The 71,396-nt window shown below is 31.3% G+C and overlaps 4 protein-coding genes across 6 annotated transcripts; 2 read left to right on the top strand and 2 right to left on the bottom strand.

Annotated features, from left to right (window-relative positions):
• The first annotated feature begins 899 nt into the window (after positions 1 to 899).
• LOC123268884 (protein phosphatase 1 regulatory subunit 16A-like) lies at positions 900 to 6,725 on the top strand. Of its 3 annotated transcripts, XM_044734316.1 has the most exons (10): positions 901 to 1,221; positions 2,604 to 2,855; positions 2,942 to 3,244; positions 3,325 to 3,467; positions 3,572 to 3,697; positions 3,780 to 3,855; positions 3,972 to 4,189; positions 4,292 to 4,451; positions 4,673 to 4,730; positions 5,499 to 5,619. In XM_044734316.1, the coding sequence occupies exons 2-9, from the start codon at positions 2,627 to 2,629 to the stop codon at positions 4,699 to 4,701; spliced, it is 1,284 nt and encodes a 427-aa protein (XP_044590251.1). In that variant the 5' UTR covers positions 901 to 1,221; positions 2,604 to 2,626; the 3' UTR covers positions 4,702 to 4,730; positions 5,499 to 5,619. The 3 variants fall into 3 exon arrangements, with proteins under 3 accessions (XP_044590250.1, XP_044590251.1, XP_044590249.1); XM_044734315.1 differs by lacking the exon at positions 4,673 to 4,730 and having other exon boundaries at positions 900 to 1,221; positions 5,505 to 6,725; XM_044734314.1 differs by lacking the exon at positions 4,673 to 4,730 and having other exon boundaries at positions 5,499 to 6,725.
• Positions 6,726 to 27,702: 20,977 nt separating this feature from the next.
• Positions 27,703 to 32,958, top strand: LOC123268937 (28S ribosomal protein S11, mitochondrial). The gene is made up of 5 exons (XM_044734401.1): positions 27,703 to 28,011; positions 28,359 to 28,486; positions 28,568 to 28,668; positions 32,666 to 32,731; positions 32,790 to 32,958. The coding sequence occupies exons 1-5, from the start codon at positions 27,782 to 27,784 to the stop codon at positions 32,895 to 32,897; spliced, it is 633 nt and encodes a 210-aa protein (XP_044590336.1). The 5' UTR covers positions 27,703 to 27,781; the 3' UTR covers positions 32,898 to 32,958.
• LOC123268938 lies at positions 30,761 to 32,322 on the bottom strand. Its single transcript, XM_044734402.1, has 2 exons — positions 31,975 to 32,322; positions 30,761 to 31,894 (listed from the first exon to the last, which is right to left on the bottom strand). Exons 1-2 carry the CDS (start codon positions 32,037 to 32,039, stop codon positions 31,453 to 31,455), a joined length of 507 nt encoding a protein of 168 aa, XP_044590337.1. The 5' UTR covers positions 32,040 to 32,322; the 3' UTR covers positions 30,761 to 31,452.
• A 66-nt stretch (positions 32,959 to 33,024) lies between the features above and the next one.
• Positions 33,025 to 47,135, bottom strand: LOC123268936 (serine protease 33-like). Its single transcript, XM_044734400.1, has 5 exons — positions 47,012 to 47,135; positions 38,386 to 38,569; positions 33,699 to 34,003; positions 33,467 to 33,618; positions 33,025 to 33,346 (listed from the first exon to the last, which is right to left on the bottom strand). Exons 1-5 carry the CDS (start codon positions 47,076 to 47,078, stop codon positions 33,182 to 33,184), a joined length of 873 nt encoding a protein of 290 aa, XP_044590335.1. The 5' UTR covers positions 47,079 to 47,135; the 3' UTR covers positions 33,025 to 33,181.
• Positions 47,136 to 71,396: the final 24,261 nt, after the last annotated feature.

Here is a 71,396-nt window from a genome sequence, read left to right as displayed (position 1 = left end):
TGTTTTATTATACACAGCATTATGATACTTAAGAATGCGCTCTTTTAGATAATTTTACTATGCGAAATTGATTATAGTTTATAAATATATTAGATGTAAAAGTTTTGTATATCTTTTGTGGGAAATAAATGAATAAAAATAAAAAAAAAAGTAAAATATATGTGTAACAATTCATAAATTACAAATTATATACTATAAATAAAACCAAAATGTCATAATTTAATAAACTTCCAATGTATCCTGCATATTTAGAGCAATTAAATTTAAAAAATGATGTCAGCGAATTGTATTCGTCATGTTTTATAAACAAAAATAATTAATATCTTATCGGTTTAATAATTCATAATTACATTGAGAAGAATATAAGCAACTTATTAAGAATTTAGAAATTTCTTCAGTCTTTGGAATATATTTAACAAAATTAAAAGTAATTTACTCAAAAAACGTAAAGTTATTAAAAATTAATCACATAATAATAGTCGAGTTAATTTTTTCAGTATTTACTACCTGTACCTTAACTGTTAAGGTGTATTGTTTGGATAATAAAGACAGAATAGGATATATAGGTGGTATACCGAAAGATATAAACATTTTATATAAGCGTACACTTGTGTTTGTAAACTGTAAGGTTCCTTTTCTTACACCCAATCTCTTAATTTAATCATTATTCGTAACAATAAATATTAAAATAAAATAAAAGTTACGTAATTTAAATTCTATTTTGTACTAACTATAATTTAGTTTTTATATTCTTATTAAAAATATTAGAAATAGAAAGGGATTGTAAGCGAACGACAGAACAATAATAAATGAGCATGAGAGGTGTATAATATAAATGTAAAGAGAATATATATATACAAAGTGTGAGAAATGAAAGAATGGCGCGCGCAAGTGGTTACAGGTTAGTGAGTACATGGCTGCCATGAGGAAGGAGCCAAGTGCGCGCAAGTGCGTTGGCATTTTACATAGTTTTATGTATATTTTTTTTTTATTTTAAGATGCTGAATATTATTTGGTTGTGAAATTAATAATATGATTTTTTTTTCAAGTACATAATAGTCAATAATAATGTTTAAAATACACGGTATCAATAATATTTATAATTGTATGTTATCATTTGGATTGTATATTCCACATATTTGCTGCTGTCAGGTATCTCACAATTGATTAACTGACGCAGCTATGACTTGAGAATACTGTCATCATTACACTGAAAATAGGGTTTGTATTTTTTACTATTATTTATTTAATAAATTTCAAATAATTATATTGAATTTTATTGTGCGAATGTGGGGGATATCCATATGAGCGAGCATGACATTAATTACTGTGACCTGTTAAGATCCCGGAAATGTCAGCATATTTTTTTTTCTACCGTTAATTTTATTATTTATCCATTATTTATATTTTATTTCAATTAAAAAAAATTTTTTTTGATTTTATTTTATAAGAATAAATTTATTTTTGTGATAAAAAATGTTGATAAAATTTTTTTTTGTCTCAGATAATGATATTATAGATAATAAAAGAGCGAGTAATTTTTTTACCTGTATTGCAGTTATTTTATTTTATTCATAAAGAATGTAGCATGACAGTTAAAGATAACACTGATAGTAGTTTGATAACTGCATTGATTACATAATAGTACAGAACAAATCATTTCATTGTTAGTTTTATGTTAAATTCGTATTGCATTTCAATAACTTACCTATATTGAATATTTTAAAAATGGTAATGTACATTAAATTTAATTTTTTTCGATGCGTAAAGTATCAGAATGTTTTATCTAAAGAGAGTAATTGTTTACTCAGCAATAAATATTGATAAATTGTATTATGAATTAAAAAAACATTTTTGTTTTCAGTAGAATGGTGATAATGATAATAAAGTAAAAATGAACTCAGTTTATATTAATACTATTGGTGGACTCTTGTTTTTTCTTGAATTATCTCGAGTCATAAAACATATTTCAGCAGAAAAGACTTAAAAGTATGCTTAGGCTTTTAAGTATGTATCTTTTGAAGATGACAATTACTTTATCTAAAACTTTTATGGTATTAAAATTGAAGATATTTAATTTTTCTTTTATTTTTACATTTAATTTGAGATTCTAATTATTACTTTTTGTGCCAAGTATTGCAAAGTAGATTGATAATCCACTTAAGTTGAATAAAAATTAATAATGTATAATTAATCTTTTGTAAAGTGCATTAATTTATTTATATATTCAATGTCTTCAACAACAACTGTTATTATTATTTAGTAATTATCAGCTGTTTAAATTATTAAGCTTATTATTGATCGATAGATCTTCTTTTTATATCAAATAAATATCATATAACATTTGTGTAAATATTGGCTGAAGTCTCGCGAAAAAAATGAAAGAACACTTGTCAAGCATATTAAATGTCAAGTTGAATAATGATTAAAAAAAATTAGCTCATGTCTAAAAATTTAAAATAATCCCAAATTGCTTCTTAGTATTTAATAAAAAATCTAAGTGATTTTATCAACCTGTTATAGTTTTGTCATATTTATCAAAGTTATACTGGTAATATTTTTACTTAGTGTATTTCTATAATTGTTTTTTTAATCATTTTCAGATAAACATATTAATTACTCAGCCATGGAACATGCAGATTTAGTTGCCGAGATGGTACACGTCGAAAGACTAACAACACAAGAGCGATTGCATCTTGCTCGACATCGCAGGCTTCAACAGCTAAAAGTTTGGCGCCAAAGAGAAAAAGAATGGATGCGTCATCAGACAAAACATGCAAGCAATAAAAGAAACATATTTTTTGATGATAGTGTTATGCTATTAGAAGCTGCAGCGAGGAACGATATTGATGAAGGTAAAACAAAGCCCAAACAAAAAAAATGAACTTCATTTTATATTTATACTTAATCAATAAAAATATATTTTTAATCAATATTTCAGTGCGAAGGTTATTGAAAAAAGGCGTTAATCCAGATTCTACGAACGAGGATGGTTTAACTGCTCTTCATCAATGCTGTATTGATGACAATGAAGAAATGATGAAATTGCTGGTTGAGTTTGGTGCAAATGTCAATGCCGAGGACAGTGAAAAATGGACTCCCTTACATGCTGCGGCTACTTGTGGTCATTTACACCTTGTACGCTACTTAATTGCATCTGGTGCTAATTTATTAGCTGTTAACGCTGACGGAAATATGCCTTATGACATTTGTGAAGATGAGAGAACTTTAGATTGTATAGAAGGTTAATTCAAATTTTGATCTTATGTAAACATTTTTATTTTATCATACAACTATAATAATAATATTATATAATATGTTTAGGTGAAATGGCTAGTCGAGGTGTAACACAAGAGTTGATTGATGAAACACGTGCATCAACAGAGGTTCAAATGTTACAGGATTTACAAAAAGCGGTGGCGCTAGGTCAAGATTTAGAATATAAAGATCATCAAGGAGCTACTCCTGTATGAATAATAATTAATTTTATCGATGAAAATAAGTAACAAATAATTATTTATTTGTTTCGTTAATTATTATTAGTAAATTTGGTTTTTATTTTACATTACAGCTCCATATAGCAGCAGCTAATGGTTACCTTCGTGTTGTCGAATATCTTTTAGATCAACATGTTTCAACAGACGTTGAGGACAATGACAAATGGCAACCGGTGCACGCAGCTGCTTGTTGGGGTCATGTTAGTAATTATTTATATCAGTTTATTTATTTAGATTCTAAGATTTGATAATTAAAACTAATAATCTTTTTAATCATTTTAGTTGGAAGTTCTTGAATTGTTAGTTCAAAACGGTGCAGATTTGAACGCTAAGAACAAACATGATGAAACACCAGCAGGTATTCATTTTTTTAAGTATTAAAAAATAATTGGAGCCCTTTTGTTATGTTATTAATTATAATTATAAATACTTGTCTCTTATTTATACATATATGTGAATATTATTTGTTTATAGATATTTGTGAAGATCCGGAAATCCGAGAACGCATAGTAGAGTTGAAAACAGAGCAAGAAAGTAAAAAACTTCGTGAGGCACAAAGTCGGCGTGTACGTAGATCACAAAGCATTAATACAAGAACGCAAAGCGTGAGACGAACATCTATAAGGGATAAAGTTCTCACGACTAAAAAAGACGCACAAGAAGAAGCTAGATTGAGATTACAAGCTCAACAAGTAATTGTTATAAATTATAAATAATACTTAATTAAAGATAAATGTCAACAATGATGTAATTACTAAGCCGTTTACTTTTTTTTTTCTTCTAAATAATTATAGACTTATACTCCAACCAAGACACCGGAACCAACAATTATAGCAAATAATATAAATGTTGAAAATAAGACGGAAGAATCCGATTTATCTCCAGCTGTACGTCGAGGTCCTGAAGGCAAAGATAATAATTCATTTCTTCATGAAGATGCTGACAAAGATTCAGGTAGCTTCCAAATCTTTTATAGTTCATATTGATTTTTTTTTATAAAGTTGATGACTTTTTTTTGGTGTTTTTAATCGTGAATTGTTGAAATTAAAAAAATGATTTCTATTATTTAGACAATGTATTTTAATTGAATTCATCTATTATCTCTTATTCACAAGCCATATTTTCTTTTCTTTCCTACCACTGCGTGTCCCCTTAACATACAATTCTGAGGTCAGTTTTTTATGTCACATTCTTATTCGTTTAAAATAATATTGATTTATTAAAAAATTTTCGGTGTGTACTATTTTAGATTTATTATCATTAGCACGCAAATATAATGTTGATCAAATTTTGAATAAAAGTTTTAGATTGTTTGTATCTCTTGTAGTAATTGAACACGGCAATAATTTATTTTATTGAGTTCTTCATTATACTTCTCGTATTTTTTATTATTATAATTCTTAAATTTTTTTTTACATCTCTAAGTCGATAATTTTTTGAACGATACGGTGTTATATTTACATCAAAATACTCGATGCATGTGCTGATGTTTTAATAGTAATTATTTATTAAATCTCTAATTTCATATTATAAAGTTTTTTAGAAATCGAAAAAAAAAAAAAAAATACAGTAAATAGTTTGATATTTTTGTGTATGGTATTTTTGATAATAGTTATATAATTATTGTAGCTGTAATTATTGTAAAATTTTTAACGATTTCATACTTTTTTCTAAATGTAAATATATTGTAATTTAATGTGGTAATTTTAAAATAAAATTTAGAAACTAATATCCATGAATGAGTAATATTAAAAAATGATAGTAAATATTTTGTAGATATGTTTTGTGTATGCAATTTTTTTGTATAACGATGGTATATATAAATTCATTTTGTATGAAAATTTCGCATGAACAAAATTACATTTTTCAAATTTAGAAGAACAGTAATCGGAGTTATGAAATGGAGTGGATATAATATATATTACTAACTTTGAAAAGTAGTTTTAAAAAATAAAATTACTGAGATAAATTTTCGGCAAATTTACACATTTGCATTGATAGTTATAGAGCCTGACTCCCCGGTCAACCGACAACAACCAACGTTTGAGAGTGACACTAACGGCAAAATCAACATTCATGTGTCTGTAGTTTTCGTGAAATCTTTGTCAGATTTGAAAAAACAGCGAGCTCAGAGTCGGCACACAAATCCAACAATTGTAGATGCTAATGGGAATGGTATTCCAGTTTCTTCACCACCTGACAATGACTTAACTGCCAATAATTTTCAACGTTTCTCTGGGAATACTAGTGAGATTATTGGAGATAGTCATACGGAAAAACGTTGTTGTATTATAATGTGAGTTAAAATTATTGTGCCGAACTCAGTATCTAATTATTATTTAAATGCCATGTCGACTAATGGTATAAATTATATGTAAACTAATTTTTTTTACACATTATGCAGAAATCAAATGTGAAATTCTAACGTCCAGTGAAAATAATATTTTTCATTATTCAAGTGATTATATAAATGTATAAATTAGCAAAAACTAATTTAATTTAAAATGTTGAAAAAGTTAATATTTATTCTCTATTAAATAGAGACAGATGATGTATGTACTTAAATTGTTGGTTAATTTTCTTTAAATTAATATTCAGTAGTATTTAAATGCAAGCATTTAGATTGTGAGACTATATCTTTTTTTTCGTACGGCTCTATACTATATTCTTTGTTAATTTATTTATTTTTACACACATTCAAATGTTTTTTCGATAAACACATTTGTTTATACTTATTATAAATTATTTTTACTTATTCATTTTTGATTTAAGTATCATAATTATCGATAAAATCAAAATTAAATTTTTACAAAAAATATTCTGATGTTTTCTTAATCGAATTATTTGATATCAAATATTAGATATTTTAGTGAATTTATAATTTAGAAACACAATTTAACAGATTTTTGGTTGTATACCAAGTAATTTACAAGTGAAAACATAAATATTAAAATATTTGCTCATTATAATTACGTTTAATTGTAATTGTTGTTTAAGAGGTACATTTAGTTTGTTGAAGGTTGCTATTGGATTATTGTCTTCTAATTACTGTTATGAAAAACAATATTTTTTAATGTTATTCATAACAGCGTTCATCAGTCAGATAATAAAATCCCGCAAACTTATTACATTAATATAGTTGTTGAAATTATAAACTGATATACAAATCTATATCTCGTCTGGTGGGACTTATGTCTCTGTTTTATCTATAAAATGTTGTGATTAATAGATGCGCAAAGTAATATTTTTTTATAATTTTTATTGAAATAAGTATTAAGTCGATTAATAATTAAGAAATTTAATTAATAGTTTTATCAAATTGTTATGTAAGGTAAAAGCCCCAATAGATGATCACGTACCAGTATATGATCACTCCATGTATTTGTATATCTATATTCACAAATATAGGTATAAAAATACATTGAGTGATCATATACTGGTACATGATCATATATTGGGGCTTTTACCTTATAAATAATTAATATTTTGATTCTTGTTCATCGAAACATCACGTACCTATAATTATTTATAAAGCATTTCACTGATAACATCAAGTATGAATCTCAAATTAACGATACTTTAAGAGTTTGAGTTGACATATTCTTAATTCTTCCGAAATCTACAACGATAGACTACATGATTCATGAGATAAACTTAGGGTATAAGCATCGGTTTTGGACATAATTTATTTACCAATTCATATTAATAAGAAGTATTGATACTGTTAGACGTGTAATTACAGTATTTTTAAATATATGGTAGAAATAGTTGTAATGTATTTTTTTGTACTTAAGGTAGTACCCTCGCCAGAGTCGTTTTCTTAGGATTTTTTTTTAACTTCGGCAGATTAATATTCATATAATTCTGCGTCGATTGGCGCAATTTGAAAATTTTTGACCATTTAGTTTCAGAGATATTTAATTTCAAAGTTTGAGTTTTGAACGCTCTTTTACATTGCGGTATACGGGATATCGAAAAGTTTACCTACAAACATTTTTATATCTCAGAAACTTTTCTTAGGATTCTTTTAAAAAACTAGAGTAACGTTAACTAACAACTAAACAATTTTTTAAAAATAATTTCATTGATAATTACCACACAGTTTCAGAGATATTTATTAATAAGTAATGAAAAATTTACCAGACTTTAGCCGAGGAGGGGATACGTTAATAAAACTGTGGCAACAACGCAAGTTTTGTGAGCCGCGAAAAAAATATGAGACGCGCATGCGCTGAAAAATTTGAAAAGTTTAATTTACTTTAAGTGTAACATTATATAGTTATTAATTTTATTTATTTAAAAAAAAAAGTAACAATGATTATTTTATGAAAATAAGTATTTTTCTATATTTATAAAAATTCAAAAAGTTAATAAGTTGAATATAATAATATATATTAATCTTTCATAAGTTATAAAAATAATAGTCAGATGAAATAATAAAAAAAATACTAAAATTTAAAATCCGTAAATACATCAACATAAAAAATTCAATTACTGATTTTTCTGAAAAAACAAAACAATATTGTCAATTATTTTTTTTCTATTTGTTATTTGCATATTTGCTAGTGTTTCTGTCGTTTTTCAAGGACTTTTTTTTATGAATCGTCCTTTATAAGTCAATTTTTCAGACATTGTAATTATATTTCCGAATAAATGTATGTAAATAAATAAATAAACGCATGTGTCAAAACAGAGGTTAATCTACAGTTAGTCCAAAACACTACAGTATAACCACTATAAAATATCTTAACGCTCACGCAGTGTTGCCAGACTTTTCAAATGATCAGTTTCTCGTTTGTGATTGGCTAAAATAAGTACATAAACAGCAAAAAGTTTTAGGCTTGTCAATAATGACTCTAAAGTATATGTACCATACACTCTAGCACAAACTTTTGACGACGGAAGTCGCGAGGGTACTACCTTAAAGAATTATTTTATCAAAATCATTAAAGTGTCCGAAAATGGGCTAATGTGTCTAAAACCGGTTGGTTTACCCTATTTATGAGTCTTTAGTTATTAACAACTAAAACAAACTACGAATAAAAAAAGGCTTATTTATGAGTATTTTAGTACTTAATTAAAAAATATGGATGAATCTATTGCAATAACCAAAGCTCATTAAAACCACGTACTTTTACAAAATTTTTCAATCTTCATGATTTTAGTGTATGCGAAATAAAAATACGCAATTAAATTTTTAAATCCTTTTTTCAATAATTGTGAGAATGCTTTCCTGTTGAAAAAAAAAAAAAAAAAATTAAGAATCCACTGTATGAGCGTTACTACTGTTATAACTTGGAGAAATCAAATTTATTAATAATAAAATAAATAGAATAGTTTGTCGTTTTAAAAGATATTTAAAAATCTAGTAGATAGAATATTTTCACGATTAACGAAAAAATAAAAATTATTAAAAATCCTTCTATCAAGATTAAAATGGATCAAAAATTTTAATAAAAATCATAGAACAAAGTAGATTATTAATAATTAACGAGAAAGTAATGCATAGTATTTATTATTAATAGAATTACAAATTATAATAAAATGATTTTATTCGTAAAAATTATTAGAATACTTTTTTGGTTGTGTGAAATTTAATAGTTGTATATATTTTCTGTTGATTGCTCTAAATTAGAAATAAATTGTATAAATTATTTTACCAAACTTACTCAACCACGAGTTATAAATTACAGTTCACATCTTTTAAGTACAATTAACAACATTCCACGATTAATTTTAATTGAAGAAGTATGTAATTTTAAGATTTTTACTTATAAAATAGATCAAATTGAAGACTTTCTAGAATCATCAGATTATCAATAAACACGCATAAAGTAATGTTAAATCCATTTTTTTTATTAGTATACCTAAAAATAAAGCATAATATAATAAGTTTATTTAAATATAAAAAAGAGTATAAACATGCATTTTATAATTAATTATTTAATATCATAGCGGTTTATTTTTGTGTCCATCACACATTCTTATTGTATATTTATTAGTACATTATAGACATATGTTGATTTAACATTTAAAATTAATTAAATAGAATTCATTAAAAGATAAGTATTTTGAGTATAAATACAACAAATTTAGGTTGTTTTTCAATATTAATAATCTAAAATTTTCTGTGTATTTAATTTAATAATTTATTTAATGACTGTAGGTTATTCCGCAGTTAGTTACAATTGTAATCCATTAATGGGAAAATGAATATTGTACAAATTATATTGACCATTATCTGATAAATCTGTATAATTATTGTTTGATTGATTTATTAATTTTGGTGATAAACATTATGAATAAATTGTCTTTAAATTTTAATTATTGTTTTACATATCATTGGAAAATTCACGCTTGACATTTAAGTTATTTATAAATTACCATAAAATTCATTATTTGCAATTGGTTATAATGAAAAGTTATACAGCTGATGTTTTACAAGTTTATTAAGTTTAACATACGTTATATTATTAGCAATGTTTTCCCGGTCATAATGATTAAATGATTGTTAGATCAATACTTCCGGAGGAAAGATTGGACTAAAAAAAGAAATTGAAAAGATTTATGTTGAGATAAAAATATTAAAAAAATTATTTCATTATTTTTCATTGCTTTCTAACTGATTTTGTCTTTATTTGTTTATTTGAGGTCGCTCTAGAACTATAAGATTATCAGCGACCACTTTTTAGCTGAAATTAGTTTAAAAGTTAGTTTGTCAATAAACTTATTTATTTTTTAACTATCCTACGTTTTATACATAAGTATATCACAATGTTTCATCATTTCTGTCCTATAAGTTTTAATTTCTGCATTAAAAATATTTTATTTTCGTATTTTGTTTATTTTTAAATTAGTCCACACAGATCTAATTGTTTTTTTTTTTTTTTTTTTTTTTTTGGTAATTACATCAATTTTTTATTTTATTAATTGATAAAAATTTTAATCTGATGTTTAGGTAAAAAGCTATTGCATGCCTTAAGTGCGAAGCACGCAGGTATGCTCTACTCTCGCCTAAAAATCGTGTTTTCGATTAAAACGTGATTTTCATAATTTAAACGAAAAAAATTATAAATAAAAAGCATATTGAAATAAATAATAGTAACTACAGAACGCGTTAAAAAAATTTTCTTATCGATTAAATAAGATTTCTCCGAAAAAACTCGTTTTTCTGATGAATTAAATGAATAAGAGCTTAGTATTCACGGGAGCTTGATAACACCACAACTTTGTCAAAAATCACTTTCACAATTTAATTTTTTTTTGTTTTATTCCTGAGGAAGTTTATCAAAACCCTTGTGAAAATTGCGTGTCAAAATAATTCCGTTTCGATACACTTAATTTTTTATGACCCTGAAGTTAGCACATAGCCGACAAAAATGACCCTGAAGTTAGCGGACAGCAGACAAAATAAAATTTCAGATAGGGATATCTACAAGCGAAATTAAGTTTTTCAAGTTTACCAAATTATAAATTGTTTGTCGTTGACTTACCTACAGGTGACAATAAACGAAATTTTTTTTTTACTAATAAAAAATTTTTTTAATTAAAAATTAAATTTTGGGAAACTCTCACCGTGTTTCCTATAGGTTTATGAATATGAAATTTTCAAATTTAGTTTATTTTTGGATTCTAAAAAGATGATTTCAGTTAGTTTTTAAAATTTTGGCTTAGGGCATTCTGGGACGTATATCTGCGAGTAAAATGATTATTATTAAAAAAAAAAAAAAAAAAAAAAAGTCACCTTTTTGTCTTTGAAAAATCTAAAGATGATATTTTTTTTATTTTAAATTTGATAGTCGGATCGTTAGATATCCTTCATTTTTGATTTTTTTGAAAATTTTGGAACCGGATATCAAAGTAAAAAATAATCAAAATCGAAATCAAAAAAATGTCATGTTTTAATTTTTCAAGAATCTGAAGATGATTTATCTCGGATTTTTTATTTTCTTATTCATTTATTGAATATCCTTATTTTTTTGTTTTTTTTGAAAATTTTGGTCCGGAATATTAAAATCAAAAATGATGAGAAACACAAAAAAAGAAGTTTTTTGTTTTCATTTCTCAAAAATCTAAAGATGATTTTTTTCAGATCTTTATTTTCTTCATTTGTTCATTAAATATTTATATTTTTCAGTTTTTATATTTATTTTGACAGAGAATATCAGGTAAAGCATAAATAAAAATTTTTTTTTACTCAAGTCAATAAATTTGCCATCTAGATTTAAAAAATTTGAGATATATGATTCACGTTAAACAAAATGACTAAAAAACTAATTCTTTTGTTAGTTATTTTGTGATGTATGAATCATTTAATCCTGTAGAAAACATATAATGAAGACAATTCAACTGAAAATAATTAGACATGTCTGAGGTAAATAAGGATCAACGAGTAAGGGAAGTATTGATAAGGGACGTAAAATGATAAGAGTAAAACAAGGAAGAACAAATTTTTCAGTCTGTATTTCAGAAATTTTTAGTCAAATGTTTGAGACAGCTGATATGTGACCACCTCTGACAGATTTCACAGAAAATCTAATTAAAATTTTTTCAGCCTCATGAAGAATTTTCAAGTTCGAATTGATAAAGCTAGGAAATTTGGAGTTATTCCGAAAAAACACTTTTTCCGGTTTTCTTTTGTTCGCGATATCTCTTGAACAAATTGACCGATTTTGACCGGCTTGACGGCAATCGACGTAATTTTTTATGTTAATAGCTGATTAGTTTTTTAAATTGATCGTTGAAGCCATTTAAAAGTTATTCCAAAAAATTTCGGAGTGATGTTAAAAAAACACTTGTTTCCAAATATTTTGTCGAGGATATCTCTCGAACCAATCAACCGATTTCTACGTTCTTGGTGGCGATCGACGCGGTTTTTAAATCTCTAAAAATTATTTTATTTCATCAAAAACAATTCGAAAAGAAATGTCGAAGTTATGTGGAAAAAAACACTTTTTTCGGTTTTCTTTCGTTCACGATATCTTTCGAACGAATCAACTGATTTTGACCAGATTAGCGGCGATCGACGTAGTTTCTCTAGGTTAAGGGTGGATTCGTTTTTGGAGTTGATCGATATAGCCGTTTAAAGTTATTCCCTTAAAACCACTATCAAAAAATATTTTTTTCTTAGTTTTTTAAAAATAGTAAGTAGTAGTTGAACTGTACTTGAACTGTCTAACTCAATGTTAAATAAATATTTTAAAGTGTTTTCAAAAATACATTTAATCGTATAGTAACAATAAAATTATACAAATAAAGTAAATAAAAAAAACTATAAACAAAATTTATTATTTTTAGGGCGAATATTAGTGTTTGAGAAATAAAAAAAAGAATTACATTTTCTAACCTCACATTGTAAACAAAAGGTAAAAATACATTTGAATGTTTCTTAAAGTAAAGGACTTAAATGTATGTTTAATGTTAATTTTATAATATAATTTAGCAGATATTTAATAATTTTAAGAATTTTTTTAACAAGTAAATTATGGTAAAAAAAATTGACATTTAGAAATTAAAAAAAATTAAAAATGCAATTTTTTAAAAATAATTTTTTGGAACAAATTTATTTATTTGTTAAAAAAAAATTAAAAAATAGTCAAGTGACTGCTAACTTTAATGTCATATATAATAAATACTTATTTTTGGGCCTAAAATCTTTTATTTTTATTTTAATACAAAGTGTCTAAAGCCATACTAAATGATTGTTCAAGTTCTGGTACAGAGGTGTTCAAGTACTGCAGCCTGTCACAGTTTAATGTTCAACTACTGGGGCTCTTAAAGGATTTTTTTAAATAATTAAAAAAAAAATTTTTCTTTATGTAATTCCGATTTTTTTTTTTTAATATATTTAGAATTGAACATATTTTATTAAGTCACTTTGATTTAGTCAATTATGATGAAATTTACGTGCTAAAATCGTGGTCAAACACAATACACTGTCAAATCTGTTCAGGTACTGGGTCCTTTACCTAATACGGATAGCACTTAACAAGTAGACTGTACTCAGGGACTATGCAAATTTAGAAAATTTTTTTCAGGTGAGAGTCATGTGAAAATTTTCCAATAGCGTACACTCAGAAGGTGTTGCACCACAAAAACACACCTTAGATTCATGTTATTGATTCGTTTCAGGCTATTTCCAGACGATACAGACACACTTTTTAATTGTAAAAAAAATTTTTCCCAGTCACACTTAAAAAATTTTTGACTTTGCAGCACTTAGAAATTTTTATGAAAATGGGACTTAAAAAAAATTTTTGGTGTAAACTTGGTGTATACTCAGTGTATATACGCCACGTATACACCGTGTATATTTGGTGTATACTTAGTGTATAGCGATCCGCTAAGGATATTTATAATTATCAATAGATATTAGGCATTATTGGTGTTTTTAGGAAACGTACATGAAGATTTTTAAGAAATAAGTAGGTACATAATTCATTTAAACAAAAAAAATTTTTTTTTTTATTTTTATTCTAGACAAAAATTAAAAAAAAAATCAAAAATTTTAAATATTTTTGAAAAAAATGGAAAAACTACTAAGAAAAATAATGTACATACAGTTCTTTGATAAATACACAAGTACTTTTTTGTTTTTTCCTGAAAAAATTTTTTTTCAAATTCATATCCGTATCTAAAAATTAAAAAAAATTTTTGGATACCGATATTTTCGAAAATATTTAAATTGGAAAAAATCCAAAAAATGTACATGTATATCTTAAAAAAATTAACAAGTACTTTTTTTTTTAATTAAAAAAAAATTTTTTTTTAAATTCATATCCGTATCCAAAAATTTAGAAAAATTTTTGAATGCGGATATCTTCGAAAATATTCAAATTTCAGAAAAATCAAAAAATGTACATGTGTATTTTTAGAAAAACTGTATGTACAATTTTTTATTTAAGAATAAAATTATTTTTTAAGGAGTTATTTTAAACTAAAGCTCCCAGCACAAAATCGCAATTCGAAAAAATGTACATATAAATAATTGAAAATAAATGAAAATAACGAGTTTTTGAGAAATTCGGATGATTCAGAACTTTTTGAGAGCTTTCCAAAAATTATTTTTGGTCATAAAAAATTTTTGAAAAATTTTTCAAAATTTTTAAATTTTGTACATATAGATTTTTTCGCGCCAAATAATTTCATATGCGCCCATTTACCGTAACTCCATTTCTACTTGAGAGATCCGAAACATCATAACTTACAGCCGATAAGGCCGTCTTCATGAAGACAGGCTTAAGTACAAACTTAAGACCGGACTATGAATACGGCTCTAAAAATCATTTTTGTCGGCTATGTTATGTCCTCCTCCTGGTGGACAACGATAGAAATCTTTATTTAAATTTAAAGTTACCGACGTGGTCTTTGATTCGCCCGGGAATATTGAAATACTCACTTTATCAACGGGAACTTGTAGGATGAGGAAAATGATATAAAATGAATATAAATTAAATAAATAATTGAACGGAATTAAGTTAACTGAATCTAAGTATATATTCAAAAGACTTTACACAAAATTAGAAACGAGGTGATAAGTCTGAGCTCGAATACTATTCTGATTCTTCACTAGAATTTACTAAGTCCGACTAGCAGCAGTAGAAGTGGCGGGGGCGGCTCTCCCTACCATCCGAGTATTCCGCTGTACTGGCCTTTTGGCAACGTTGATTGGTCCTTCTCCTTCCTTCTGGGTCCTAGCTGTACTCCTACTCAGGTACTCGTCCTTTCCGGCCGTTGTTGAACTACCTGGGCTCGCCAGCAGAGTTTGTCCGAAGTTTCATCATCCCTGGGAATTTACCGGACTGAGTGGTTGAACTGGACTCGTTATAAATGAGGGTCACTAATCTGCTCAGACTATTTTCTCGCATTTTTTTATACAACATGTTATATTTCTTAGGAGATTAAAATATATTTTCTAATTTCTATAATTACTTAAGTCGAGGGCCATTAGGTAGTAAATTTATATATTTATGGCTTAATCCTCTTTTCTATCTTATTATTCCTAGTCTATTGTGCTGAATTTTCAGAGAGTAAAAATACATTTTAACAATAACCTTTTTCACTAATAGCTAAAAGTCTAGACCTAGATTGTGGGGTTTTCCCAAAAGTTTTCTTATAATTATAAAAATAAATTTTAATGTTAAAATTCGCGCTATCAAAGGGGTATCATCAGTGTTCGCGTGGCAGCGCCAGTCGCGATCCACAGATTCGGTAGAATCTGGCGCCAAGTTCCGTTCAAACGGAGCGCCAGACTACCGACTGTGTTTACTGTAAGCAGAACGGTATTTCGGGGTTGGAATATTTTATTTAATTCTACGGTACTTATTTTTCCTAAATTGTATATTATAACAGTAATACATGCTTTATTTTACTATTATTAATTAATTATATCCACTTATAACAACTTATAACAATTAAAATACTTGAAATTATTAAATTTTATCAGCAAAAACTATAGCGTGCTCACGAATTTCGATCCTGACTTTTTTCATGGTCCACAGATTCGGTAGAATCTGGCGCCAAGTTCCGTTCAAACGGAGCGCCAGACTACCGACTGTGTTTACTGTAAGCAGAACGGTATTTCGGGGTTGGAATATTTTATTTAATTCTACGGTACTTATTTTTCCTAAATTGTATATTATAACAGTAATACATGCTTTATTTTACTATTATTAATTAATTATATCCACTTATAACAACTTATAACAATTAAAATACTTGAAATTATTAAATTTTATCAGCAAAAACTATAGCGTGCTCACGAATTTCGATCCTGACTTTTTTTTCATGGTCCACAGATTCGGTAGAATCTGGCGCCAAGTTCCGTTCAAACGGAGCGCCAGACTACCGACTGTGTTTACTGTAAGTAGAACGGTATTTCGGGGTTGGAATATTTTATTTAATTCTACGGTACTTATTTTTCCTAAATTGTATATTATAACAGTAATACATGCTTTATTTTACTATTATTAATTAATTATATCCACTTATAACAACTTATAACAATTAAAATACTTGAAATTATTAAATTTTATCAGCAAAAACTATAGCGTGCTCACGAATTTCGATCCTGACTTTTTTTTCATGGAGAAAAGCCAGCGCCACAGACTAGATAAAATAAAAATGTGTAGTAATCCTCCTATAGATACGCAACTACACTAAAAAAAGTTAATTCACAGCTTGCATCTATAGCCGCCAGGGTGCACTGGAATTATTTCTACATAAACTGTAGCTTCAACGGGATAGCTCATTAAAGTTAGCACCCCAGAGTGTTTTTTTCAATTTTTGAACTTTTTTTTTATCACATCGTTAGCTCGTCATTTGTTCTTTATTGTTCATTATCATCATTTGTTAGTTCTCGATTTATTTATTTAAAAAAAAATTTATTAATAATGTACCTTTAAGTTAGCCCCCCTATCGCATTTTTTAATATTTTGGTAGCAATACGGGTCATTAAACCTCTGTTGATTAACTAAGATTATTTGCTTGCAAATATCACCTTATTCATTGACATTGAACTTTCAGCGGGAAAGTATAAAATTTAAATTATCAATTGCTTCAATTACAAACAATGTATAAATTTTGTTATCTTTTTATACAAATTAAATTTTTAGTTGATTATTAGATTTTCAATACAAACTAAGAAGTACACGCAACTTAGTTATATTAAGTTTTTTAATGCTACTAGCTACTATGGGAAAAAAAACTTAATTTTTTTATTAGGATTTGAGCTCTAAAATTAAAGAACAAACGACCTTTCATATGATTATAGCTTTGCCCGCAATATTTTATTTATTTGTGACTTTTTAATTTTGCGCGAGAACATCACAAATTTTAAATAAAAAATGTTAAAATTACTTCATGAATACAAAATTTCTAGAACAAACTATGAAACGACTTTACATGTGTATGTTTGTAAACATGAAACATATTTTTCTTATTAAATTTCATTTAGTAACTAGACTAAATAGACAACGAACTAACATTGTTTGAGTTTTACTTTCATCCGATAAGCCAGCTGTTCAAGATCTAGGCAATTTTCATTGAACGCTGTACACATTCTATGATTTCTTGGTCGTTGCCTGTAAGTGGCATTGTTATTCAATTGAGCGGGTTTCAAACATCAATAATCGTTAGATAATACGTATTTTAATTATGTGTTTAATGCATTGTATTATTTACTTACAATATCATAATAACAATAACAATAATAATAATAATAGTTATAATACTAAAAGTAATTATATCGGTAATAATAAATCGATGTAAAAAATAATAATATTAATAATAATATTTATCATTATCATTTTTATTACTAAAATAATCGTCGTTATTATTAAATTAATGTGTATTAGAGTTTTAAATCTAAATTAACAATTTTTTTAATTAAAAAAAATGTTAAAATTATTATTATATATACATAAAAAATGTAAATTCCCATTGATAATTAAGTTTATTGATTTATACTGCAGAGTTTACACGGTTTAGTCACGTTAAGTTTTTTAATGGTACTAGCTACTATGAGAAAAACAGAACCTCAATTTTTCCATTAGGATTTGACTTTTAAAATTAACGAACAAATAATCTTTTATATGATAATAGCTTTGTCTGCAATAATTCATTAATTTATGACTTTTTAAATTTGCGCGGGAAAAGTTCAAATTTAAAATTTAAAAATATAAAAATATTTTATGAATACAAAATTTCTAGAATAAACTATCAAACAACCTTCCATGTGTATGTTTTGAAACATGTTTTCTTATTAAATTTTATTTATGAACCAGACTAAATACACAACAGACTAAACATTGTTTGAGTTTTACTTTCTTCCGATAAGCCAGCTGTTCAAGATTTAGGCAATTCTCATTGAACGGTGGACATATTCTATGATCTCTTGGTCTTTGCCTGTAGGTGGCATTTTTATTCAATTGAGCGGGTTTCAAATAATTACAATCTTTAGGTTATGGAGGGTAGAGGTCTATCTCTACCCTCCATGCTAAGTGATATGTAATATAATTATTCGTATGATGCATTGTGTCATTTACTAACAACAATATTATAATAACAACAACAACAACAATAATAATAATAATATTTATCATTTTATTATTATAATAATAATTATTGTTATTTTTAAATTATTGTGTATTGAAATATTAAATTTGAATTTTCAATTTTCTTGACTACAAAAAATGTTAAAATTTCCTATATATATATATATATATAAAATGTAAATATAATGTAAAATGTATATATAATGTAAAATTCCCATTAATAAGGTAGTTTATCGATTTAAGCTGGAGAGCTTACGCGGCTTAGTCACGTTAAGTTTTTTATAGCTACTAGCTACTATGAGAAAAACAAAACTTTAATTTTTTTATTACGATCTGAGCTTTAAAATTAAGAAACAAACGACCTTTTACATGATTATAGCTTTGCCTTCAATGTAAAAATATTTTATGAATCCAAAATTTCTAGAATAAATTATCAAACAACCTTACATGTGTATGTTTGTAAACAGGCGAATACAATTAAATTCTATTTATTAACTCGAAGAGCTCAACAACATAGAACAGCTAACTCTTTGAGCTTGAAGAGCTCAAAATAACACATAAGTTACATTTTCAAGCTCGAAGAGCACAAAAAACGTCATAGGTGCAATTTTAAGCTCTTAGATATGGAATTAGCGCGAAGTTGCAGGGTTGGCCTTTAGGGTCAACCGTTTTCCAGATTTTTTTTATTCAAAATATTAATTTTCTGCTACTTTCAGTCATGACAGTAAGTTTACGGATCCGTATGCGTACGGATACGCATGTATACGGCCCTGCATGCATGCGACGTTTTCCAAATAGAAAATAAATTCCCCGGAATTTGTGACACTCCGTACACATACGGAGCCATATCGTTCATTTGCCGTACGTTTAGCCATATCCTAAAATTTATTATTATTGTTATTATAACTATTAAAATATTATTTAAAAAATATTATTACTATAAGAATATATTATTATCATTAAATTATTGGCATTGAAGTATTCAATTTGAATTAGCAATTTTCTTGATTATGAAAAATGTTTAAATTGTCATTATATTTATATAAAATGTGAATTTCCATTGAATAAGTTAGTTTATTCATTTTAACAGAAAATTATACGCGGCTTAGTCATATTAGGTCTTTTAATACTATTAGCTACTATGAGAAAAATAGAACTTTAATTTTATTGCCTACAATTGCGCTCTAGGATTAACGAACAAACAACCCTTTATTTGATTATAGCTCTGCCTGCAATAATCTATTTATTTATGATCTTTTAATTTTGAGTGGGAAAAGTACAAAATTCAAATTAAGAATGTTGAAAATTCTTTATGAATATAAAATTCTAGAATTAACTATCAACAAACAACCTTACATATGTATGTATTTAAATATATTTTTCTAATTAAATTTTATTTATTAACCAGACCAAATGCACAACGAGCTAACATTGTTTGGGTTCCATTTTCACCAAAAAGTCAGCTCTTTAAGGTCTAGGCAATTTTAATCGAGCAATGTACAGATATTTCGATATCTCGGTAGTTGCCTGTAGGAGGTACTTCAATCTAATTGACTGGAAATTTCTTTTTAATCATTTTGACTATACCATCATATTTTCCTAGTTATTTCCACTATAAATTTTAAAGAACGGGTTTTTTCACTACAATTGATAATTACTATACCAAGCAGTGTTTTTAATTAAAAATACAATTATACTTGACGAGATAGGAAACTTGACTTTTAGGCCTCATTAGAAATATGCCTTTGCGCGATCGCGCTTAAGCATGCAATATAATGACAGGGCTATAGTGTTGAAATGATTTTATGACATGGATTTAATTGTATGCGCATATAATGTCGTTGATGTAACGATAGCGGATCATATGATCTAGAACACTTATATACATAAGTGCAATATGAACAAAATAAAGAAATTTGTGTTCTAGACAATTGCTTGATTTTGGTAAGGTGAGAATAGATCACTACTGAATACTTTTTTCACTATGAGGTGAGGAAAGAAGGATACTTAACTAAAAAATATGAAATCACTATAAAGCGAGCAAAAAAGGTTACTTAACAAAAAGATATGAAATCCGAACAAAAACAGTTTCACTGTAAAAAATTGCGCCAAGTCCACGTTCATAAAACTCATCTCAATAACATTCGCACTTTAGAAAAAAAATAATACGCGTTTCAATAATTTTTATTCTTTACAAAAAAATGTGAAATACAAAAAAAATACCAAGAAACCGTCATCATGTTGAAAAAATTGAAAAAAAATTTGTTGAAAATTTAAAAATTAAAGAAAAAAATTTTTATCGTACTTGGCGCGCGTCATTGAGTAACCCAAATTTTTTCAGGATTAATGAACATTCTTTTAATGTATAGAAATTTATAAGTAGGTTAACCTATAAAATGCATAAATATAATTAATGAATTATTACTTCATGAAAGTTTTAAAAAAGTTAGGTAAAACCAAACGTGCAGGCCTTAAGCGCATGCTTAAGTTATTCTAAAGTTATTTGTTTTGAATATTCCCGCGGAAAGATAGAACTTATGTTCATGCAATAATTAAAAAAGGCATTGAGAAATGGCTTATTAGGAAAAATGACTTTGCCATATCATCACATATAATCATATATAACTATATACGATTATATATAATTTCCTACGCAATTATATATGCTTATATATATATATATATATATATATATATATATATATATATATATATATATATATATATATATATATATATATATATATATATATATATACTTATATATACCTATATATAAGTATTTACAACCAAATGTCGACTTATATAAAATTGAACCTAAGTACATACTTGATTAATGTCAGTCTATGTATATTTATATACAAAATCATATATAATCTGATCAGCCTGACTTATAATAACCCATATACACATATATAAGTTATTGTTACATATAACTATACATAATTATATCGATATATATATATATGTATAAGTATATTCAGGCAAAATTGTTTTTTCTCGAGTTGTGATTCGTCCGAAAAAATTTGGGTTACTCAATGACGCGCGCCAAGTACGATAAAAATTTTTTTCTTTAATTTTTAAATTTTCAACAAATTTTTTTTCAATTTTTTCAACATGATGACGGTTTCTTGGTATTTTTTTTGTATTTCACATTTTTTTGTAAAGAATAAAAATTATTGAAACGCGTATTATTTTTTTTCTAAAGTGCGAATGTTATTGAGATGAGTTTTATGAACGTGGACTTGGCGCAATTTTTTACAGTGAAACTGTTTTTGTTCGGATTTAACTAAACCGTGATATGACATCACAGCTATGTGCTAACTTCAGGGTCATTAATTTTTTTCGATTGTCAGTTCGGTGACCTTTTCTGCGATTTCGGCAGCCATATATATATTATTTTTCATAAACAGAATTGAAATAACCCCTGATAGCCACAGTTTCAGACCAACCAAGTTGGTGTCATATAGTTGCCACCAACTTAGCGACAACTTGCGGTCAACTTCCGAATTTATAACTGTTGGCGTCAAGTTGGCTACAAGTTTCTGGGAAAAACAAGACCAATCTACTGCCGCAATATGTCGCCAAATTTCTTGAGAAACTTGTCGTCAACTTGGTGCGAAAGAGTTTCGAAAGCAATTTTTGCCGACAACTTGGTGAACAACCGAGTTCATTTCCAAGACTTGCTGCCAACTTGGTGACAAGTTGCGGCAGTAAATCGACGGAAAGTTGCGACCGACTTGGCTATCAGGGACTATAAACAAGCAGAAACTATACATACCTGATGGTATAATTACTAACTGTTTTATCATCTGTTAAAATTTTTCTTTAGCTCGACCTACAGAGGGGATAATACTACTCGCGGGAAAATTCAATTTAAAAACAAATAATTTTTGTTATGATCTAAATAATTCATGTATGACATGAGCGCTTAAGGCATGCTCATTTGGATTTTCTAAACTTTTTATATCATTGTAGTTATAATTATTTTTTGTTATTCATCAAAATATACCTAAACTGAGGCTGATATTATTTACTTTTTAAAACCAAATTCTCTATTGACAGAAAGAAAAATTAATATGTCCCTGAATTTTACTGATGTTTTATTTATTTAAAAACTGATTTAGATTTGATTACTGTTTTTAGTTGTAGAAATAATAATTTATTACATAAACACGTAGCTGTCTGTAATTTCCTCTTAATTCATCAATCAAGATAGTAACGACGAATTTTTTAGTGCTTTTTATCTTATTTGCTCATTCGTCTATTATTGAAAAATTTACCATCAGAAATAAGTATAATTGTAATTTATTTATTTTACTGGTCTAATTTTTAGTAAACGTAATTTATCATTGTTCAAATAAGTTTTAAATAAAGAAAAAAGTGTTCACTGTTTTTCACATTCATTATATATTTCAAAACACTTTTTAATGAATTATTGAATTTAAAACGCTTAAACTTTGATTCAGGTTTAAAATAATTGAATTTAAATCTATTTGAATTGATGAAACCAGTTTTTTATTTACTATTTTACAAAGCTTTCAATAAATAAGTGATCAGTTTATTAACTTGGTGAATTATTACATAAGAAGCAAATAATTCGAAAATGCAGGGTCAACTAAACGAGTTTGAAACAAAGAAAACAATTTTAGAATGGGTTACATCTGGACAGGCGATGCACTTTTTTGGAGTACATCGATATATAAAAATATGTACGTTGTGATTATGATGTAGACTAATAAATACCATCTAAAAATATAATTAATTGAAACAAAGTCATCAATTACAGTGGTGATCATATAAAAATCATTGATATTGAATATGATCTACACATTATTTCATTGGTACATGAAAATTAAATTAGCTGTAATCTGAAAATTTTTATAATTTTTTTTATTGAAAAAATTATTACAAAAAAATAAAAAAAAAAGTTCACATGTGGAAGATTTGAAAAATTGTTGAACGTCGGCTAATTTTAGCATCATCATTTGTGCAATAACTAAATTTATTTTGGAATAATTATGAGTATGGACTTACTAAAAAGATAAAAAACCAGTATGCATTAGTAATTTTTATTACGATGAACCCGACTAGAATTTTAGTGAGGTATGCCGAAAAATCAGTTCGGGGCGAAGTTGGCTTTCCGAATTTAGGCTAGCCCAATTCGGATCTTATTTATTTTAAATTAGGCAAGCCGAACATTGGTATGCCAAAAGAATTCCACATTCGATCTAATCTCGTAATAGTTTGGCACTGCCTAAGTTCGGTATATAATGGATTGCCTAATTAGTACAAAATAACGGTAACTAAAGGTTTACCGAAGTTTGGTTCACCAAGCTCGGGCTCATTTAGGCAAACCTGTGGAAATGCCTAAGTTCGGTATATCATGGATTGCCAAACTGTTATGAAATAACAGTAACCAAAGGCTTACCGAAGTTTGGTTCACCAAGTTCGGACTCACTTCGGAAAACCTATGGCAATGCCTAAGTTCGGCATTTCATGGGTTGCCAAACTGTTATGAAATAACGGTAACCAAAGGTTTACCGAAACTTGGCATACCACGGTCGAGCTTCTTTAGGCAAAACAGTGGAAATGCCTAAGTTCGGTATGTCATGGATTGCCAAACTGTTATGAAATAACGGCAACCTGTATTCTGAAGCTTGGTCTATCAAAATGAAACTTGACTAGGTAAGTCTGTGGCAAGTCCTCACTTAGGTATAATATCGGAATTCCTAACTCGACCGTTGCAACGGTAACCGAATGTTTGCCGAAGTGTCGGGCTTATAAGTATCTTGAGGCAAGAGGTCGCTCATCATCGGCGTAGCGTCGCGGTATGGTATAGGGCTCTCGTGCGTCGGGTCCAGTGTTCGAGTTTCGCGTTCGACATGTAAAATTTTTAATAATTAATAATTATTATTTATAATTATTCTTAAGGCGAGTGTGAGGTAAATTTAAGTGTTGTGTGTGACTAATGTATCTAACTCCATCATCTCCTCCCCCCTTGACCCATAAAATCGACCAATCAAAAAAAACTTCTTCATAGTAAGAAAAACCCTAAAAAGCGAAAAAAATGACCGAAAATATAAAAAAAAAGTAATACTAAATAAAAAAAAAAAAAAATTTTTTTTTGTTTACTTAATATTTAAAAAATTTTGTCCTAAAGTCGATATTTATATTTAAAATTTAAAAAGTAAATTAAAAAAAATAAGCATTCATTATTATTAATTTTTGCTTTATAATAAAAATAGCTAAAAACAAAAAAAGGATTCAATTTGGATTCTTCCGTGCGAATTTAGTTTCTGAATTGCTGCCTAGTTAGGTAGCCAAATTCGGACCGAATGAGGCTTGGATAGTCACCAGCAAGTGTGGTTTCCAAACCACCGCCTAAGTCGGAAGCCAAGTTAGGCCCAAACTCGCGACTGCGTTACTTCCGGGACGTGGGCCAACTTTAGCTTCCTGGTTCGGCGCGAACTTGGAATTCGGCATGCCTAATTCGAAACGAACCACCGCCGAATTTAAATTTCTGGTCGGGAAGAGCAGGAAATAATAGTAGAAAAATCTCGAGAGCATAAGCAGAAACAACCAAATGAAGTTATTGCAACTAAAATAAAAGAATTTAATAAATTTTATTTGGAGAAAAAGTTAGTAAAGTAAAAGCCCCAATAGATGATCATGTACCAGTATATGATCACTCCATGCATTTGTGTATCTATATTCACAAATATAGATATACGAATACATGGAATAATCATACAGTGGTACATGATCATCTATTGGGGCTTTTACCTTATGTAATTTTTTATGCAATTTTTATGACAGCTGTCATCAAAAGCGTTGGTTACAATTAAAATTAATTATGAGTGTTAATTCAGCCGACATCCGACAATTGAAAACTTTAACAATCGATATCTTCATGAAAATATCGATTAGCACAATTTTTCAAAGTGATAATGGCGTGTATTTGAATTGTCTGTAAGAGCATTTTTTCGAAAATTTATTAAATTCGTTATTTGAGCTGCAATTTTGAAATTAAATTTTTGTTTGGAAATATTAGAAATATATATTCATCAAAATCGATGAAATTCAACTATTTTAAAGTTTTTTCCTTTATTTTCAAGAGCATTTTTTCATATTACTCCCGAAATGGCTAGAATCGATTTTAAGCTTTCACAACTAAAAAAATGGTTAAAACAAAAAAAATAAAAAATGCTCTTGTAGATTTGATCAAAATCTACAAGAGCATTTTTTTATTTTTATAACCTCTCGTGGTAATAATAATTTTTTTCTTATCCGAAAAATTTAAATTTTCACATATAAGCGTGCAAACACTCTCTAAAAATATAAAAATATGTAGATTTTGTTTATTTTTTGGAAACTCAAAAGAGCATTTTTGGAAAAAAATTTTTTTTTTTATTTTAACAAAAATATATCAAAAAATGATTTTTTTTTTCGGTCAAATACTTGTGTATGGAGACTAGACACAAATTGGAATTTTTTTTTTCTGAATATTTGCACGTTTCAAGCAAAACTATGTCAACTCCCGAAAAAAAATTTTTTTTTACTCCCTTACGGTACTCAATACCCACCATAGGAGCCATAAGAGATATAACAAAGACAAATTTTACATATAATTAAGGAAATTTTATAAAGGAATTAAAAAAAGCGAAAAACCCATAATTGTCCGGGAAGTAACCGTTTGGTTACGCGTTAAATGAAAATTGACCACAATCAGAAAAAAAATCTCAAAATTTCTACAAAATCATCGTTTGGAGCTTGCAATTTTTTGTGACACGAAACATCTACGTTATCCAATGAAAAAAATCATCAGACCCCTAATTGCCCCAGAAGTAACCGTTTAGCTTACCCCTGAGACTGAAAATTGGCATAAAAGTCCTAAAAACATCTTTAAAATTTATCGTTCATACCAGAGATCTTTTATATTACGCAAACGACTACTACACATTTTAAAAAATGAACAGATTTCTAACGACCTGTTTTAACTCTAAAAACTTTCAGATTTTTTTTCTGATTGTGGTCAATTTTCATTCTTAGGGGTAGCCAAACGGTTACTTCCCGGACAATTATGGGTTTGTCGATTTTTTTAACTTCATGGAAAATTTGTCTTTTTTATATCTCTTATGGCTCCTATGGTGGGTATTGAGTACCGTAAGGGAGTAAAAAAAAATTTTTTTTCGGGAGTTGACATAGTTTCGCTTGAAACGTGCAAATATTCAGAAAAAAAAAATTCCAATTTGTGTCTAGTCTCCATACACAAGTAATTGACCGAAAAAAAAAATCATTTTTTGATATATTTTTGTTAAAATAAAAAAAAAAAAATTTTTTCCAAAAATGCTCTTTTGAGTTTCCAAAAAATAAACAAAATCTACATATTTTTATATTTTTAGAGAGTGTTTGCACGCTTATATGTGAAAATTTAAATTTTTCGGATAAGAAAAAAATTATTATTACCACGAGAGGTTATAAAAATAAAAAAATGCTCTTGTAGATTTTGATCAAATCTACAAGAGCATTTTTTATTTTTTTTGTTTTAATCATTTTTTTAGTCGTGAAAGCTTAAAATCGATTCTAGCCATTTCGGGAGTAATATGAAAAAATGCTCTTGAAAATAAAGGAAAAAACTTTAAAATAGTTGAATTGCATCGATTTTGATGAATATATATTTCTAATATTTCCAAACAAAAATTTAATTTCAAAATTGCAGCTCAAATAACGAATTTAATAAATTTTCGAAAAAATGCTCTTACAGACAATTCAAATAAACGCCATTATCACTTTGAAAAATTGTGCTAATCGATATTTTCATGAAGATATCGATTGTTAAAGTTTTCAATTGTCGGATGTCGGCTGAATTCACACTCATAGTTAATTAGTAATAATAAAGTATTTGACAATTGCTTTTTTTTCTTATGTCCCGCATGTAATTATGGTCGAGCAAAATAAGAAAGTGGTTAGGCAAGAGAGCTGAGCACCCTCGCTGGATGTATTCTTGCGCTCGTGAGAAATTTAAATATTAAAATCTATTGCGCCAAGTTTCGTCATCTGTAGCTATGTACAGTTTACTCTGTTGATAAGAAAATTCTCTATATAGTTTTTAGCGCATGCGCATTCATTTATATTTTTAATCTGTTTTTTTTTTTTTTTTTTTTTTTAGTGGTAGTTTATACAACACCGTGGAGTAATATTCTTTACAAATTATTCGATAATTAAAAAATGTTGAAAACAATATTAAGATCATTAAAAATATCTGTTTTGGATCAGAAGTCCTCGCAATTGTTAACCGGTATTTTACAATCTTCCAATAACTTAATATGCACTAGATTGTTACATATAACCTCTTCTCTATCCGGAATTGATCAGAGGAGAAAACGAGAAGGTGTTATGAAAAAAGATGATGGAAGTGAGGGAGAATTTACAATAGGTATTGATAACATAGCTAAGCGGTAAGTTTACTTAATTATTTTTCTATGACATCGAAATTAAAAGAAATCTTATAATTTTTTAGATTCTTATAACAATCAAATTATCATGAGAAAAATTAAGTCAAAAAGTTCCACTTAAAGAAATTTATAAAAATTATAAGTGCGAATTTTTAAACATATTTTTTTGTTATCATAACTGAATTGCTGTAGAAATTTCAAAAATTGTCCAATATTTGTTGATTTATTGATCTCAGTATCATTCTCTCTACTTATAATTAAAAAATTAATTACAATATTTGAGGCTGTACAATACTCTACTATAATTTTTCAATGTAACAGTAACTTATAAATACTTAATTGTTTAATAGACAGCGATTGTTTCCTGATATGAATACACCTAACACACTTTTCAATGGCATACCTTATAAAGAGATTCCTATTGTTAACATCAAGTGCTCTCCGAACAACACTATGATGTGTTTAACAGATTATAAGGGTGCGTTCAATTATCTTTATTAATAATTAAAAGATTATTTATTTATTCAGAGGATGTATAAGTAACATTTTAACCTAACAGGTACACTAAAGATGTTTAAAAGTTGCGGGACTGAAGGTTTTAAACATGCTCGAAAAGCAACCAATATTGCTGCGCAGGCTACCGCTATTTCATTAAGTACCGTAAGTAATTTATTATTTTTTTAATAAAGTTATAATAAAGACAATAATTTTTTTCACGTTTATGAATACTAAACTATTTTTCTATAAGGTAAAAGCCCCAGTATATGATCATGTACCAGTATATGATCATATATTGGGGCTTCTACCTTATCTGTAGATAATTTGGAAAATCTATTTAAATAAGTGTAAAATTAGCAGATAGCTAATTAAAAAAATTTTTCAAGTTATTTAAAAATTAATGATAAATGATCTCAAAAAATGTGTAGGAAGAATATTAAAAATCTGCATTTTTTAAATTTATTATTACAATATGTATATAATTTATATATTTCAAAAAATTTTGGAGCTTCTGATATAATCATACTCATTCTTTTTAAGTCGAATTTCTTCTAATTATAAATATTCTTCTTTACAAAGGATGAAATTTTTGGAAATTAACTGCTTATATCATTCGTATCGCATGAAAATTATAATTAAAATAATTTTAATATTGTTAAATTGAAAATTGCATGCCTTAAGCGCGAAGCGCGCAGGTATGCTCTACTCTCGCCTAAAAATCGTGATTTCGATTAAAACATGGTTTTCATAATTTAAACGAAAAAAATTATGGATAAAAAGCATATTGAAATAAAAAAGTTTGAAATATCCAAAAGTGCACGCCTCATAACGCTCAATCATTTTTTAAGAAAAAAATTAATTGTGTAATTAATTAAAAAAAAAATTATAATTAAGTAATTTCTTACAGGGTATTTTTTATTTTTTTTTAAATATCGGCGCCCTTTTTTCTTGTCATATGCGCACGCAGTCTAAAAAAATCTAGCTTGATCAAGTGGCGCCATAGTTTTCACGTGACAAATAAGAAAAGTTCGTTTGGCTTTGTACGGTTGTATCCGTGAATTTTAATAAAAATTCATTAAAAAAAAAAAAAAATACATAAGCTAGGCCACTGATATGAAATACGGGCCCAGTTCATCGAATTCTTAAACTAATAAAAAAGGTCCGGTCTTGAAATATCAATTTGTTCGGGAGTAATCCTTGGTACATCCAAAATGGGGTGACATCCGGACGTCCATGTAAAATTTTTTTCAAAATAGCAACATGAAATGATTTTAGAAAGTAAAAGATGGTTTAATTTAAGTGTTTTTCGGTGTACATCTACTTATATTATTGAATGAGTGTAATATGGTTGTGATAGAGGCATTTAAAGATCACAAAATTGCTTGATCTTGACGAGTCGAGTATAAAGCACAACCTCACGCGCTTCGCGCTATGAGGCGTGCAATAATAGTAACTACAGAACGCGTTAAAAAAATTTTCTTATCGATTAAATAAGATTTCTCAGAAAAAACTCGTTTTTCTGATGAATTAAATGGATAAGAGCGTGGTATTCACGGGAGCTATGGGCTTGATAACACCACAACTTTATCAAAAATCACTTTCACGATTTAATTTTTTTTTGTTTTATTCCTGAGGAAGTTTATCAAAACCCTTGTGAAAATTGCGTGTCAAAATAATTCCGTTTCGATACAGTTAATTTTTTTCGATTGTCAGTTCGGTGACTTATTCTGCGATTTCGGCAGCCATATATATTATTTTTCATAAACAGAATTGAAATAACTATAAACAAATATATGTAATACTTCTATATGGACAGTTTCTATAAGTGGAAGCTGTTCCGACTAAGAAAGACAGAAGAATAACACTTTCTCTGTCCTCTGAGGTTCCAGCTCGGTTCTGCGCATTCTTTTGTGCGCAAAGGGGAAAGCAGCGGGTTATTCAAAACAGGAATGTTATTATAAATTTTTTTTTTTAATTCAATGCAAATTTATTTTAAAATACAAAATAATACTGAACAATTATTTTTTTACTGTTTAGGAGAATTTAAAAGAATAAAATAATATATAATATTATATATAATTTAAATAATTTTATTAAAAAGAAGAAGTATTTTTGAAATTAAAAAAAAAATAAACCTCACTCAAACTATTTTTGTTTCTTGGAAATGCTTGTAAAAAATTTTAAATTATATCTTAAGTACTTGGACGTGAAAATATTAGTGAAATATAATAAAATAAAAAAATGTAACTAATCGTTTAACTGATACAAGTTTATTTTACACAAAAATTAGCATGCAGTTTGTTAATTTCTTATTGGTTATAAAATAAAATGAGTCTATTATATTTTTGCCGAACATAATTATCTTTAATTGATAATTTTTTGGCTTCATAAAAAAATCTTGTGTTTAAATATACTTCAATAATCCATTTACATAACTGATAACGATGATTATCAGAAAAATTTTGAAGTAAAACATGATCGTTCATTTCTTTATTATCAAACATTAGTCCTATTTTTCGACATATTTCATTTGTAACAATAGTTTTTATTGGACCTACAAATAGTAGAAATAATATATAAATATTTTTTTTGTTACTATCTGTTGGGATTATGAAGAAAGTTGGAACACAAGGTTTTAATTAAACTGAATCTAAGTTTATTTATTCTTCTTATAATTATTAACAATTCTAAACACTCTTTTATATGAACTTATATACGTATAACCAAATTAATAATATAAAAAAAAAAACTTGAGTTGTAACTGCGTATTAGTACACACAACAGTCAAGCGTCCAAGCAACAACTTGTTGCCAACAAGTGCGTGTCACACAACAAGCAAGCCGGAGAGTAAGTCGTATGCGCAGCTAGGCTGCGTGTAGACCGACGCTATCTCAGAATAAATAATAATAATGATTTAGTTGTCGCCTTGAGCGGCAAATACAAATATTAAATATAATAAATATCTAAGTAATCAAATATCTGGACAAGAAAATCTTGCACTCTTAACACCATCCTTCTATGTTTATACATAAATCTTATTATTTTACTTTTTTGCAAAGTATTGGGTACATTATATTGGTTGACAATATTATTCTCAGAAAAACATGATGACGATTGATTGCTGACTCCATTCTCATCAAATACTTCCGATAGCGGCGTGTTTGGTGGTAATTTACTAGTTTTATCAATACTGAGTGGATTTGTTAAATAAAGTGTAGGAACTGCATTACGTTTTATAGAAGATTTAACAACTCCAAAAATTTTTGATTGACAAATATCATCAGCTTTGAAATGTCTGGAACATATGCAAGTTCTTTTTACATCATCATTTTCAGTTAATCCACAAGCATTTAGCCACTTCAAACGTATCTCAAAATTTTTCGGAAATCTAAAATTGATCAAATTTAAATATTATTAATAACATAATAAAGGATTTCATCTAAAAAATTAGAAATAATTTGCACTTACTGATGCAAAGAAATATTGTCAGCTCTCGACGCTTTTCTATCACATAAATAACACAACTTCACCATTTTTCAATAACTGATTGTTGGAAAAAGAATATTATTTAAATAAAAACAAAAGTTTTTTAAAATTTATAATTGTTTTTCTGAATTACAATAATAAATATATTTGTAAACAGAATCATAACCACAAAATTATTCCCCTCATTCTTCCCCCTCTATTAATATCATGGGGAATTCTCAAGCATGCGCAACGTGAACCAGGTATCTGGGACGAGAGAGAAAATAGTATATGTCGGCACCTTAATAGTGGGACATTCCTTCCCATTTAAACTGTCCATATAGAAGTATTACATATATGTATAAATAAGCAGAAACTATACATACATGATGGTATAATTACTAACTGTTTTATCATCTGTTAAAATTTTTCTTTAGTTCGACTTACAAAGGAGATAATACTACTCGCGGGAAAATTCAAATTGAAAACGAATAATTTTTGTTATGATCTAAATAATTTATGGATGACATGAGCGCTTAAGGCATGCTCATTTGGATTTTCCAAACTTTTTTATGATTTATTAAGAAAAAAAAACATTAAAACACGAAATATTGATATTTGAAAAGAAAAATATGAATAAAACAAAATCTTAATAATATCACAATGTAATAAATGAAAATATTTTTATTTACAGAAAGCTTTAGATCAAGGATATAAAACGATTAGAGTGCGAGTGAGGGGTTTAGGACCAGGCCGAATGGTAAGTTTTTCTTGATATCTAAAATATATAACATATTTTTAATATTCTCACATTACAGTCTGCTATCAAAGGACTTCAAATGGGAGGGATGGACATAGTGTCAATTACTGATAACACTCGGGTTTCTTGGTGTCCTCTGAGGCCTAGAAAAGCAAAGCGATTGTAGAAACTCTCTTTATATTGCTATCAAATGTTAATAAAAATTTATCTATTACTCAATTACAAAATCACTCTTTGAAATGCATTTGCTAGTCCTAGGTTTGTTTTAGAGTTTTTTTAATGTTTAATAGGAGCTTACATTTAATTTACTCAGTTCGAAATAATTTCGATTTTTAAAAATTTTTTATTTTCATTAAAAAACTTAACAATTGATGACTAGATTACATATTCTTTGGTGATATTAAAATATCTGGTTGAACAAGGTTTAAATTAAAATAAAATATTTAATTTTTAATTTGTTTCTCGAATAATCCAAGGCATATATGCAGATATTCGAGTATATATGCCGGGAAGCCGCGGTCGAGCACAACCAACACCTGACGAAACAATCCCTACGACAATAGTCCCCTCTTTTTTTAAAAAATTTTTGACCATTAAAGGACCACCACTGTCAGCCTGAAACAAAAGCCGACTAAATATAGAGATAAAGTTTAAATTTATTTAATGAATATTCTAGTTGAAAAAATATATTCTTCTGTACTATACCTTTTTTTAATTTTCAATTAAATTACTTACCCAACAAGCGTCTCGACCACCCGACTCATATCCTGCACACATTTGTTGAGGTTCTACCCGAGTTTTTTTTCCCTCTACTTTGTACCATTCTTTGCAGATTTCATTATTTACAACGTTGACTGCTACTTTTTGTAAGACATCTGTTCGCTTATCTTGAATGAAATAAATTATTATTATCATCTGGTTTTTATTGTGTAAGATGATTAAATTGAAATGTAAATAGTATATTTACATTTTGATCGATCTTCACCGAGCCATCCCCACCCAGCAGCAATAGCCGGTTCATTTTCATACAATTTATAACCCGGTTCTCCTTGAACTGTCGGAAAACACGCTGGTTGTACACTTGCTGACCAAGTTATTGGTGACTCTAATTCAAGAATAGCGATATCATTCACATATTGCCCACACGTGTGTTCTGGATGTACTATTACTCTCCGTACATTTTCTATTATAGCAGCAGGAATCTCAGGTTCTCGTAAATTGTACTCTCCCAGTGTTACTCGAAATTGCCTCGCAGGAATAGAGTCAGTGCCACTGAAATATAAAATTGTTAAAATTTAATCAATAATTTTTTGATTCATTCAGTTCATTTTTAGGGGCATTTTATAGAAATCTATTTATTGCTTCATTTTATGGGAAAATTTTCTTAAAATTTTGCCATATCATGTCTTACATAGTCGAATAAGTTTTAAAAATGCCATTGGTTTAGAATTATCTATATTAAGGTGCGTCAAAATTTAATCTTCAAAAGCAACCTTTTAAAATTGGAATTTTGAGTTTCGCTTTCAACAGGAGCTGTATTTGGGCATTTCCTAATATATTTTGGTGTGTCACGATTTATTTGATATTCACAGAATTTTTTAACAGGAGCTTCGTTTGGCCAAATTTTTAAATTTTTAAATTCCAGAAAAAATGCTTAAACAAAACTCCTGTCAAAAAGTTATGTGAATATCAAATAAATCTTGACACATCAAAATATCTCAGGAAATACCCAAACCTAACTCCTGCTAAAAGCGGAACTCAAAATTCCAATTTTAAAAGGTTGCTTTTAGAGATTAAATTTTGACGCACCCTAATCTCTATATATATATATATATATATATATATATATATATATATATATATATATATATATATATATATATATATATATATATATATATTTATATTTCTATGAGAATGATTCGTCTATTGACGATTTTTTTGTAAATTTTTGAGCAAAAAGTTTTCAATAAAGGATAACTAAATTATTAGTAATGAAAAATGATATTCATAAAAAAATACGGTATCACTTTTTTCATCTTTAAATGTAGTTTCAAGAACAAAATTTCAAAAAATGAATTAATTGGATTATTATCAAGTCATTAACGTTTAAAAAGTAAAATCACCATTTTCAAAAAGTTCGACCTCTTTATTGTTTTTATTCTCTCAAAATTTTACTTTATATGTAGTGTGCAATTATTATGTAATATTATGAAATGTGATCAAAATTATTTTTACTTTTCATCGAGAGTTGTATATTATAATCAAATAACTTTCAATAACATTAAAAACAATTTTATTCAAAGTGATTCAATCATTAAAATAAAGTAGAAATATTTTATTTCGTTATATTATTTTACATATGTCAAATGTGTTTCTGTAAATTGAATTCTAAATAAAAAGATATAATACATTTGTCGGAGAATCGTGCTTAAATTCACTTTTTTTATTTTATTTTAAATATTTCTCTCATTAGTTTTATAGGAACCCTATTAGAAGAGGTCTAAAAGGATTTGCGCAACTGAAAGTTAGTTGAAAATAATAATATTTTAATTATTTTTGTACTAATAGAAATAAATTGTGATTGTTTTAAGTAACTTGTAAGTACTGATACAGCACGAAGTGATATAAAGTTTTTAGAAAAATTCACGGCTTATTTTATTTTCATTTTAATTCAAAAGTAATTTGTAAACAATAAAATCATAATTTTCAAAAGATATGTAAGAAAAATTAAGGCTTATTTCAATTAAACTTATATGTAATCATTAAATAGAAAAAAAAAAAAAAATAAAATTTTCATTGATTTTATTAATTTATTAAAGTTTATACCGAGTTAAACAAGACAAAAAAAATAATATGTTATGTAAAATCAACTCTCCGTTTTGCGGCGGCTAAATAGCGTTTGTTTCAACTCGTTAGCTGGCAATTAAAAACAAATGTTATGTTTACAAATTAATTATAAAAAATTACAAATAATATCTAAATCAAGTTGAAAAATAGATTTATCTAGACGTGTCAAGAAGATGAAGTCAGCTAACAAAGTTATATTCCTATAGGCATCGTAAAAACTCGTTGTCAGACGTTAAAACTGGATAAAACTGTCAAGTTATCGTTGACCCGGAAGAGAACAAAAAAAAATTAATAGTTGGATCGAGATATAAGTTGAGAAAAAGTATAAGAAAAAAAATAAAAAAGGCTGTTAAAGTTACCCGGGAAAGTGAGTAAACTAGATAGAGAGACAGACAGAGTGAAAGAGGGAGGAATTGGAATTTGGATGACCTTTTGATGTTATATCACGTTTTACCGCGGTCGTGGGTACAACTACCGAGTGGTCTGTAATCCACACGCAATCATGGTTCGCAGAGCCATAGCGGGAGTCGAATTCGCGCGCTTTAGCTTGTTACCTACAACCCAGTAGGGGGTTGAAGGTTGACCTTTGGTTGTGGGCGTTTATCTCCAGACTTTTAATTGTCCAACTTCCCTTTCCTCACATAGCTTCCATGCAAACTAATCTTCCGTTCAAATCCGTACATCTTTTCTTTGTCACTAATGTTCAATACAAATAATACAAATTTTAACGTATGCATTATACAGAATAAATAATAATAAATTTTAATCTCTATAATTATGAGAATAAAGAAAATTTTGTCATTAATTAATTAATTAATCATTACCATAAACTTCTCAGCGTGTATATTGTTAAATTATTTACACTAATATATAATATAATCGAGTTACATAATCATGAAAATATTAAAATGTTCAACAAACTATTTAATACATAAATAATATTAATATAGTTATTAATTCAGGATAAAAATTAAGTTAAGTAATTAAAAATATTCAATGATCAGTTGTAGCTCATTAAACAAAAACATATCGAGTAATACGTAAACCCTGTTGAAAATCTCCAATAAGATCCCATCAAAAGCGACAAAAGCCCCTTAGAAACTAATAAAATTTATGGGTTTCTAAGTGGCTTTTGTCGCTTTTGATGGGATCCTATTGGAAATTTTAAACAGGGAAGGTGTAAAAAATAGTAGATTACGTCGTATGTTAAATTTGAACGGATGGAAAATTTACACCGGGAAAATTTTACACCGTTACTTCACACTACATGACAGTGTAAAGTGCTCCGGGTCCATTTTTACTCCGAAATTTTTTACAGTGTAATTGATCCCATGATAGTCCTATTATTTTTCAAAATTTATTCAAAAAGTACCCAACAATGTTTAGTGTGATTATAAATATCGAAAAATCATTAAACCAAAGTTTTCTTGTCCATAATTCGTAAATCTCGGCAGCCACATAATGACTGCAGGTCACTAGTTTTTAATTAATAAGCTAAATTTGCTTATTTTTATTGAAGTAAAACTTCTTTAGGCGCGACTAGGGAGTAACTCAGATTTTTTTTCTGACGGAAGTAACGCTTACTATATATAGTCTGTGTAGTTTCCGCTATTCAAAAATAATAATTTGAATTTGGATTGGTCGTAAGTAAATGTCATATACTCTACGCTTCTTGATTTATGTGCCAGCTAGTGGCAAATATCATAATCAATTAGGATTATTTATTTCCAATATTTTAAAACAGATCAATTGTGAACAGCAAAGTGAATCAAAATTCAACAGTTTTAAAAAAATTATTTTAAATTGCAAAGTTTTTTGAAAATCTCTAAATATACTTGTTTATTTATTACTTTTGTAATAAATAAATTATTAATCAATTTTCTGACGATTGCGACATTCTATAAAATTCAATTTGGAAAATCCAAAAGTGTACGACTCATAATGCTCATTTAATTATGAAATATTAAAAAAAAAAAAAAAAAAAAAAACATAAGTCGTTCAAAATTAGTTCCCGAAAAAACAGCTGTACTAGGAAGGTAATGCACAGGCGCCCCTGGTGGAATAAATGTACATAATTTGTATAGATATATCACCATCCATGTAAATTTTACATGGATATATATATATATATATATATATATATATATATATATATATATATATATATATATATATATATATATATATATAGATCTACAGTCTTCTGGCTTTTTTATTTTGTTAATTGTACATGAATGACACTGAATTACCTAACCATTCGCATTCGGTGGCCTACAATTATCCTAAAGAATTAAAAAAAAAAAATTTAACTTAATTGATGCATTTTTTCGCAAGTTATAGTGTTTTCAGAGTTTCATACATGACGGACAGGAAAATTTTTTGACCTATTTTGAGGTTTTTTTCCGTTTCTAGTAAACTATATCAATTTTTGAAAAGTGTCAAATTAATCTCCATTAAATTATCTTGTCAATGTACCTTGATCGTCTTTTTTTTCTCATGCAAAAATTTCTCGCGACAAAAATTGTCAGCAATAATTTCTTGTACAATATTTTTTCACACAAAAACCATGATAAAAGGGCCATGTGAATGTTTTCTTTTAGAAATAATTGTACTTAATTGTAAATAATGGTGAGAAATTTTTGCTGAGAAATTTTGGCGGGATTAATAAAGGCGGGGAGCCAAATATAATTGGCTGAAATAATATTTCAGTGATATATGCTGTCAACGCCAAAGAAGTTTTACTTCAATCGCGCGTAAAGTTTACACGCACACACTTTTTTTTTATAGATAATAAATTCACTTACGAGCATAAACAATGAGCAGCTGTAAGAATAAATTTTGAGTTTATGATAGATCCTCCACAGTAGTGCCCTCCTTTTCTTGTAATGCTCACCAGCCAAGGAAATTCACGTGGTAGTGCATTCTCACCTCCCACGACTTTCGGCATGCGTGAAATTGGCGATGCTACTCCACATGGTACGTCAGCCACTACAACGTGTGATTATAAATAATACATCATTATGAAAAATAATTCACATGATGAAAGGTCAGGCTGTATAATTTTGTTACATTGATTGGACAACTACATTGATTAAAGAAAGCTAAAGTTTAAAAATTTTGTGAAATTATCTAACTTTAAATGATAATTAGCAGGAGTTTTTTTCTTTTATATAAAATTGAGAAATAACTGAAATTAAAATTATTTTATTTTTCCTCTATTACAAAACTTTGAAACTTCAAAACGTCAAAACCTTAAAAAATTTTTTTCTTTCAACAATTCTTTGTATTATGATAAAAGAAAACCAAATTTTGACCAAATTTCGTTTAAATTGAAAGGAGTCGATTCCAAATATTCGTAGATATGACATGGAATGATCCATATATAAGATAAAAGCCCCAATATATGATCATGTACCAGTATATGATCACTCAATGTATTTGTATACTTATATTTGTGAATATAGATATACAAATACATGGAGTGATCATATACTGGTACATGATCATATATTGGGGCTTTTACCTTATATACTTTTCTCAATTATAGTTACTTTGCAAAAATAAGAGTACATAATAATAAATTTACTAATTAAATTTTTTTTTTTTTTTTTTTTTTTTATGGAAATTATCTTTAAATGATATCAAACATACAGACAATAAGTTTGTGGTCTCTTCCGCGGAAAATAAATGGTAGTGGAAGCAAAAGCTGCTGTCTAAAAAGAGATGCAACAGCCTGAGCTTATCGTGTTAATATAAATAATAAAAAAAAAACATTTTTCATTAACTTTTTAAAAAATTATACTTTTTGTTATTATATTTGTAAAATATAATAACCATTAATTGCCATTTGGCCTGTACCTTGGCATTAACAATAAACTAAACTAAACTAATATATATTATAATTATCATCATGTAAAAATTTCAGGTTCTATTTCCGGAGTTATTTTTAAGAAATATTAATTTATATTTTCGACTTAATTTCACATATAACCGTATTTTTTTTTCACTTTGAAAGCTTGAAACTCAACGAAAACCGTTGGGAAACAGTTTGCTTTTTCAAATTATTCGAAATTGTTGAAGCTTTTGTATTCTTATGGCTTTTAAATTTATACATCAATGATAATTTTACTGAGATTTCCAAAGCCAGATTTTGTCTGTTGATAGTTTGTCGGGAATATTATATTAATAACTCGTACTTCCACGTTAGTTAAGAAAGAATATATATATATCAAGTGTACTTAATATTAAATGATAATTGAAGATGGTAAGACCTGAGATTTGAAGGTAGATAATTAATTGTTTGATCAAATCTGTCTTGCAAATGAAATTCTCGCATTAAAGCGAACAGATACGACGGATCTGTCACCACAATTTCGAGGTCTGGCGTTTCCCCTCTCTCTACCGTCTCGTTTCACGCCTCGACTGATTAATTGGAAAGCCGCGTTTCACCCCGTCCCGGTGGATCCGTTTGTCCATAGAATTCGAAGTCGCCGCTATTCGGAAACGCGTAATAGATATGTCAAAGCCAGGCGGAACATGGTCATGATAATACGCCGAAGCTTTGCCGGGCATGAATCGGAAACGCGCTAGCGTTATCTAAACCTTTGAAAAATATTCTCTTCAGAGCGCATGAATCTACTCTTTGACCTACAGCAATATTGTTGTTTGTTATTATTTCAATGCAATCAAATAGTCTTGATCACTAAATGACAAGCTTATACGAACAAAGGGTAACATTTCCATTAATTATCTATAATTATTTTATTTCATTTCATTTATAGTTGTAAATTATGTTGCATATTTATCTCTGAAATAAATTTCTACCAGAATTAATTTTATTTGCTGCTTAAAAATAGATTTAATTTATAATTTCAATAAAAAATAATACTCTGAGCAATTATATACAATTATTTAACAATCAGATACATTCCAAAGGAAAATAAATATTCACAGAAATTATATTCAAATGTCATCATCATCAATAACATTTAACTTTACAATACGAAATATTTTCTGACCTATTTATCAACTGTATTCAAATGAGAAATGTTTGATCTGACCATTAATTTTTTTTTTCATCATATAAAATAACAAAATATGTATTGTGGTTGAATTTTGATCAATACATAGAAAACTGAATTTATATGAAAAAGTAACATTCCAATTTCGTTGAAAACTAAAAACATTTTCTGGTTTTTTATAATAACTTCATAGACGTTGTAAAATATCAAAGGTAATCCGTTCTCCCTTTAATCCAATTTTTATAACTTTACGTACTGTGATGTTTTTCAAAGAGATTTTTTAAATAGAATATTTATAGGTAACGTTTTTTGACATGAAAAAGAACCGCAGGCTGTGAATTAAGTTTATTCTGTTTTCTTTTTTCAGGAAATTTCGTTAATTTTTTTAATTATTCTTCTGCCTCAGAACATTTTAAAATGAGCTAAGAATCATTTTTGAATCTTTTCCATAAATTGCAGCGTTATTTTTAAGGTTTTAAAAATCGCAAAGAAAATTTTCTAGCAATTGTAAAATAAAATTTTGTAGAAATAGCCAAATGTTTAACCAATTATTCAAAAATTATTACTAGGCATTATGAACAGAGAAATTTTCTGTAAATAAATAATAGTTTAAAAAAACTAAAAAAACACGCTTTTATAGAAAATCAAACTAAAAAACAGAAAATAAAATTTAATAAATTTGGATTAAGAATAGTGTAAATAAGAAATAAATGTACATTATTGTAAAAAAGCGTGGGGTGCATTTAAAGTGCGTTTTATGATATTATCAAAGTGATGATTCTTCTACACATTTGTCAATAAAATGTTTATAACTATTGACACTATGCACCCCACGCTTTTTTACAATAATGTACATTTATTTCTTATTTACACTATTCTTAATCCAAATTTATTAAATTTTATTTTCTGTTTTTTAGTTTGATTTTCTATAATAGCGTGTTTTTTTAGTTTTTTTAAACTATTATTTATTTTTCATTTTTTAGTTAAATTTTTTAAACTATAAATTTTTTATCATTACATCAATTTACTACTAAAGTGAGATTGAGTAAATGTTGGCTGCTTTTAGATTATATATTTAATAAAGCGTGTTGAAGAACTATAGTACTCAATTATTTCAGTATCGTGCCATAAAAATCAATGATTTTCAAAAAAATCAGAAAATCACTGATGTTTATTCTAAGACAGTAACTAATCAGACAAATGGGGAAATTGGGTGCCTGCTGCCTTCCTTGGATGCGGTAGCCGTTTCTCAGGCTCTCTCTCCGAAAATTTCATCTTATTAACAGTTGGTGACCTTATCGACTGCAGATCCAAGGTCATGCTGGTTACCAAATTTTATTCCGCAACATAAATAAATTGATATTTCTGTCCTGAATATTTTGTTTTGTTGTGAATACGAAGTGTTTTTTGGTAAATCACGGTTATAAACATATTATGGATATTATAAAATGATAATAGAATGCGTATTAGATTTGTCGGAATATATATGTAAGTATAAGGAACAAGACGCAACTACCTTATTAGTCTCTATAAGGTTGTGCTGAACTGAGTGCCCGAAAGAGTAAGTCTGGAACTGCACGCATGCGTAGTTCGCGCTCTATCTCTCTTACTCGCATGCAAAGGATGCGGAAAGAAATTAATTAATCCTGGCGAATCTAATTAGGATAATCGGATATTTTGATCGGATTATTGCATTGTCATCGACCTTTGACAGGTGTGCAAAGTTTGAATCAAATCTGATCGTTCAAAGTAGGGCAAAATCGAGCCCAAAAGGGTCGGTTACAAACAAACATACAGGTGAAGCTAATAAAAGCGTGTTAAAAATTAATTTTGTTATCTTAAACGGCATTTTAAAAATTGAATGTAAGTTTTTTGTTCAGAAACTTGCGGAAGGAAATCCTTTTATAATTTTCAGATCGATTTTTATTTCACATTAAAAAAAAATAAAAACATACTGAGAGGATTTTGGGCCAAAGAAAATATCTAAACATCAAATATTTAAGGAATTATCGTAGATATTTGAGAAGGCCGTACTGTAGTGTAACTTTAAACGTGATTATTTCGAAAATGTATTTTCAAGAACTGCTTGTGCTGTAAATCAAAAAGTCGTCGATTGATTCAGTTAAAATTAAAAAAAAAATTTTAACAATTAATTAGGTGTAGCTTACTTAATTGTTAATATTTCTTTTCAATTAATATACTTATTTATTAATGTACTTTCTTGTAATTTCTTGAATTAATCCTTTTTTTTTGCCTGTGTTTGAAATTGAATAAAGTTTTTCATTATTGTTTCGGAACAATAGAAAAAATATGACAAGTGCAGCATTTTCGATGTCGCGTTCAAAATGCTCGAAAAAATATTTTACAGTTCATAAAAAAACTTATAATGAAATGATGTTTAAATTTTACAATGTGGCAATTATTTTTTCACTTCTAAAAACAGTTGTAAAAATAACTTGTTTTATGTCTAACGCGAAAAAAGTTGATTTTCATTTTTTATCAGGGTGATACGAAGCAGATATTTTTGGCTCAGTGGTATCGTAAGTGTTGTGCCTTAATAAATTCAACGGCTTGCACTTTATGAGAATTATTTAGCAGCTCTTGATATTTAGTTTTTCAAATAAAACAGCATGAACTTATTAATGTAATTCAAGAATAATTGATTGATTTTTTAGTATATGAGAACAATTGACAGTTAGATGTAGTATATCCAAGTGTCAGAAAGCGGAAGTGATATATTTTTTTTTTTTTTTTTTAATCCGCTCGATGTGTTTTACATACACAACAGACTACTGATGCACTTGGCGATTGGCACCCCACAATAATTGTATTTATCGCTCGAGAGACACCCATCGACCTGCCATACATACCGAATACTAGTGTACTGCATTTTCCGCTGACGCTGTCAGAGTTAAATAAAATTATAGCCAATGCATGCGGTTAGTTTGAATTGTAAATTCTGTCATAGACGGATGGTCGTTGTACTGGCGTGTCCACAAATTTTCTATCTTCATCAGTAAATAACTTATTTGCATTTATAAAAGTTTATATTATTTAATAACTGGAGATAAAATACTTGGAAAACTATCCGCCAAGAAATTTATTGCGAATAATTTTTGTTTGCAAAGTATACATTACAGTAAAAACTGATCGTTGAATTAATATATAAATGGATACTGTAAATATTGTATATATAATAAATATTTGTATTATGATTTGAAATATAATTTTTACGATTGAAATAAAATTTTTTATTATTCACCATCAAAATTGTGGTCGCTACCTCATCTACTCCTGGATGTTTTGTAGGTACTGTTGAGGTTAAAATATATTTAGTTGAATTTTAATAGTATTTTTATTTCTGTTTATGTATGTTTTTTATATTTGTCAATGATTTAACACGGAAGAAGTGTTAGACTCGAATACAACTCATAACACAGTCACTGGCAAAATTCGAGCAGCTTCATAGAAAATTTTCATATGCTGTTATTGATTTTATTGTTTACTTTGTATACTAGTGAATCAATTAATTATGTTATTGAATTTTATTTTAGTGAATTTTAAAGAACCATTGTCTAAAATTTCTATACAAATATTTAAACAATTGTTTCTTTATCCCTATAAAATTAATATTCAGAGTTATTGTTGTCATGTGAAATATTTCTTTTTACTTGATTATAATTTTAAATCTTTCACTAATTGTCATCATTAAACGTTTTTTTGATTATAATATTTACCGTGCAATGTAATAAGACAATTTAATAATTTTCATAGCGTGTCGAGATTATTATATTCCTTCTTTTATACATACAAAAAAAAAAAAACAAATTGATCCAAAAAACTTTTCTGCAAAATTAAGTTTTTATTTGAAAACGTATAGTCTTTTTTAATTTTCGATTTAAAAATTTTACTTTCTACCGAAGCACTTTATTGGTTTTAATAAAAGTATGAATTGAATTCTTCTATTTTTTTCGCAAAAAAATTGATCATCGATAAAAAATGTATAGTTAGAAGGAGGCACAAATTCAGATTGAAACCTTCCTGTGATATAAAGTCAATTATAAAAATTTCTTTTAAAATATAATTATGTCCGTCACAAAATTTCTCTTACACTCAGTTATTTAGATGTTAAATAACCATCGCTGAAATAACATTAAACCATGAAAAGACACGAATTCAGGTTACTCGAGTAAGGATCCTTACCTAGTGTTACAAAATTTTACTACACGGAAAAAAAAACTGTTGCTGCTACAGGCTGAGCCTGTGGATACTTCATTCCACTTTTCTGTAGCTGCAACAAGGTTAAGCCTGTAGCAGCTACAGGCGTGGGCCTGTGGTAGCTACAGGCCTAGTTTTGTAGCAACTACAGGTCTAACCTTCTTGCAGCTAATCCTAGCCCTAACACAGATACAGAGATAACACTGTCACGATTACAGGCTTAGTAGTTATTTAATAATATTTATATAAAAATATTTGGCCTGCAGTATTTTTAGTTTGGATCAGCTGATTTAAAGACGGTTTCTGAGTTGTAACTACTTTTCTGAGTTGAAAAAATGTGATTGAGTCTTAAAAATCGACTTAATTAAAAATTTTGAAATTTTACTGAAAAATTTGTTTTGTGAATTTCATTTTTAAGGTTTTTCATAGTAGGACATTGATCATTTTTAATATGTTTACGTTAAATAATTTCATTTCGTTAAATAATTTCATTCTTATTTATTATTTTCTGAAAATTTTTTAACCCTACACAGAAAAAAAAATTAACTTGATTCAAGAGAAAAATTCTTGAATCAAGAATATAATTTTGAAGAGGGTAATTGTCTTGAATCAAGATGAAAAATTCTGAAATTAAGTAAAATTTCTTTAAATCAAGAAAAATTTTCTTAAAGCAAGAATTTTTCTACTCAAACCAATAATATTGAGCTCTTCAAAAATATATACTTGATTCAAGAACATTTTTTTTTCTGTGTAAACTGGTTAACAAGCGCGACCTAACGACTTTGGTCAAGTGATGAGGGATTTGCCGCAATGCTTTTAGAGCGTACAGTGTTGCCAGTTCATACACATGATAGGCAGAGACTAAAGGTGTTTTCGGCAACGTTGCGGACAAAAAACTACTTACGACTCTGGTCAAGCGATGAGGAAAGCCCCGCGAATTTTATTAAGAAATTTTTATTCAGCAATTTAACGTTTTCCAAGATGTTTGAAAAAATTATTTATATATTCTAAAATGTTCAAGGAATAAAGTCAAATTTTTTTGAATAATTTTAGTAAATATTGAAGATGTAATAAAAAAAATAAAATTGAGCGCAGCGTCACGCTCATACGTTGACCAGTCTAGGGTTAAAATTCCAAATACATGCAATCACCTCTTTTAGTCCAAGATCAATATTGCAGTAAAGTAAAAGACCCGATAAATTGTTTATAAGATTATGAAACTTAGTTGTAAGAAGAGTTTTATCATATTAACAAATTAATTATCAGCTGATCCATGTAAAAAACTAATAATTGATGTTAATATGTTGATTTATAATAATCAAATTAAATTTTAAACTTGGAGCTTGTCCTGTTGCAGCTACAAAACTAGGCCTGTAGTAGCTACAGGCTTTTCCTGTTGCAGCTACAAAACTAGGCCTGTAGCTGCTACAGGAACATGCTACAGGCCTAAGACCTGTAGCAGCTACAGTTTTTTTTTTCCTTGTATAGAAACCCATTTTACATTTTAAATTTGTTACAATAAAGATATTTTTCATATCACAAATTTTTCCTTATTTTTTTAATTACATGGATTAATATTTAACGTGTAACTACATTCATATGTACAAAATACGATAAATAAATAAACAAATAAGCAAAATTTAAAACTAATCCGAAAACTTATCACAAAAAATTAACTTTTGCTGAAAACTATATGGAACCTATAAAAGGCACAAATTCAGCTCAAGATATTTCCAATGATACTAAATTTAATTAAAAAAATCTAATTTATCATATAAATATACAGAAAATTTTTTTTTATCTATAGATTATAATAATAAAGTTTAATTTTTAACTTATCGTTTTAAATCAATTTCAATTACTTTTTTTTTTCAAAATTGTTGATAAAACAAGTTAAATTTCTTATAAGGGTACTCGTTTAAATTGCAGAATAAATATGGTTCGATAGTAAAGCACTCGCTATAGCGTAGACGCTAGTGACGTGCAATTTTTTTCATAGTAACGCATTAAACTGTTAACCCTTCAACACTTGCGCTATGAGAATTTTTCTCATCCAACAACATTAAGCTTATAGGACATCGCTACAGTGCAAGTGAAAGACTTAAAAACAGGGAGTGTTGACGGTTTAGTATGGAAATAAAAAACTTTGTTTAAGGTATATGAAAAAAAATTGTATAATAAGTATACTTACAGTTATTATATTCTACTGCAAAAATAGGTGTTAAAACTCCGATAAAAACGAATATCACGCAAGCCATTGTTCCCTTGGCTGGATCTAGGCACTTGTCGGTTGACAGAAAAGTTATCACAGTTTCTTAATATTGACGGGTTCTTTATAAATCGCAAACATTATTCTCTCCCACTTATATTTTCAAATTATGAACAAAAGAGGGGCGGAGATGCTCTTGAATTAGTTGACTCATTGTATTTGTATTTATAATATAACTCTTGTCATCAGGGCTTTAGATGAATGATAAGTTCGTATATTTTGTAAAAAACTAAGGTTTCGTATGTAATTATTACAATTACCTTGACAATGTCATGAGTATAATACCCACAGAGGCCAATGTACTAACTTTAATTTATTTCTAAAAAATTAGTTTTCACGTTCATAGACCTCAAGGTCTTTTTTATATTCTACTGATGTAAAAAGAATTTAAAATATATTAAATGCGTTGAGAGAATTTTTAATGAAACTATTTTTGAAACAAAAGCCAATATCAATCTTTAGTTATATATTTTTTATCGTTATCTTCAACAACAATTAAAGAATAATTATAGTGATAAAATCGTCACATGTCTCATCATTTCCGTATTCTGAGTTAATGATTTTAGGTCATGCGGGTTTCACGGTGAATTTTCACCACGGTCAGTTGAAATTTCTCAAACAAACTGCAAATTGATTGTAGTAAAGGTCAAATTGCTTCGCGTTTTATTCGATAAAAAATTGATATTCAAAATCATAAATTCTTTTTTTTCTTAAGGGGCTTACATGAGTTTAATCTGGGAAAAAAAGCATATTTTCAACAATTTTTCTAGTAGATTTCATAGAAATCTAACTATTGCATTGGTCCTCATGACGGAACTTTTGAAAAATTTTTGAAAAATTTTGCTATATTTTGATTTCGCTCGTCAAGCGAATTCAGAAAATGCATATGGTTTAAAAGTTTATGCATGTTTGTAGCAATTCAAAAATCGCAAAAATCTTCATTTCTACTGTTTTTCTGCGCGATAACAATTGAACGCGATATCTTATCATATTTCTGTAAATTGCATCTGAAAGCTTGATAAATAAGCTTTAATTTGCATGCTAATTTTTTTTCTAAATTAAATAGTTTAGGATAACAAAAATTTGAATTCTTCAAAATTCTCAAAAATTGGTACTTGTTTCTTTTGGTTATTTTTTCTTTGCAAAATAACTCTTGAATGTAATAATTTGTAAAATTTTTGTAAATTGCATCTGAAAGTTCAATAAATGAGCTTTAATTTGCATACATGGAAAAAAAATATCGCTCTCTGAGCTATACTGTATTGCTATAGTAGCTATCCCCACTTAGCTTGATTGTTACCAGAGCCATTTACTCGATCGCTCTAACAGCAATACGTTAGATGGCTAAAATAGCCATACGAGATCGCTGGGAGAACCATACGGGATGTATCTAACCAACCGTCTGGGCCAAAAATTACCTACTATCTTTGTGTATTTCATAGAATTTTATTCTTGCATTCGTTTTAGAAATGATTATTTTAGTCATATTGAAATGTACAGCGACCACAATTGTGGTCTTCATTGATTACTTTAAATGTACTTATTAATTTAGTGTTTTTACGATGTACTCAATATACACAGACGTGTTTACGATTCTCGTAGTTGTTCGATTCACTATGAAATCTACTTCCATTTCTGCTGCCGAATGGTCTTTTAATATGATGATGGGAAAAATTTATTTCTCTGTTTCATTATAAAAGTTATGAACTATTCCTTGTAATATTATTTAAAATAGTTTAAGGTAATGTTTTTGTTATACTTTTGTTGATTGAATATCTTTTTTTAAAACACTATTATTCCTTAATTTTCTTAGTTAATTACTTCGACAAATTAAATTAGAAGTCTGACTATCGTTGAAATAATTTATAAATAGTGTCTTAAATTATATTAAATCTTATTACTCCCACATCTTTATTTTTAAGTTAGCACAAAGTACTCGAGCGAACTTTATTTCTGCATTTTTTTTTGAGATGGTAGATTTTATTAATAAGCTCTTCGGTCGATAAAATTATGGCAAATAACTAAAATGTTAATTTGCTAACAAATTAAAAAAAAAACTCGAGAATATGCTCACCAACGTTGTCATTAAAAAATTTCCGAGTGAATATAACAGGGTGAGAACTTTTTACCAGGTGAGTACAAATGTGTGCAGTTGTTTTATAGCTCTTAAACAAATTAACTAATTTTAAAAACCCAGCTGTAAATAAAAAGAAAAGAAGAAATATCATATTTTCAATTAAGTTAAGCTTTAGTATTGATAGACCAGTTTTATACTAATTTTTATTCTTTAAATTAGTTTTTTTTTTAATTAAAAAAATTTATGTATGCAAAATTTGTTATTCGATTTCTGATCATAGTTTTCATTTTTAATTTTATAAGTAGGTATTAAAACAACAAAATTCTATATAATTTCCTAAAGTTCGAGTAGATTTTATTTTTAATATGATCAAATTGTAAAATGTATGTCTCATAAGCTTATTTGTCATTGCACATAATTAATAAGCTTCGAAAGTGTGGAATTGAAGGCTTAGTCCACATACATTCTACATTTTGGTATAATTCGAGAACTGATAGCACTATTAAACTGAGGGAATCATTATCGTTATTACATAATTAATGTTACGTTCACGTAACTTATTGTAATGTACTGTTATTACTCATCATTTGAGTCTCTTCCTTCTGTTATATACTTTTATGTTTGAATTATAAAAATTTTTGTAGAATTAATTGTTCAACTTTTAATCATTTGAGACAGCTAATGGGTAATCTAATCTAAAATAAATGAAAATTTCATGCGGCTTGTCTTTCTTACCAACTAGTAATTTTGTACTCAATAGTATATTACACCTCTAGGGAAGTAAAGTAAAAAAGGTCTCAGATTACATGTAATTGTTGGCCGAGACGAAGCCGAGGTCAACAAACATGTGATCTGAGACTTTCTTATTTACTTCCCGAGGAGTGTATACTATTTTTTTCCCCGACGAAGGCGGAAAGTGGCAACTTCGTTTAGCGCAGCGGAGCTAAAGTTGACACTTTACGCCCGGAAGGGAAAAAAATAAAAATGTGGCATGAATATCAATTTTTATTGCATTCATTCACAAAGACTAATGTTTTATCTTGCTACTTTTTTTTTTCTTTTTTTTTAAACTTCCCGCTAAGAAAATCGAAGATTTTAAAAAATCGGGAAGTTATTGTTTTCACCCCGTTTTGCAAAAATCGGTTTTTCATCAGATTTCGACGTTTTAAGATCATAGGAAGCTTCCCTGACTACCCCCGCGATGTTGTCACTATGTCTGTATGTGTTTTTTTTTTTTTTTTTTTTTTTTTTATAGAGGAGGTCAAATACATTTACGTATACCAGGACGAGATGTTTGTCCTGGGTATGTCGGAGTCGGAAGTCAAAATTATTGACAACAATACCGACTAAACATCCTCCTCTCTCTTTCTCCATAGATGTTACGGGGAAGACTGGATCGGGACCGCGTTAGCATTACTTCAATCCAGTCCGTGTTACGTCTCACGACGATTGCTCCTAGCTACTAGTCTCTTTCTGCGATTTTTTCCTTTAGAAGATGCTGCGTATAGGCTGCGACAGCTGACCAGTTTTCTTCTTTTTTAATCATGCAGGTTACCAAGCTCTCAGGGGAGAGCGTTGTGCCTATTGTTTCTACGGTGCTGATTCTGTCGTCCTTTCACCGATCACACTCAAAAAACGTGTGCTCGGCGTTGTCAATTTTGTCTGGGCAGTATTTGTACGTTGGTGTGCTGTGCAAACCCATCTTGAAAAGATAGGCATTGAACTGCCCATATCCCGTCAATAGCTGGGTCAGGAAGAAGTCCGTGTCCCCGTGCTTTCGAGAAAGCCAGACGTTGATATTTGGGATCAGGCGCGCTGTCCATCTGCCCGTCTCTCCCGATGTCCATCGGTCCTGCCACTCTTGCTGCGTTTCCGCCTTTATCCTCGTTCTTGCGTCCTTCATATTTCATCACTATCTTTAGCGTCATAGAGTTTAGCTCTCTCGAATGCTAATAGGTCGATGGGCGTGGCTCCCGCAATGACCAATACAGCTGCTTCGGAAACTGTGCGGTAGGCGCAGGCAACCCTGAGAGCGCCTTGCCGCTGTACTGCTGCTATCTTTCGCCGGTAGGTCTTCTGCTTTAATATGTCTGCCCATATCTCCGCTCCATATAGCAGTACCTAGTGGACTACTTCTAGACGAACTCTTCTCTTTTTTGTTCTTGATCCCATGGTGTTGGTCATAATTCTTGCTAGACACCGTCTTGCTGGCTTTGTGTGTTTTTTTTTTTTTTTTTTTTTTTAGAGGGGGGAATCCTTTTTGCGGATTCCAGGCATAGCTGTTTCGCCTGGATATGTGAAGACTCGACGCTAACGCCCCTACTCACTAAACCCTAAACCCCTTTTCTTCTTTCCTCTAATCCCTCATGGAAACCGCCGTCAGGCATTACTTCGTGAGGTGAGGAACTAGCAACTGCTCTTCCTTCTGGTGGCTAAGGTGTTAACTACCTTCCTTCTATCTTCTGATATTTGCTCTTCTTCTTTTGGTGGGACGCAAGTCTGTGAGGACTTCTGTAGCAAACGTGTTGGTAGCGTTCCAGGCAGCTTCTGATGACAACATTGCTTCCACTAGTGAATCTGGTTGCATTCTCTGGTTAATGATCCTTTCTAACTCTTCACGCTGTGAATCGAAACGAGGACATACAAAGAAGACGTGCTCCGCATCTTCAGCAACTCCCGGGCAGGACGGGCACTCCGAAGAATCATCGTGCTTAAAGCGGTGTAGATACTCTCGAAAACACCCGTGTCCCGACAACATCTGTGTAAGATAGTAATTGACCTCGCCGTGATTCCGGTTAAGACAAATGTTGATCCGAGGTATGAGGCAGTGCGTCCACCTACCCTTCTCTGCGGCATCCCATTGTAGTTGCCATCGGCCTATGTTGTTCTGCCGCTCTTCAATTCTAAATTCTTCAGGGCTCAGTGCAGTTGACCTTTTTCGTTGGTAAAGGGCCCGTCTTTCCTCTGCTAGTACTCTAAGAGGTAGGGTTCCGGCAATGACGCACACTGATTCTTCTGATATTGTGCGGAAGGCACTGGCAACTCTCAGGGCACTCTGTCTATAAATTGGACCCGCTTTTCTCCATGATTCTGGCGTCTCTAATGCGTCAGCCCAAATGGATATGCCATATGTGAGCATGGATGTTACTACTGATGACAACAGTAGTCTTCTGCTCTGCTTTGGTCCATCAACGTTAGGCATCAGCCGTGCTAGGCTCGCTCTAACTACTGATGCTTTGGCAGTCACATGTTCGACTTGTTGCTTGAAATTGAGTCGAGCATCAAGCATCACTCCCAGGTACCGAATGTACGGTTGTGATGTGATCTCATATTCTCCAACTTGTAACTTGATGGTTTTCATCGCTTTCCTGCTGGTAATGAGCACTGCTTCGGTTTTATGCTTAGATAATTTCAAGTTCACCGTATCCATCCATAAGTTAATCCGTCTAAATGTAATGTCGAAGGCCATTTATCTCTTCGAGATGTTTCGCGACAATCACCACGGCAACATCATCTGCATATGCTACCAGTTTCACTTCTGCTGGCAATGCTATTTTCAGGAGACCATCATACATGATGTTCCATAGCAGAGGACCTAGAACTGAGCCCTGTGGTACACCACCAGTAATATCATACTCCTTAGGACCACTTTTTGTGTCATATTTGAGGACTCTATTTGTGAAGTAGCTTGCTACCATTCTACGCAAATACCCTGGAACTCGTTTCTCATCGAGGGCACTCATTACGCAGTCCCAGTTAGCAGAGTTAAAAGCATTTTTGATGTCTACTGCAGCCACCAAACAATACTTCTTTGTGCCGCGATTCCATCTCTTTCCAGCAATCGCATCCTTAGCTGTGTTGACGACCAGGTTGATTGCATCCAGGGTTGACCGTCCTTTTCGGAAACCAAATTGATTGTCTGCCAGGAGTGGATCAACTACTGCTTCTATTCTTTGGGGAATTATCCGCTCTAATATCTTACCCGCCGTGTCTAACATGCAGAGTGGACGGTAAGATGATGGTTCGTCAGGTGGCTTCTTTCCTTTCGGGAGCAGTACAAGTCTTTGCCGCTTCCACCTTTCAGGAAAGACTCCTTCCTTGAGACACGCATTGTAGGTATCTATGAATAATACCGGCGCTGCTTTAATAGATGTTTTTAAAGCCATGTTTGGAATTCCATCCAATCCCGGCGCCTTATTATTCCCTACACGATTGCATGCTTCCATCAATTCTTCCTCTGTGACAGGTGGGATGTCTTCAGGGTCAGGCTGCAGTGACGATTAGATCGACTCACGTTGCTGAGGAAACAACGTACAGACGATTTTCTCTAGTAGTTGTGGACATGTAAGTGACGGCATTGGTTGACATTTCAGGTGGGTCATGACCACCTTGTACGATCTGCCCCACAGATCTTTCTCTACCTCTTCGACGAGTTAGGTCGACGGTAGCCACGCTGAGATATTCTTCTTCTTTTAAAACACTCTTTACGAAGAGCGCTGATGTTATCGTTCCACCAGTGTACCGAAGATCGATGATTCATGCCACATTTCCGGGGCATACAAGCGTCGCAGGCCTGGGTCACCCTCTTTATTAGCTCTTTTGCTTTCTCTTCAGCACTCCCTGTGGTAGTCGGGTCGCTATCTAAGGCTACCATCAAAGTAGCTGGGTCAAAAGCTTTCACTTTCCATCCAACTGCGTTAAATTGTCTGGTTGCTCTTCGAGGATTCAGGCCAGTTGATACTTCCCAAAGGACGGCGTAGTGGTCGCTGGCAGTGTAGGTGTTAATAACTACCCAAGAATAGCTTCCTCTCGTAAGTCTGCTGCTGACGAACGTAAGATCCACTATAGAGCTTGCCTCTCCTTTTGAATATGTTGGTGTCTCACCAGTGTTAAGGAGGACAACATCTAATGTGGCCATCGCTTCAAGTAAAGCCTTTCCTCGTGCATTGGTGAACTTGCTGCCCCAGTCTACTGCCCAGGAATTGAAGTCACCTGCTATTGCTACGAGAAAGGTTGTTGCCTTGCATCTTCGGTTAGACGATCAAGAAAATCGATGAATTGTTCCAAAGAAAGACTCGGTGGAGCATAGCAGCTGTAGAAACGAATTCCGTCTACCCATGCTGCTACAAATCCGGCTTCTCTGTTGTTGACTGCCTTCTGGAATGGTATTTGTCACAGGACTAAATGACAGCTTTGTTGGTACTGTCCGATTCCCAGGGTTGGGTACTCAGATGTTTATATGGTTCTGCTATCAGTACTAAGTCTAGCTCTAGTTCGCGCACGGTTTGTATGAACAAATCATGCGCAGCCTCACAATGATTGAGGTTGAGCTACAGTATCTTCATGCTCGTTTATTTGTCATTTTCTCGAGTGCCTCTTTGAAAACCGGGCATCTGTATGTGCCAGCATGGTGGGCAGCGTCCTGCGCACCTTGATCGTCAACGTATAATACACATTTGGATGGATTTTTGCAATCAGCAATCTTGTGTCCTTCTATTCCGCACCTTATGAAGTGCTTAGATCGGTCGATTTCACTTTTGCACTGTGATCCAAAGTGCCCAAAGTGCCAGCATTTAAAGCATTGTATCGGTGTTTTTGTTGCTCTCATTCGGCAGTTGACCCAGCCAATCCTTATTTTGCCGTTTCCTTCCAGTAGCTGTTGTGCTGCAGCTGCTGGTAGTGTCACTGTAGCCGTTTGCGTACCTCTGTAGGCCTTACGGATCTTGATAGCCTCTAGTGGTATTTCGCAAGTTTCTCCGATTTCCGTTTTCAGGGCAGTCTGAATGTCCTCCTTCGTCGTGTCATCATCAATGTCTCAGATCTGGATGGTCTCCTGCGGTCTTTTGCAGATTACTTCGGCCTTTTTTTGAAGAATATCCGTGATGGCCTTTTGCAAGGCTTGGCCTTTGTCAATACTCTTCTTTGAAAGCGTAATCAGCATGTCCCCGGTTTTGGTTTTGTGGATCTTTTCCACGGTTGTGCGGACCTGTTCGTCAGAGACGGCCTGCTTTATATGACGCAATATTCCGGCGTATTTCTCCTTCTCGACCGGACGGATGATCAGAGCGTCAGGCTTGATCCACTTTCGCGGTTTCTTCGGCTTAGGTTCCGGCCGGGGCTCTTTCGACGGTTGCTTTGGGAGCTGCTCTTTCCTTTGCCTTTTCTGTTCTTTTTTAGACTGAACTCGTTGCCAAGCTGACGCTTTCATCTGTTCGTCGCTTTGCAGTGCTGCTCTTTGCAGAGGGCTTTTTTTCAGGTCCTTCTTCTTTGTTGCTTGGCTGGATGTTGGGTCTGGAGAGGTTCTTTCTTTTTTCTTACCAGGGTTGCCGAAAGTTTCACGCCTGTCTTCAGCGACTGATTTACCGTCACCTTCGGCTCCGGTCTCCATTGCTTCGTCAGTCACGACGACAGCTTGACAGGTTTTCTCCGGTGTAGCACGGGAAATGCGCTGCAATGATGAGCGCCATTCTTCGTCTAGTTTCTCAAACCTTTGAAGGGCGTTAGCTACACTAGTCATCTTGGACTTTATCTCCTTGTGAATGTTGACCTTTGATTGGACGAAATTATTCAACTCACTAGTCAGCTTTTCAAGGTGTTTGAGCGCTTGAGACCGCTTCATTTCAGTGCTTGCGTCAATCGCTGCTTGTTGGGCATGAAGCCCGTTTCCACTCTTGTTTGTTTCCTGTAAATTACTCATACTTTTTTGATTTACCAGTGCATCGTACGGAGTGGAGTGGGTTGTCATAACTAGGAAAGGGTGCACCCTCGGAGATAGTACTCTTACCCCAGTTCCCTGAGGCCTAGTCGACACTTAGTCAGTCCCGGAATACACGGACGGACTAGACTTGCTCGGGGCGGTGAAGATTCCGATCTCTAACACTCACTGCGTACTTCCTGATCAAGGCCCGAAGTGACTGGATCTTGATCCACTGCTGCAACTTACACCTCGGCAGAGCCAGCTCACATCAGCCGTGGCCCGCATCATCGGAAATAATCGACACGGGTTCCGGACACTCCCAGTGAGTTACAGCAGGGAACGATCGTCTTGCTAGGTCAGTTGGTGTGACCAATCCATTATAGGGGAGTTTTGTCCACGGGAGCGTATTTTATTTGGCTCCTACCCGCTGTACCTCATCAACTAAGAGACTTAGCGTCATCCAAGGATAACGAGCGTTCTCCCATCCACTACGGGGAGACGCGCCTGGTAGCAGTTTCTCCTCTGCCGCAGGTGTGTGTGTGTGTGTGCGTGTGTGCGTGCGTGTGTGTGTGCGTGCGTGTGTGCGCGTGTATGTGTTCGTGTGTGTATGTGCGTGTGTGTGCGTGTATGTGCGTGCGTGTAAGTGTTTGTGTGTGTGTGCGTGTATGTGCGTGTGTGTAAGTGTTTGTGTGTATGTGCGTGTGTGTGTGTGTGTGTAAGTATGTGAATCGCTTATAACTTTTAAACGACTAAACCAATCGGAACCTACCAAACGGCGTTCTAAAGAGTTCCCTCAAACTTAGATTTCCTGTGAATTTGAACCGATTCGGACCGATAGATTTTGAGAAATTTTGAAAAATCTCAAAAAAACTAAGAAAAAAATTTTTTTTTTAAGTGGTTTTTTTGGAATAACTTTTTAACGGCTTTATCGATCAATTCCAAAAACTAATCCGCCCTTAAACTTAAAAAACCACGTCGATCACCGCCAAGAACGTAAAAATTGGTTAATTGGTTCGAGAGATATCCTTGACGAAATATTTTGGAACAAGGATTTTTTTAACATAACTCTGACATATTTTGGAATAACTTCTAAACGGCTCTACCGATCGATTCCAAAAACTAATTAGCTCTTAACATCAAAAAACCACGTCGATTGCTGCCGGTCCGGTCAAAATCGGTTCATTTGTTCGTGAGTTATCGTTGACGAAAGAAAACCGGAAAAAGTGTTTTTTCGGAATTACTCCAAAATTCCTGGTTCGATTAAATTAAACTTACGGATTCTTTATGAGGCTGAAAAAACTGCGTCGAATGCTGCCAACTGCGTAAAAATCGGTTCATTCATTGAAAAGTTATTGCGGTTTAAAAATTTGAAAAATTGTATTTTATCGAACTTCTATCAGACTTTTGAGCTCGAAGAGCTCAAAAGCATAGAAAAGCTATCCTTTTAAGCTCAGAGAGCTCAAAATAACACATAAATTGTGTTTTTGAGCTTGGAGAGCTCAAAAACATCATTAGTGCAATTTTAAGCACCTAGGTATGAAATTAGCGGGAAGTTGCACGAATGGCCTTCAGGGTCTACCGTGTTTCTAATTTTTTTTTAATATAGTTTTTTCTTTAACTCTGATACACGTGTACAAAATCGTCTTAACCCTGATTCAAAAAGATGATTTGAAATGATTACCTTCATGTTAATTGTATATCTACATAGTATTCAAATCCGATGCATTTAAATCATTTCAAATTAGATTTTTTAATCAGGGAAAAGTGTCTTAAAAATGTTTGTTTAAGATTTTAAACGTAACGCAAACCAAGACTTTTAAGACGCAAAAAAAATTCCAGGAGCAGATTTTTGAAATTTGGTTCTCAAATTTGTTATGAAAATTAATTTTAGATATTTTTTAGACGATTTTGCGAATTTTTAACCGCAACATTTTTGAGTACGCTCTTTTTAAATTGAATTTGAAATTATTATCCGACAATTTTAAGACTTTTTTAAGACACTTAGTTTTAATGTTCCGGGACTCCGTCGTTGTGAGGACATCTGATCGGTTCGATCAGTTTGTATTCAAAAGTATATCATAGAATTTGAAAAACTGCGTAAAATACTGCCAACCGCGTGGAAATTAATTCATTCATTTAGAAATATTGCAGTTTGAAAATTAAAAAAATATTGTTTTATTAAACTTCTATCAGATTTTTGAGCCCGAAGAGCACAGAAACGTCATAAGTGCAAATTTAAGCGCTTAGATATGGAATTAGCGGGAAGTTGCAGGGATGGCCTTTAAGGTCAATCGTTTTCCAGATTTTTTAGTAAAAAATGTTTGAAGTTAGCGACTTTCGATATTTTACGTGAGTGGAAGTAAGTGAGCGATAGTCTGTAAAGAGAGGCAGCACTACTGCCTGAGAAAGAAACCAATAGCCATAACCTATTGGGGTCCTTTTTTACGTGGTATACTTCCTTAAGATTATGTAGGACAGAAAATATTGAAATTTTGAACAAAATACTGGGACGCTTTTTGACCAAGTAATTATTGAATTAAAAATTATGAAACTTAAAAGGAGTATGTAAAGGATAGTCCTTCGTAAATTGATTCTTTTATTTTTAAATTCAATCATTAAAAAAAAAAAAAAAATAACTAAATGATAAATAAATAGGTATATAATGTTCGCGCGTAAAACTGCCTTATCTCAGGACCCATCACGAATTCAAGTAAATAAACTTCACTATAAAGAAATTACTAATAAACGTACAACCAATATAATCTTTCAGATTGATTTAATTTTTTGGTTATTCCTTATTTTAGTTTTGATTAATTATAAGACAGAATTATTAAAATGTATCTAGGTTAAGGCAGAAAACTAATTATCAACAAAAAATTGCATTTACTATACTTTTATATAGGCCGCAAGAGAGTGCCAAAAATAAATTATCTAGTTTAATTTTTTTAAGCAGTGTTTAGTGTTACGTTCTGGGAAAATCAAAGGTTTTTTCCCAGATAAATAATAAAATTGTTTTTTATAAAATCTTCAGGTTTTGACCTCATTAGGAAGTCGATAGACTCCAGGTGGGTCGTGTTACTGATTTACTCCATGAAGTAGCTTTTAAAATTAAATTTATAAGTTTTTGATATTGCTTTCAATTTATCTGCTCTCAGGTAGGTGATGGGCAGAGAGCCTGAACGCTGGCTCAGATTCAGTAAATTGAAATACATGAAAATCATACTTGATTCGAGTCCACAAAAATTTTTTCATCCCTGTGATCGGCGTTTTTCGCAAGTTTTTGCCTTTTTTGGGTTTTTTGCATTTTACTTAAATCTTGAGGGTGACCGAGAGAAACGGATTTCAAATTCGGATTCAGCGGGTCGAAATACATGTCCGTAGGTGGGTCCGGTTAAATGCACAAACAACTTGTGACGCGCCTCTATATTTTATATAAATTTATTAATAGTTATTAAAAATCAAACAAGAAAAGATTGAGAAAGTATTATATGAGAGTGCGAGAGAGAGAAGACAGCCGCGCGCAGCCTACCCGGAGAAAAGAAAGAGAGGAAAGAGATGGCGAAGAACGCCGAGAGACAAACGAGAGTAGTAGGGGAAGCAGCCTGGGAAGTCCCGTAGCATAGTTCCCGCGCGCGCCGTGAGGCAGCGCGGTGTCGCTCAGACTGTTCGCCCGAGAAGTATTGCTTCTGAGTTGTTAAAAGCAATTTTTTGATCACTTTTTGCCAGATCAGCTTGGGCCTCCGAGCTAGTGATACACTCTGCGGAGAAGTTACAAGTGCTGTGTTGTGAGCAGTTGGAATTGTTATATACTTTAAGTATATACTTTCTGTAATTAATCTGCCCACACAGTGGATCGCTTTGTCGCAAGGTTGACCTGAGGTACTTAGGTCACCGAATAGCCTCGATTGCACGGCAAGGGGCCAGGTTGTGGTTCATAGTATGTCGTTCTCGTAACGAATATTGTGGGTAATAGCTAGGTGGTTGTGGACTTCTGAACTTGGAGGTATTCCTCGTCGGAACACAGGGGGAGATACGGCTGGGCGTCGAGGTACTTGACAAATCCCGGTATCTCTAGATTTGGACAACCGAGCCTCTCTTGGTTGATAGAGGGTTCTGGGGGAGAGTTAGATAGATCCGCGGACGCGACGCGAAGTCCCCAGTAGGTTGCAAGTAGGTTACGGCTTGTCAAGAGTATTTGTAAATGTGTAAAGTAGATTTTGAGGTAAGAGTTAAGATATTACGTATTTTTATACAATATATTTTCTGTAGACTGGTTTTTATAATACTATAAATCTGAATTTTTTTTTTTTTTATTGGTTGTCCAGTCTATTGCACGAATTTTTTTACTAATTATTTATCTAATAATTTATAATATCTTTTGCCTGTATTCCCTTCAGGCATAAACGATTTTAAAATTCGTATATAAATCTGTCATTAAAGGTAAGTTTGACTGAAAAAATAATTCGGACGGCCCAGAATTTTTTCAGTTTTTTGGAATTGATCGGTCGTGCCGTTTGAAAGTTATGTAAAAAACACCACATTTAAAAAAATTTTTTTTTGCAGTTTTTTTAAGATTTCTCAAACTCTATCAGTCCGAATAGGTCCAACTTATATTCAAAATCTAAGTTTAGTCGAACCCTTTCGAATGGTGCCAACCGCGATCAAATCGGTCAAGCCGTTCAAAAGTTATGAGAGGTTTACACACACACACACACACACACACACACACACACACACACACAGAAAGAACGAAATTCCCCAGACTCAATGACCAGCCGTACTAAGAAGAAGAAGGACCTTAAACCAAGTCCCCCGAAAAACGCGGTAACACAGAACGGCGGAAAAAAGGAGGTGAATGAATGGCAAAAAGTCCAGTCAAGGAAGTCCAAGAGAGAGCAAGCAGTAGAAAAGCTCCAGAAGCAACCGCCGGAAGAGTCCAGGCCAGAGCCTAATCGGAAAGAACCGCGCAAACGGATTAGGCCGGACGCACTGATCATCCGCCCCGCAGAGACGGCAAAGTATGCTGAAATTCTGAAGCGAATAAAGCAGGACGTCCCTGACGAACAGGTCCGTACTACAGTGGATAAGATCCAAAGAACTAGGACCGGGAGCTTGCTGATTACGCTTTCGAGGAAGAGCGCTGACCGAGGCCAAGCCTTACAGAAGACCATCGCGGACATCCTCCAAGAAGACGCGAAGGTAATCTGCAAAGGGCCACAGGAAGACGTCGAAATCCGAGATCTTGACGGTACCATAACCAAGGAGGATATTCAGGCTGCATTGCAAACGGAAATCGGAGAAACCTGCGAGATACCACTAGGGACAATTAAGATTCATAAGGCCTACAGAGGTACTCAGACAGCTGTTGTGACACTACCAGCAGCTGCAGCGCGCAAGATATTGGCAGGAAGCGGTAAAGTCCGGATCGGCTGGACCAACTGCCGAATCAGAGCTACGAGGAGACCAATCCAATGTTTCAAGTGCTGGCACTTTGGACATCTTGGATCCCAGTGCAAGAGCAATGTGGATCGGTCTAAGCTATGTATTAGGTGCGGACAAGAGGGACACAAGATTGCTGAATGCAAAAACCCAGCGAAATGTGTATTATGCGCGGATCAAAGTGCAGAGAACTCGGCTCATCATGCCGGCGCATCCAGGTGCCCAGTATTTAAAGAGGCACTCCAGAAGATAACAAACAAACAGACATGAAGATATTGCAGCTAAACCTAAACCATTGCGAAGCTGCACATGATCTGCTTATGCAAACAGCAAGAGAACTAGAGTTAGACTTAGTAATGATAGCAGAGCCATATAGATACCTGAATACCCAGCCTTGGGAATCTGACAGCACCACCAAGGCTGTCATCTGGTCTTGTGGTAAGCATCCCTTCCAGAGTGTAGTTAACAATGATAATGCCGGCTTTGTAGCAGCAACAGTTAACGGCATCCGTTTCTACAGCTGTTATGCACCACCTAGCCTATCCATTGTTGAATTCACTGAATTCTTGGACAAACTGACCGAGGACGCCAAGCAGCATTATCCGGTCGCGATTGCCGGTGACTTCAACTCCTGGGCAGTAGACTGGGGCAGCAAGCAGACAAATGCGCGAGGAAAAGCACTCCTCGAAGCTTTCTCTACACTAGATGTAGTCCAGCTCAACAGTGGTGATACGCCAACCTATACTAAAGGGGAAGCAAGCTCTATTGTAGATCTCACTTTCGTCAGCAGCAGCCTCATCAGTGGGAAATACGACTGGAAGGTGATGGATATCTACACAGCCAGCGACCACAAGGCAATTCTCTGGGAAATATTACATGACCGGAATACAAGAAGACCAATCAAGTCACTCAATACCATTGGATGGAAAGTGAAGTCTTTTGACACAAGCACATTGATAATAGCCCTGAATAGTGAACCGATTACTACTGGACCCGCAGAAGAAATGACCAAGGACCTGATGAAAAGAGTTGTCCAGGCCTGTGACGCAAGTATGGTCCGGAAATGCAGCATAAGCCAACGCCCGGCAGTACACTGGTGGAACGACCACATCAGCGTTCTTCGGAAAGAGTGTCTAAAGAAAAGAAGAATATCCCAGCGTGGCTATCGACGACCTAACTCTGCGGAGCTGGTCGCAGAGTACAAAAAAGCCCGTCGATTACTGAACAAAGCCATCAAGGATAGTAAGAGGCAATGCTGGAAAGAGCTCATCAACGAGGTGGACAAAGACCTGTGGGGTAGGCCGTACAAGGTGGTCATGAATCACCTAAAAGTCAAACAAATGCCGGCACCCACATGCCCACAACTTCTGCAGAGAATCGTTACCGCGCTGTTTCCGCAGCAACGCGAGCTTCACTACCAGCTAGCTCAAGGAGAACTGGAGGACATTCCAACTGTCACGGAAGAAGAACTGACGGAGGCTTGCAACCGCGTAGGGAATAATAAAGCACCGGGATTAGACGGAATCCCTAACATTGCCTTAAAAACAGCTATAAAGGCAGCACCGGCATTATTCCTGGATGTTTACAACACCTGCCTCAAAGAAGGGATTTTTCCTCGAAAGTGGAAACAGCAACGGTTAGTGCTGCTTCCTAAAGGGAAAAAGCCACCGGATGAACCGTCATCTTACCGCCCACTTTGCATGCTAGATACAGCGGGTAAAATATTCGAACGCATAATTCACCAGAGAATTGAAGCAGTAGTCGACCCACTCCTGGCAGACAATCAGTATGGATTCCGGAAAGGACGATCAACCCTGGACGCAATCAAACTGGTTGTTGATACGGCCAAGGAAGCAATCGCAGGAACCAGATGGAAGGGTGGAACGAAGAAGTATTGCCTGGTGGCGACCCTAGACATCAGAAATGCCTTCAACTCCGCCAATTGGGAATGCATCATGCAGGCCCTCCAAGAGAAGAATGTACCAGAATACCTTCTTAAGATCGTAGCAAGCTACTTTGAAAACAGGGTCCTGAAGTATGACACGAAGAACGGTCCAAGGGAGTATGCTATTTCTGGAGGTGTACCACAAGGTTCAGTTCTAGGCCCGCTCCTGTGGAATATTATGTATGACGGCCTATTAAGACTAACTCTGCCAAGAAACGTCAAACTCGTAGCATATGCAGACGACGTAGCCGTAGTGATCGTTGCCAAACATCTTGACGAGATAAACCATGTGTTCGATCTCACTTTCGAGCGCGTTAACCGGTGGATGGACGCAGTGAACCTGCAACTGGCGCAACACAAAACTGAGGCAGTGCTTATTACCAGCAGGAAAGTGGTAGAGACAATTAAGCTGAAAGTCGCCGAACAAGAAATCACATCACAACCTTATATTCGATATTTAGGAGTGATGCTTGATGCCCGACTCAACTTTAAGCAGCAGGTAGAACACGTCAGTGCCAAGGCGTCAGCAGTGGGAACAAGTCTAGCACGACTGATGCCGAACATCGGAGGGCCAAAGCAGAGCAGAAGGGTACTGTTATCATCTGTAGTCACATCGGTGCTTACATATGGTATATCTATTTGGACCAACGCTCTCGAGATGCAAGAATCATGGAGGAAGGCTGGACCAGTATACCGACGGTGTGCCTTAAGAGTCGCCAGCGCCTTCCGCACAATATTCGAGGAAGCAGTGTGCGTTATTTCCGGAACTCTGCCTCTCAGAGTCCTCGCTGAGGAAAGACGGAACCTTTATCATCGTAAAAGGTCAACTACACTAAGCGCTGAAGAGCTCAGAACTGAAGAACGGCAAAACAGCTTCGACCGATGGCAGCTCCAGTGGGACGCTGCAGAAAAAGGAAGATGGACGTATCGTCTTATACCGAGGATCGACGACTGGCTGAACCGGAGTCATGGAGAGGTTAACTACTACCTTACGCAGATGTTGTCAGGACACGGCTGCTTCCGAGCCTATCTTCACCGCTTTAAGCACGACGATTCTCCGGAGTGCCCATCCTGCCCAGGTGTCGCTGAAGACGTGGAGCACGTGATCTTTGCATGTCCTCGTTTTAACCAACAGCGCGATGAATTAGAGAAGATTCTAAAAAAGAGAATTCAACCGGAGACAATAGTAGAAGAAATGCTGTCATCAGAAGCTGTCTGGAACGCCACGAGCACCTTTGCCACTGAAGTGCTTACAGAGTTGCGGTCCATCGAGAGAAAAAGAGCAGAAAACAGAAACTAGAAGGGAGATAGAAATAAAAAACATCTTAGCCACCAGAAGGAAGAGCGGCAGCTAATTCCTCCCCCCGCGAAGAAATGCCTTACGGCGGTACCATGGGGGATCAGAGGATAGAAGAGAAAGGGGTTTAGGGTTTAGTGGGTAGGGGCGTTAGTGTCGAGTTAGTATGACGCTGCGTCGAGTCGCCACATATCCAGGCCAAACAGCTATGCCTAGAATCCGTAAAAAGGATTCCCCCCCCTACAAAAAAAAAAAAAAAAAAACACACACACACACACACACACACACACACACACACACACACACACACACATATAGACACCATCGCGGGAATAGTCAGGGAAGAAGCTTCCCGAGGCAAAAGGTTTAGATCTGACCAGATATAATTATATTTGGTCAGATCTAATTATATCTGGTCAGATCTATTTATATCTGACCAGATATGGAATTGGAGACATAATCAGATCTAGGCATATCTGATCAGATCTAAACAGATATAACTATATCTGAGTTGAAAAATACATCAGACTTAGAAAGATTTTATTATATCTGGCCAGATATGGCTATATTTGTTAACTATTAATAAATACTTATAATCTATTTTAATAAATATACTTTCCTCCCAAATAAATATTTATTAAATGTTAAAAAATATTTATTAGAATTTAATAAATTAAATAATTGTTTTCGAATAAATTAATTCGTTAATAGTTAATAAATCTTTCTATTAGCGTATATTGATAATTAATAATTTGCAAATTTGATAAAAAACTTTGTTCATTACGCATCGACCATGGACACGATTCACATTACTTGTAGTTATTACAAACTCTACTCTTCAAGTAAGCCTCGTAGGTAAACAGTATAATTATGTATGAGTATATATAATTATATATAATCTTTTTTACCCGGGCAATTTAAAGATCTGACCAGATCTGATTATATCTGGCCAGATCTCGTCAGATAGAGACAATTTAAAGATCTGGCCAGATCTGTTTATATATGGCCAGATCTAATCCGTTTTTCCCGGGTTATGACCTCAAAACGTCGAGATCTGATGAAAATTCGATTTTCGAAAAACGGAGTAAAAACAATAACTTCCCGATTTTTGAAAATTTTCAATTTTCTTAGCGGGAAGTTAAAAATATCATTCAGTAGAATATCCAGTATTTCATCATATTCTTAAGTTTATGATCTTATTCTACAGTTTCTTGAAAAATCTCGATTAAATTATGGAATAATGTGTGTTCATCGGTACGGAGAGAGGTGACATCGAGATTAAATTGTAAAACTTGAAGAAGCACTAGGGTTTTCATTTGATCTTCATTTTTTGTTTTTTCATTAACGTTGAATGATATCAATGAAAAGTTCTTGAAAACTATTAACTAACAAAAAAAGTCAACTTAAAAAAAACATAAAGCTACTTCTATAATACTTTCATAAAATTCAATTTCAGTTCGTTAAAACGACTTTAGTATCTTGTCTATATGGAACTTGCACTTAATAAAATAGGCGTTATAAATGTTATTTAACTATACTATTTCAAAATTTATCACTCGAGGGTTTTAGTGAAACATCGATTAATTATGAATTAGTTCCTACATAATTCTTATGTATGGAAAATTTTTTGTGAAAATAATTGAATTTTGGTGTTTACAAAAATTTCGCGATTTATTTGTGTCAATAAAAAACTCTGAAAATAGTCATTTTTGCATTCTTTTCATCGGCGGTATTTTATTAGATGCTCGATTTATTTAAATTATAAAATTTGTTATAGAATTTATTATAGAATAAGTGATATTTAAAATGATTTATGAATTAGTTATTAGGCGAAGCCTCGTAAAATAGTTTAGGCGAAGCCTCGGGTATTATGACGCGCAGGGCCGAAAATTCAACTTTCGGCCCTTGTAATGCAATATACTATTAAAAACTACCCGACCAGGAATCAGAGTTATGTAATAAAAAAACTGTTTGTCAAATTTTTTGACAATCATATCTCCTTGAATGAATCAAATAGTTTTGATGAAATTTGCAGCAATCGACGGTGTTTTTTAAGGATGAGAGATGATTAAGTATTTCTCAAAATTTACCTGGCTAAATTGATTGAATTTTACGCGAAATCTAAATGAACTATTAGAGAATTCTCTGAAAGGTCGCAAATTGAGTTTCGATCGGTCAAGCTGTTCAAAATTTATGAGAGGCTTACACACATATACACGGAAAAAAAATCCTATGAAAAATTACAATGGTAACATCGTAATCCAGGACTAGACTTTCAGTATGTTTATTTTTATGATGCTGCCGTCTACAGAATACAATTTGAATTATTGAAAATTACGATGTTATTTAGTAAATTTTTTTTCCGTAAGAGCAAGTGAATGAGGACGCATACTATATGTTTTAATAAAAGAGAGACAGAGTCCAGTAGTTTGCGACGCCACCACCGAAAGATGACCAACTACTATATAGAGGGTCTTATTATGTGAGTGAACAGAGAACTTAGATATTCCCTCCGATAGCGTAAGGGAATAAACCTTGGACTTGTGGCGGAGAGGACCCGGGTTCGATTCCTCGGTGATACAGAATTATTTTTTCGGTGACCTAAACTTCTTTTTAATTTGAGTGATAGAAATTTACGATGTTACATCGTATAAATTATGATGTTTGAGTTCTGGTCCGGCGCTACAATGTCCTATACTAAAAATTACGATGTTTTCATCGTAATTTTTCGTATAATTTTCTTTCCGTGTACATATATAGTGACATCATCGTAAAACAATTAGAATAGCTTCCTAGGACCTCAAAATATGGAGATCTAATGAGAACTCGATTTTCAAAAACCGGGGTGAAACCAATAACTTCCCGATTTTTTCAAAATCATTGATTTTCATAGCGGAAAGTTAAAAATTTTTTTCTCTAATTCTGCTCAAAACGATTTTTAAGTAGATCAATCTATTTTGATGAAAATAAAAGTATGGAAAGCAATTTTTACGCAATATAAAATATATTTGTGTTTATGCATTATATTAGTTGTATTATTTGAATTAAAACTATTACTGATAAAACAATTCACACGTATAAATAGCAAATTAGAAATAAGGCGGCTACCTTGAAAGATTTTACAAGAATTTTTTCTCAATAATGAGCAACCTTTTTCATTATTACGGACACTAATGTGTGAGAAAAGCGTGCAATTATAAATAATTTCAAGGTTGAGAAGCAGTTTTTATTAATGAACTGTCCATCGTTGAATTTTAAATGATGGGATTTGAATGTCAAAGTGATAAGCTGCAAAACAGTTACGACGTTGACCTAGTCCCACTAGCCTAAAAAAAAAAAAAAAACGTCCTGGGTAATCGGTCTTGTTCAATAGTCGATCGACCGTAGATTCATTTTCTATACGTTCACTTTTTTATACTTTAATCGGAAGAAAAAGGAGATTATCAGTAATTGATTATATTCTTTAGTTACTTTTTTTTGTATTTTCCAATTTAAATTCTTTCAATCCTAGCTATTTTCTTTCAATAAAGGACTGAAATTCAGTAGATTTGATAATATTAATTTAATCTCGGCTTATTTAAATTTATGAAAAATAATCTGTTTTATAGTACTGAATAATGACACAATTACTTTCAATAACAAAGACGTACTTTATTATCTTCATTTCACCTTGGACGTGGCATACAATAAGTGCATATTTTACATATAATCGGCACAAATTGTTTGGCATTGAGAAATGCACAGACGACATTCACATCGGCGGCTTTTAAATGATTCGCAATGCAATAATTATAACCATTTGTACCGTATGAGGTAGATATGTATATCACCATGTGTGGGTGAATATGTATTTATTTTACAGATTGAGTCAGACTGTGTGTATTGATACCCATCCCAATGTTAGATGTTGGAATGTCAGGTATAAAGTTACGTCATGCTAAAAATAAATTGCTTTTGCCAAATATCGTCTGTGAGATATAAAAAAAATATATATGATGAAAAAAAATAAAAATTGTAAAATAAAGTACAAAGTATCGATTTAATGGTGATTCCTCTTGGCGAGAGAAGCATATAAATAAATCAAACCTACGGCACCGCTTTGGGATTAGGTTTTGTAGCGGATGGATGCCTGGATAGAGAGATATCCATCAAAGTCTTTTGGAGAAGTATATGAACCATTATATCTACTCGTTGGAGCGGTGATCCGCAATTCTATCTCGTTCCCCCATAAATCTATTTCACAATCAGTGTATATGATCCCATCGGGGTTTATTTTTCTTTTTAAAAATATGTATGGAGCTGAATGTGATGAAAAATAATATGTTTAGCTACAAACTATATCGTTTTTTAATTTTTTATTCCTATAGGCCCATAAGAATAATTAAAACTATAAATTCCAGTGTCGAAAGAATCGAAAAAAATAAAATTGTTTTTTTTTTTTAATTTATAGAAGAAATTGTTGGAAATGACCGAAAGAAGATTCGGTAAAAATTCAAATTCTTAATATGTATATTGGGTCGAGTCGAATTACAATTTATAATTTCCCATTCAGTTAATATAGGAAAGTGCTTTTTTTTTTTTTTTTCTTCAAATCTTGGAATTTTGTAATGAATGAATGGATTGCTATACTACTGGTAAAACTAGAACATAGTCTAGAGAATAGCATACTTTACAAAAAGGTCTTTAGTAATTTTTTCATATACCTACTTCGTCAAGTTACTCGTGATTGAATTCGAACAAGAAATTTGAAGGTTCTTTTTACTTCTTTGACAAATATAGCAAACTGATTGATAAATTTCACTTCAAGCTGTCTCTTTTGTAATGTCAGAAGTTTCTTAATTACATTATAACAAAAGTTTTTATCAAAAAATCATGTTTCAGACACTGATTGTTGATACAGAAAAATAAACATTGATTTTTATAAAAATGTATTATTGAGCCTTGTGTATCTCAACTATAGTTTTTCTTTCTACAAAGATATAATTTTTATATGTTTTCAAACAATTTTTGTGACTTTGTGACTTAGTGAGATTTTTGAGGCCTTCAAAATAACATTGAATGTTGCGAGCCAGATTAAACAATGCATAAATATACAACTATGAGCTTGGTGAACTAAAAAAGTTCAAAAAACTTTATTTTAAGCTCGAAGAGCTAAACAATTTTATGAAATTTTTTTAGCAATAAAAAGTATCTAAAGCAAGGTTTATTGAGAAAACTACTCTTATAATGTCATATCGAGACATTCTCAGAATTCTAATAGAACTTCAAAACAAATAACTTAGAATAAAAAAATCTCCAAATTTTTTGCAAGTTCAACTTAGATTTTAAATAACTTTTGAGGAGGTAGATTGATCGAAAAATTACTAGTGACCTTTTTTAACCCTTTCTTTAATCCTTCAGGACATGGGCTATGAGATTTTTTCTCACGCAACAACATTTAACATAATGAATGTCGCTGCAGTAGAAGTGAGAGACACTAAAAAACATCCATGTCCTGACAGGTTAATATTGCGCTATGAAAATCAGGAATTTTAAAAAAATCGGGAAGTTATTGGTTTCACCCCGGTTTTCAAAAATCGAGTTCTCACCAGATCTCTACGTTTTAAGGTCATAAGAAGCAGTTCTGACTACTCCGACGAGGATGTCACTGTGTTTACACACACATTCACATACACCTAGTGCAACACCACCTAATATTAATATTAAAAGTTAAATTTCGAAATATCTTATTTTTTCGTCATTTTCAACAATATTTTTGATATATTTAGGTAAAGTAAAAAAAAGTAGTCGACTTCTTTGATAGACCCTAATACATATGGGTCATTCCACCAAATAAAAACATTTTTACGGGGCGACCCTCGCGGATTATGTTTAAAATTTATGGAGGTGTTTTCTATAATAAGAAATAAAGTCCCTACAAGTTTCAGCCCTTAATATGCAGCGGTTCTGGAGTTATGATTTTTTGAAATTTTGAAAAAAAATTTTTTTTAACTTTTTTATTAATTTTTCTGACGAGGAAAACTTTTTTATTAAAATCCACGAAAAATCTTATCTTGTAGGAAAAATTTTCAGCTTTTGAATGAAAATATCCATTTTATCATAAACACATCATAAGACCTTTTAAAATCCAATCAAAGTGGAAAAATTGATTTTTCTCGGTGTGCGGTGCAAGGTACATCTAATTTGATTTTTTTTTCTGAAAGATCAGAGTTTTTTACACAAAATATATGGTTTTCACGATGTGCATATTTTTTGTTCAATCACAATTAAATTAAACGTAAAATCTTTATAATCAAAATACTTTTATTTTTGAACTTTTTTCAGATGTTGATACAGTTTTAATAAAAGCATATCCAATTTTATGATTTATCGGTAAAAGTTTGCGATGTTTTAGTTTAGTTTATTAACAAGTTTATTAACGATGTCTGTGTACCCTTTACCGTTTTTGATGAAGAATATCGTACGTCTAACACATTTTTTTTTGTCTAAATAATCATCATTCGTTATGAAAGTAAAATCAACGCCCGTAAAATTCTTGATTGCCCAGGAATGCAAATCTTGTGGTGTCAGTATATGTTTTTTATTTTCCATTTGTAATGAAGCTCTAGCAGCATGTCGTTTTACTGAACCTGCAAGCCCGTCGCATGGTCCTTTACCATGGGCAGTCGCTAAAAAATGCCACTCCGCGATGATTCTAAAGTCAGCATAATGATAACATAAATTAGTAAATGTTTTTTTATTTTTAAATTGCTGAGGTGCTCCATCTGAGAAGTAAAAAATCCTTTCAATAACAGCAAATTTTTCTCTTAAAAGAAATCACTTGTTCTTGAAATAAACAAATCAAAACTGTGT

Source organism: Cotesia glomerata, linkage group LG7 (genome assembly GCF_020080835.1).
Source record: "Cotesia glomerata isolate CgM1 linkage group LG7, MPM_Cglom_v2.3, whole genome shotgun sequence".
Lineage (NCBI taxonomy): Eukaryota > Metazoa > Arthropoda > Insecta > Hymenoptera > Braconidae > Cotesia > Cotesia glomerata.
This window is presented reverse-complemented; position numbering and strand designations above follow the sequence as displayed.

What these genes read in the sequence shown, in the direction of transcription:
- LOC123268936 (XM_044734400.1), bottom strand. Translation starts at nt 47,078, where the DNA reads ATGGCTTGCGTGATATTCGTTTTTATCGGAGTTTTAACACCTATTTTT. An exon ending in TGCAGTAGAATATAATAACT is followed by an intron (nt 38,570 to 47,011) that starts GTAAGTATACTT and finishes CACACGTTGTAG; the next exon opens with TGGCTGACGTACCATGTGGA. An exon ending in GCTGCTCATTGTTTATGCTC is followed by an intron (nt 34,004 to 38,385) that starts GTAAGTGAATTT and finishes TTTATATTTCAG; the next exon opens with TGGCACTGACTCTATTCCTG.
- LOC123268938 (XM_044734402.1), bottom strand. Translation starts at nt 32,039, where the DNA reads ATGGTGAAGTTGTGTTATTTATGTGATAGAAAAGCGTCGAGAGCTGAC. An exon ending in GACAATATTTCTTTGCATCA is followed by an intron (nt 31,895 to 31,974) that starts GTAAGTGCAAAT and finishes GATCAATTTTAG; the next exon opens with ATTTCCGAAAAATTTTGAGA.
- LOC123268884 (XM_044734314.1), top strand. Translation starts at nt 2,627, where the DNA reads ATGGAACATGCAGATTTAGTTGCCGAGATGGTACACGTCGAAAGACTA. An exon ending in GAGGAACGATATTGATGAAG is followed by an intron (nt 2,856 to 2,941) that starts GTAAAACAAAGC and finishes TCAATATTTCAG; the next exon opens with TGCGAAGGTTATTGAAAAAA. An exon ending in TGAGATTACAAGCTCAACAA is followed by an intron (nt 4,190 to 4,291) that starts GTAATTGTTATA and finishes AAATAATTATAG; the next exon opens with ACTTATACTCCAACCAAGAC.
- LOC123268937 (XM_044734401.1), top strand. Translation starts at nt 27,782, where the DNA reads ATGTTGAAAACAATATTAAGATCATTAAAAATATCTGTTTTGGATCAG. An exon ending in ATTGATAACATAGCTAAGCG is followed by an intron (nt 28,012 to 28,358) that starts GTAAGTTTACTT and finishes ATTGTTTAATAG; the next exon opens with ACAGCGATTGTTTCCTGATA. An exon ending in GTGTTTAACAGATTATAAGG is followed by an intron (nt 28,487 to 28,567) that starts GTGCGTTCAATT and finishes TTAACCTAACAG; the next exon opens with GTACACTAAAGATGTTTAAA.